The 68,926-nt window shown below is 36.6% G+C and overlaps 7 protein-coding genes and 2 long non-coding RNA genes across 20 annotated transcripts in view; 4 read left to right on the top strand and 5 right to left on the bottom strand.

Annotated features, from left to right (window-relative positions):
* Positions 1 to 5,510, bottom strand: part of LRS1 (Transducin/WD40 repeat-like superfamily protein) — a 9,814-nt gene extending 4,304 nt beyond the window's left edge. For 2 of the 8 annotated variants that reach the window (XM_086661272.1, XM_086661274.1), the window contains exons 1-15: positions 5,221 to 5,495; positions 4,782 to 4,838; positions 4,314 to 4,422; positions 3,950 to 4,108; positions 3,311 to 3,376; positions 3,151 to 3,240; positions 2,724 to 3,032; positions 2,430 to 2,527; positions 2,124 to 2,159; positions 1,793 to 1,913; positions 1,465 to 1,701; positions 623 to 718; positions 394 to 459; positions 203 to 241; positions 1 to 95 (exon numbers count right to left, since the gene is read on the bottom strand). The exon at positions 1 to 95 is cut by the window's left edge and continues 40 nt beyond it. In XM_086661272.1, the coding sequence (XP_086517398.1) occupies positions 1 to 95; positions 203 to 241; positions 394 to 459; positions 623 to 718; positions 1,465 to 1,701; positions 1,793 to 1,913; positions 2,124 to 2,159; positions 2,430 to 2,527; positions 2,724 to 3,032; positions 3,151 to 3,240; positions 3,311 to 3,376; positions 3,950 to 4,108; positions 4,314 to 4,412 (1,511 nt within the window). In that variant the 5' untranslated portion in view covers positions 4,413 to 4,422; positions 4,782 to 4,838; positions 5,221 to 5,495. Of the gene's footprint in view, positions 96 to 202; positions 242 to 393; positions 460 to 622; positions 719 to 1,464; positions 1,702 to 1,792; positions 1,914 to 2,123; positions 2,160 to 2,429; positions 2,528 to 2,723; positions 3,033 to 3,150; positions 3,241 to 3,310; positions 3,377 to 3,949; positions 4,109 to 4,313; positions 4,423 to 4,781; positions 4,839 to 5,216 lie in introns of all 8 variants that reach the window. The other 6 variants (XM_086661273.1, XM_086661276.1, XM_086661275.1 and 3 more) reach the window with 5 other exon arrangements.
* A 1,565-nt stretch (positions 5,511 to 7,075) lies between these two features.
* On the bottom strand, positions 7,076 to 8,489 carry LOC147559374 (uncharacterized). The gene is made up of 2 exons (XR_015234575.1): positions 8,354 to 8,489; positions 7,076 to 7,289 (listed from the first exon to the last, which is right to left on the bottom strand). It is a non-coding gene; the product is annotated as an uncharacterized LOC147559374 (long non-coding RNA).
* A 3,580-nt stretch (positions 8,490 to 12,069) lies between these two features.
* LOC147559373 (ARM repeat superfamily protein) lies at positions 12,070 to 23,491 on the top strand. Of its 2 annotated transcripts, none has more exons than XM_086661281.1 (22): positions 12,070 to 12,823; positions 13,923 to 14,024; positions 14,946 to 15,089; positions 15,176 to 15,256; positions 15,582 to 15,651; positions 15,999 to 16,069; positions 16,151 to 16,314; positions 16,494 to 16,565; positions 16,676 to 16,910; positions 17,023 to 17,085; positions 17,179 to 17,460; positions 17,647 to 17,760; positions 18,050 to 18,176; positions 18,266 to 18,435; positions 18,798 to 18,899; positions 20,026 to 20,129; positions 20,265 to 20,565; positions 20,764 to 21,008; positions 21,357 to 21,860; positions 21,981 to 22,275; positions 22,670 to 22,853; positions 23,159 to 23,491. In XM_086661281.1, the coding sequence occupies exons 1-22, from the start codon at positions 12,716 to 12,718 to the stop codon at positions 23,236 to 23,238; spliced, it is 3,618 nt and encodes a 1,205-aa protein (XP_086517407.1). In that variant the 5' UTR covers positions 12,070 to 12,715; the 3' UTR covers positions 23,239 to 23,491. The 2 variants fall into 2 exon arrangements, with proteins under 2 accessions (XP_086517407.1, XP_086517408.1); XM_086661282.1 differs by lacking the exon at positions 12,070 to 12,823 and adding an exon at positions 13,238 to 13,761.
* Positions 23,492 to 25,249: 1,758 nt separating this feature from the next.
* Positions 25,250 to 29,088, bottom strand: LOC147559372 (protein TRANSPORT INHIBITOR RESPONSE 1-like). Its single transcript, XM_086661271.1, has 3 exons — positions 28,156 to 29,088; positions 26,544 to 27,036; positions 25,250 to 26,439 (listed from the first exon to the last, which is right to left on the bottom strand). The coding sequence occupies exons 1-3, from the start codon at positions 28,608 to 28,610 to the stop codon at positions 25,624 to 25,626; spliced, it is 1,764 nt and encodes a 587-aa protein (XP_086517397.1). The 5' UTR covers positions 28,611 to 29,088; the 3' UTR covers positions 25,250 to 25,623.
* Positions 29,089 to 31,513: 2,425 nt separating this feature from the next.
* LOC147559371 (uncharacterized) lies at positions 31,514 to 35,934 on the top strand. Of its 2 annotated transcripts, XR_015234574.1 has the most exons (4): positions 31,514 to 33,826; positions 34,154 to 34,569; positions 34,985 to 35,573; positions 35,702 to 35,934. It is a non-coding gene; the product is annotated as an uncharacterized LOC147559371 (long non-coding RNA). The 2 variants fall into 2 exon arrangements; XR_015234573.1 differs by having other exon boundaries at positions 31,531 to 35,573.
* Positions 35,935 to 36,155: 221 nt separating this feature from the next.
* Positions 36,156 to 40,067, bottom strand: LOC147559370 (tubby-like F-box protein 3). 2 transcript variants are annotated; one of them, XM_086661269.1, is made up of 6 exons: positions 38,975 to 40,067; positions 38,059 to 38,146; positions 37,652 to 37,781; positions 37,391 to 37,564; positions 36,719 to 37,198; positions 36,156 to 36,410 (listed from the first exon to the last, which is right to left on the bottom strand). In XM_086661269.1, the coding sequence occupies exons 1-5, from the start codon at positions 39,275 to 39,277 to the stop codon at positions 36,733 to 36,735; spliced, it is 1,161 nt and encodes a 386-aa protein (XP_086517395.1). In that variant the 5' UTR covers positions 39,278 to 40,067; the 3' UTR covers positions 36,156 to 36,410; positions 36,719 to 36,732. The 2 variants fall into 2 exon arrangements, with proteins under 2 accessions (XP_086517395.1, XP_086517396.1); XM_086661270.1 differs by having other exon boundaries at positions 36,156 to 36,413; positions 38,975 to 40,020.
* Positions 40,068 to 40,924: 857 nt separating this feature from the next.
* Positions 40,925 to 54,720, top strand: LOC147559368 (uncharacterized). Of its 2 annotated transcripts, none has more exons than XM_086661267.1 (15): positions 40,925 to 41,604; positions 47,719 to 47,871; positions 48,625 to 48,920; positions 49,081 to 49,197; positions 49,418 to 49,485; positions 49,978 to 50,083; positions 50,375 to 50,446; positions 51,026 to 51,085; positions 51,238 to 51,367; positions 51,573 to 51,763; positions 51,870 to 52,054; positions 52,246 to 52,373; positions 52,768 to 53,045; positions 53,237 to 53,483; positions 53,634 to 54,720. In XM_086661267.1, exons 3-15 carry the CDS (start codon positions 48,654 to 48,656, stop codon positions 54,428 to 54,430), a joined length of 2,646 nt encoding a protein of 881 aa, XP_086517393.1. In that variant the 5' UTR covers positions 40,925 to 41,604; positions 47,719 to 47,871; positions 48,625 to 48,653; the 3' UTR covers positions 54,431 to 54,720. The 2 variants fall into 2 exon arrangements, with proteins under 2 accessions (XP_086517393.1, XP_086517394.1); XM_086661268.1 differs by having other exon boundaries at positions 41,291 to 41,604; positions 49,421 to 49,485.
* LOC147559369 (uncharacterized) lies at positions 42,011 to 43,647 on the top strand. The gene has a single exon (XM_086657805.1). The coding sequence runs from the start codon at positions 42,327 to 42,329 to the stop codon at positions 43,344 to 43,346; it is 1,020 nt and encodes a 339-aa protein (XP_086513931.1). The 5' UTR covers positions 42,011 to 42,326; the 3' UTR covers positions 43,347 to 43,647.
* An 842-nt stretch (positions 54,721 to 55,562) lies between the features above and the next one.
* On the bottom strand, positions 55,563 to 68,420 carry LOC147559367 (uncharacterized). The gene is made up of 13 exons (XM_086661265.1): positions 68,139 to 68,420; positions 67,518 to 67,601; positions 67,014 to 67,107; positions 66,161 to 66,247; positions 65,176 to 65,222; positions 64,190 to 64,247; positions 63,944 to 64,060; positions 62,977 to 63,063; positions 57,922 to 58,033; positions 57,595 to 57,677; positions 56,878 to 57,095; positions 56,204 to 56,429; positions 55,563 to 56,032 (listed from the first exon to the last, which is right to left on the bottom strand). The coding sequence occupies exons 3-13, from the start codon at positions 67,090 to 67,092 to the stop codon at positions 55,980 to 55,982; spliced, it is 1,167 nt and encodes a 388-aa protein (XP_086517391.1). The 5' UTR covers positions 67,093 to 67,107; positions 67,518 to 67,601; positions 68,139 to 68,420; the 3' UTR covers positions 55,563 to 55,979.
* Between the last annotated feature and the right edge of the window lie 506 nt (positions 68,421 to 68,926).

The raw sequence follows: 68,926 nt of genomic DNA, 5'->3' as shown, positions 1-68,926 counted from the left end.
GAATACATCTCAGCAGAAAAACATTGTGGAGTGTCCAGATGGATGGACAAGCTTCCGAGTCTAGTATCCGTGGTGAACCATGCAGGAATACTAACCTATAAAAGTCAATAGGCAATTAAATTAGATCGTTCACCAGATCTGAAAATCAAAAAATATATATATATTACATGTCAAAATATTATGGAAGTTTCTCTATCCATACCATCTCAAAAAGTTCCTCCTTTTTCTCATCGAATGAAACCTGTAACAAACCATGATAAATGTGAAGATATTTGTAGTTTTTGAATCAAATACCAAAATTATTGTTTTTGTAGTTTCACCAAGCTTATCTCACTGAACCAATAACTATTCTAGACTAGATAAGATGGAACTTGGAACAGTTTTACGACTAACCTGCCCATAATCTTCAACCACAATGCCCCTTGTAATTTCCCATAACTTCACTGATCCCTCGGTATCCTATAAAAAGAATATGTTCACGAAAAGAATCAGAACTATAACCAAAACATACTATTACAACAAAAGTGATTAGCAGAAAACAATCTTGAATCAGGAATAGAAATCGGTACTTATACTACTTATTCTAATTTCCAGTAATGTATAGAGGCAAGTATTGATATACCTTGGTTAAGACCTGCCTTCTGTTGTTCAGAATTTCATGCTGAACTATGCCAGGAGTTCCATGAATAGTAAATGATGGATCTTTATAAACAGGAACCTGAAGAAGATGTTGAACCGTCACTAAGCAGAAGGATGCAAAGAAAAATAAACAACAAGTACCATACAAAATAAACACACCTAAATCAACCAGTTACGAAGAAAGACAAAATCATCATAAAAGACCATAAAGTGGGAATATTCATCATAACATCAGTACTCAAATCAATATCAAGAGAAACAGTTAATATTCATTTTATTTCTTATTTTTCCTTTTTTCCACTGCACTGATGTCAATTACGCTATTTGTAAACGAATGCCACATAACCAGAATTCCAGTTAAATAGCACATTTTATCGGCTCACTGACCCCTGGTTCTATTTTCAACCAGAACTATTATGCCAAATCAACCATATTGCGCTGTTGTTAAATTTGAGCATCCTTACCGAGCAAAAAGATGTTCCAAAAAAGAACCCTACAGCTCTACCAATTTAATGACATGACAATAAACTAGTACAGCGGTACTAAAGCGAAATGAACCAATGTTCAGGAGTCAGGCAACTCATGGACCAGCAATGAACAAAATAATACTCTGGGCATCTATTCAAACATATTCATGTAGAAATTATGCAGGCAGAATCAAAATATTACATGTTCGAAGGCAGGCATGGTTATCATGAAGTTTACTGTGTATCATAATTTTATTGTAATACATAAATTCTAGATGTTATTGTGTAGTGCCTCCTTCAAGGATAAACAATAAATAATCAGAGGTCGACAAAGAACCAATAAAATTTAAAGACTTACGGGAGTAGATCCTTCTAAGCTAGCACGTGCTCTGGTGAAGGATAAGTTCCCGGCCAAGAATGAACCACCTCTTTGGAAAACCTTTTGAGGAGTACGCCCTTCAGCTGGCCACTTGTATATAGATGACTCTGTTGTTGCAACCCATAAACTATCATCATGCAGTGCAAGTTGCAAAATAGGATGCTCCTTCGAGCAAAGCAAAAGACTCTCTCTTGTGCCCAAATCTGTAAGGTACAACTGAGATAGCACAGAAAATGATTGCAGAAAGTCAAAGATTAGTAAAAACGTGAACAATGTTAGACAAGATGTTTATGCATATCAGACTTACAGAATGGTCTCTCCCTCCGCTATAGACATGGGTAAATGCAGGAGTGCTGGCAAGCGCCCAAACAGAGTCAGTATGAACAGCATAAGAATGCACACATCGCTGCTGACCGAGGTCCCACAGTCTACGAGAATTGGATACAGTAGTCCATCAGTACATTAAGTGTAAAATGAATTTTTATGTAGCATTTGATTTATATCGTTCTTGCTCTGTTTAGACTTATATAGATGTCAATTATTCAGAAAAATAATATTGATGTCAAGAGAAAAGAAGAGATTCTGTCGGAGATTAATTTTAGACAAACATCTGGATGAAGTATGACGGAAAAATTTACCTAATCATGGAATCAGAGGATCCTGATAAGCAAAACCTGCAAGAGGGTTCAGTGTGATTATTTGCTCAGAGATTGAAAAAATAACAAACACCTTCTTCAAATAAATAATGGACATCTGGGTCAGAGAAATGACCAAATCAAATGTGACTGTCCACTTTGAACAACTAAAATATACTAATCAAAATAAACAAGAAAATACAACTGATTAATGATTTAGAGTTCCATCTACTATCAAGATCCCTATAGAAGACTATATTATAGTAGTCAAGGAGCACCGAATACATTCCACTCTTCTTGTCAACCCACCTGCCAGTAGGATCCAGAAGCAGGGACCTAATATTATCAGTATGTCCCCTTAGCTTCAGAGTTTTCACACCACTTCTTGGATCCCAAACGCGTACCACCTACGAAGAAGCAATCAGGATGATAAAAGAGTGGCTGTAACTTTATAATTATAAACTGACCAAGCAACAATCTACATCAAATCTTTAGTCATGTAAGCATGAAATTAATATACGACAGGGCTAAACCATAATAACTTTACTACCTCATGCGTGAAAAGTGGAAAACAGATATCTAACTGCAACCGTCAATACATACCTTCTCAGTCCCACCCGAAACGAGCAAGGTTCCACTATCATTCATTGCCAATGCGTAGACAGATTCTTTGTGGCCTTTGGCAGCAATAGGACTATATCCAGGTGACTGGCTTGGGTGCAATGAAATGTTGCTAGTTGAAGCAATCGACCGTAGACTAGTAATGGGCATACCAGAGATTCCAGAACCAACTATTCCATTTGAATTATCATCCTCCATTGCATCAGTTGATTTTGATACCGGATAAAGTGCAGCTTCAAGGTCCCATATGAATACTTCCCCACCAAGGCCACCAGAGGCAATGACATTGCTCTAAAATGCACGACACTACAAAAGGATCAGGGACTCAAAGCAACCACGAATAATGTTACCAATTTCTACACAGCGATAGGAAAGAAGAAAGTAGTTGGAAGCATGAGCAAGAAATTACATTTTTTTCAGCTGCAGCTAGACAAGTAACATAATCTGAGTGCTGACGGAGTGTTCTGGTGCAAGTCCCATCAGATGAGCAATCCCATGTCTGCTTCAACAGAATAAATCAATTAAGAATTAATCACACACGCAATAATGTTTTTCGGGACTTAACGGACCTTGAGAGTGGTGTCTGAAGAGCATGAAACGAGGGTGTTATTGCCTGCAAGGACCACATCATTGACCTGCCAACAGAAGGAGATATGATTATAATCACCAAAATGCAAAAGACATGTTACAACTAGAAATGAAGCTGCGAGCCTGCAATAGCTAAATATGATAATTTAAGTGGAGCGTGGGTCATTATTTTATATTTCTATTGTTCATTCTTTTCTAACTCTAAAGTTTCAGAACAAGGTCATTTGTCTTCTAATCTTTTAAAGTAAAACTAATTAAATTATATTCAATCATAGTAATAAAAGGAATTAAGGCTACTTTCAGATCATAAAGTAAGGATTAAGGAAGTTTTCAATAACATAAATTTTCATCAGGCACTGATTCACTTGGATAGAAAGCAAATTCTAATTCATCACATAGTACTTGGATTATATAAATATATTTGTGTTTTGTCCTGTAGTTCTTTAAAGCTTATATAGTGGTAAAGAATTTTGAACTCAAAATGTAGACTCCAAAATTCAAAACCAACCAAGATTGCAAGTTTGCAACAATACTAGGTCACGAAAGTCAAAACCAAAAGAAGATCATACTTTAGCAGTCAACCGAGATAATCAATGCACACGACAGTCAAAAATATATACCCAATCAACATGAGACTCAAATGTGGCAGAGCAGGTAGCATCATCTTCAGCTAACGCCCACCTCCTTAATGTCCCGTCTCTGCTTCCGGAGAATAGATAGTCACAGCTATCAGGTCCTGGTGATTTTAATAAAGCCAAGCAGTTCACACCCGCACAGTGCTGCAAGTAGATATGACGTACATACAAGTAAGAAGTAAGGAAAAAAATGGTTAATAAACAATTACTACCAAAAATCTGTACTTTACTATTAAAAGGGATCGATGTTTATTTTCTAATTTCCATGTTTTATCTGTTTCTATGGTACTTAGCACCTCCATAAAACCAAATACAAAAGATAGAGAAGAAAAGAAACCAAAGCACTGACCTTTTTATCATCAGCGCCATTAAGCACATATGTTAACCTCTTCTCTTTACGAGGCCGGGATGAATTAGAGGTGTTTCCAGCACTTCCCACACGGTGCATCTCAGAACCCCTAAAACACAAATGTGAACGAATGGACAACACAAAAGGAGATTGTTAGCTAGGTATTTTCGGCTCTGTAAGTAAGGAAGGCATTTCATAAATAAGCTGCTAATCAAACGCCATTTCTTCTATTTTCTTGTGGTAACTATGTTCTAGTCATAACAGGAAAGCAGGCATTATTTCACAATTCTGATTTACAGAAACCTAAAATTGAACCAGAACAACAGATATAAACTCAATATTGAGGGCATTTCATTTGTATGGTGTATAAACACAGACACTTGCTATGATCAGTTTCATATTAGGTGTCATAAACAATAGAGAGTTAACAAAAAAAACAATCTTTGATTGAACTAACAGAAATTGTACCTCGAGATGCAATCTGAACCAATAGAAACTTCCGTGTTAAGCAAAAGTAACACGAAACTGCAAGCAGATTAAGAAATGTTACTCGAGAATTTATTTCCTCTCCAACTAGACATCTTCAATTATAAGAAAGTTAACAATCAAGTGTCTAATTTCAGATGAAAGTTCAGAGTTAGCAAAAATTAGTGCTAGAGAGCGAAAGTCAACTAAAACAAGAACGACGAGGGTTTACAAGACAAAAACAAGGTAAATCATATTCGAATTAAACAGAAAAGAGGAAGTAAATACGAATTGATGACATCTAACCAGATCAATGATGTTAGGGTTTCTAATCATGTTGCATGTATAGAAAGAACCGATCAACGACAACAAGAAAATGAAACATGGAATTAACTTCATGAGATAAAAATTAGGGTTTCAGGTGAAGAATTTGCGAACCTACTTGTTAATCTGATGAAGAAATTACAGGTCGTGCTTTACTTGTCTCTCTCTCTTCTCTCTCCTCTCTCTCTCTCTAGCTGTTCTGAACTGCCGGTCGAAGAAGAAAGTCCCAACCAAATCGTCCGCCTCGTAACTTTTTAGAGAGAAATGGTGGGCTTCGATTTCCTTTACAAGAATAATGATATAATACCCAAGGGTGTATAATACGTCTATTATGTTGTAAGACGGGAAGTGATTACTGACTAGATGGATCATTTGAATGTTTGTTATCTCTATAAAATCAAGTGGTCTGGATAAACCTACACGTTATTGTGTGTGTGGGGGAATGGGTTAGGAATTGGGCGGGTATGGACCTCCAAGGGTATAACTGCAACGGGTTCGGGTGGATCCTGTAGCTACCTTCATTGGCTATTATAAGGGTAATTAGGTAAATCGAGTGGGCAATTCTGCAATTTACCTTGATCATTGTCTGCCCAAACCCATTAAGAAGCTCGGGTAGTTCGGATTTGGGTGGACGGGTAGCGGGTAATAAGAAGCTCCCTTCTTTCTCTCTTTTTATAAAGTCTATGAAACACTTTTTTAACTTACTATAAAGAAGCAATGTGGAACTAAAATTACAAGTTATTTGTGTTGCTCATTTTTTAATTTAACCACATTCAAAACTAATGAAGAATTCTTATGAGATTGTGGTAATATAAAGTTAACCCTTCAAGCCAAGCACGACGTCACTATCCAACTAGAGATTCTCTTAGGCCACTGGAAAACAATGAATCGGTTCATGCAAATGCCCTTAACATACTGTTGTGCTTCGTCAACCCAAAAAAATTGATGTAAAAAATAAAAATAATAATCTTAGTTGGGCTAATGGATGGTTCGGCCCCACGAGCATAGGTCCCACCCTGTTTGGGTAAAGGAATTCAATTTAAGTTTTCCACAAAAATAGATTTAAGTAGAAATGTGAATACGCAACCATAACTATCTATCGTTCGTTGGTCTCTTACGAAATCCGACAAATACACCATAAGTTTTATGTATCATCATCTATCGACTATGCAAATATCTAGTTCACATACGGATATTAACTGGAATTTTATCTTGCACGTTAAAATCGTTCCTCTTATTTTTTTTTTCGGAAAATGTTGCATTAAACATCGTATTGGAAATTTTTTCGGAAATCAAATTGATTGTCCAGCTTTTAACCTCTTAGAAATGAAAAGGGTTATTTCCCAAATGGCCCCCAACTTTGTGACCAGCAAATATCCTCATATGGCCCCCTTTTTCTGTTATCTTTAACTTTCCGTTACTCTCACTCCTCCATCTCATTTCCTCTCTCTGCCAAGTCACCTAACACGTCACATCATCATCTTCTCCGGCAGGGGCGCCGGTCGGCCAAATTTCCAGCCGACGACCTTCAAACTTCAATTTTTTTTCTCTTCTTCTTCATCTCTTTTTCCTGATTTCTCTCTCTTCTCCTTCTTCATCTCTCTCTTCTTCCTTTATCTCTTCTCACTCTCTCTCTCTCTCTACAAAATAAAAAAATTAATTTCGTCTCTCCTCTCTACTCCGGCGAAGGGGGTTTCCCTTCGGCAGAGGTCGGGCAGACCTAGGTCTGTTCGAACAGACCATGAATGTGACGCCCCGTGTCCCTAAATAGACACGACCACGCCCCGGCAACTCACAGACGAGACAAAAATCCGGCAGAGTCTCCTTTGTAAATCGAATCGGTCGCACCTGTAAAACCTGTCATGCAAACCATACATTCGCATACACAAAGAAATAAACTATCGAGCGGAAACTAAACAAACTCAACTCAGTTTCGGGTCGAAACCCGACCCCACAAAAATATAAAAGCCTCATAAACAACGATACAATCTATAAACAACTCTAAGTGTTACGTATATACATATTAGAGTTTGGTTTCTGCAATAAATACATAACTTTAAAATAACAAGAAGCCAATAAACGAAAACCAAAGAAAACGACGCAACACCTCTAGCCTCGTCAAACAAGATCACCGGCTGGAATATAACTCCGCCTCGAGGCTACGACAAAGCACCTGCACACTAACAACTGGTAGGGGGTCAGAATACTCACCGACACGAGTTATTCTGGTAGAAGACCAATCCAAAACCCATCACGTTTTCAAAAGTTCATTTAATAAGTTGTAAACATAATGACAAATCGAGTTATCAAACCAGTTACCATATATACTATATACAAAACCATTTTCCTTAATCTAGCAAGCAATAGCAGTGATTAGCTGCCCACCCATGGTGCGCTCCCAATAAGAGGGGAGTTCCTCAGGAGAGTCTAGAGTGTGTTAGATAATACCAGCCCATTTAGGCACTAGCTAATGCACTACGTCTCCTCGAGAAAGAGACTTACCCCTAGCCGGTAAGCCCATCTCCCACTAAGGGACCCCGCAATCATTGAAGAGTTTACCTCATGATACATATATACCTTAAGTATCTAAATACGTTTTTGATCACCGAGTTCGAATAAGAGAGCCGTCCCCCAATTACCATGGAAGGACCTGAACCTCATTCTTTTCGGTACCCTGTCATGCATCTAATGCGATCTTTCAAAATCAGTTTCATTCGTATATCAAAACCAATATTCTCATTCGATTCATTATCTTATCAAACACGGAAGTGGAACAACCAAAAGTTATATCGCCACAAAGCAGAAGGATCCCAATCAATGTCACCTCCCAGGCGAGCGGTCAGGGTGTACGACCCTGAGCCTCGAGCTGGAGGCACGAGCTTTAATGGCCAGCAAGTGAAGCACTCTACTCCCACAGGTCTTATGACTAGTGTCGCCCACCTCACCGGTCTCACACGGATCACACCCGTGCCCACATGTCATCCTACCCTCAATGGCTACGTGCCCGTAAGTTGACATAATTCACAGTCGGGTACATACAAGAAAATCCCCAGTAGTTCACAATCATCGTAAAATCAGTTCGAAAACATTTCTCATATCGCATCAAAACATTTCAAGCATATTTCAGTTTATCACATAAATATAGTTTCATGCTACCTAAACTTTAGTTATAATGGCGCATATATAACTGTAGAATCTAGCATATTCATTATCTATAAAACCATGATGGATAAAGGATTCAGAACCCCTACCTAGCGGTACAAGAACTAGTCTTCCTCCGCTGCAACCGTAGCCAAATCGTTCACGAAATGCTCCAGCTCTCCCTCTACCAAACCATAAACAAAACAAATATACATTAGGTTCTTCGGTAAGAACCTTGGTATAATTTAAAGAGTATAAAAAAAGTAAAACAATAAAACTTAACAAAAACACAAAAGAAACCCGTAATTTGGAAGACTTCGACTTAACCGAATTTCGATCGATCTTCTATCTTTCATACCATGTGCACTTAGGGTCAACCAATCATTGTTTGAACTTACTTATGTCCTTAACATTTAGTTATTAAATGTATTCCCCAAAATCCAAGTGAACCGCCTTTGAAATTTGTAAAATACGAACAACAACAAAGCAGAATTTTCCTAACTGCACATTGTTCGTTAAAACAGCCATAACTCTCTCGTCCGAGATCGAAACGACTTGTACCATACCTTTCTGGAATCTTCACAAGACGAGCTATAATATTCAAGAAGACTCAAACAACATTCGGTATCTCGATGACCAGCTAAAACAGTAAAACAGTAAGCAGATTTCATATTTGCTGAATACCGCGCTGTTTGGTAAAACAGTCGTAACTCTCTCTTCCGACATCGAATCGAGTTGTACCATACCATTTCGGAAAGCTAACATCCTAATCTACAACTTTTGTGTTTCGGGAAAGTCCATCCAAGTAACATATAAAGCCCAGAAAGGCTCGGACAGTAGACTGAATTCGGTCCCTCGAGTTGGCAATCGATCGATCGACAAATTATATCAAATAATCTCTCTAAAGTTGTTCATATACTAAAATTAATCAATTCCCAATCATATAAACCCTAAAACAACATGAATCATCAAAATCCTCAAATTTCATAAACCTTAAACCCTAGAATTATCGAACTAAACTCACTTACTATACAAGTAAACTCACTTACTATACAAGTAATTCGAATTTCCCCTATGAATTTCACCTGAAATTTCTCTTTTTGATCGAATTGTTTGAACCCAAATTGAAACCCCACTCGGTTGAACAAGATAAAAGAAAATCAGATTTTTGTTTCCTCAATTAAATCTGTCGAACTTACAATTTAGTCCCTGGTTTTGGCTTGTTCGCAAAATACCCCCTAAGTTGTCCTCTTTGCTGATTTGGCTCCTCTTTTGACTTGACCCAATTATCAAATAGTCCCTCAACTAACCTTAAAAACATGGGATGTTACAATGAAGGTCTGCCCGACCTCCAGCGAAGGGAAACCCCCTTCGCCGGAGTTTAGAGAGAGAGGAGAGATGAAATAAAAAAAAAAAAAAATTTAGAGAGAGAGGAAGAAGAAGAGAGAGAAAATAGGAGAGAGAGAGAGGAAGAAGAAGATAAAAAAATATATATTTAAGTTTGAAGGTCGCCGGTTGTAAATTTGGTCAGTCGGCGATCCATGTCGGAGAAGATGATGATGTGGCGTGTTAGATGACTTGGCAGAGAGAGGAAATGAGATGGAGGGGTGAGAGTAACGGAAAGTTAAAGATAACGAAAAAAGGGGGCCATATGGGAATATTTGCTAAAGTAGGGGGCTAGGCAGGAAGCTAGCTGGTCACAAAGTTGCGGGCCATTTGAAAAATAACCCAAATGAAAAAGCATGTCTTTCTTCATTGTTCCTTAGATAAAAATGTTTGATTTTATTATAATATTATATATATGAATACTGGATCTATTTTGGATTGGATTACGTCATGGAAAGACTTAGACGGCACCTCGCGTACTATTCAGGACATTCACTACTCGACTATATTATGGTTCATTTGGAAAGTGTGATGTTGTCGTTGCTTTCAACATACAGTAACATCACCCTACCAGGTTATTGAACAAATTTTAACTTTTTCCAATATAAGAGTCACTTCCCATCCAACAGTACCTAAGGGTTTATTTGATACGTGTGAAAATAATTGATGTGAAAATCATATTTTTCTGATGCGAAAGAAAACCAAGTTTTTTTCATATGTGCATTGAGTTTTAACAATTTAATTGTGAAGTATGAAAGTTTGGGAGTGCCTTTAAAAAGTAATACAAGCTGGACTTTTTGGGTGTCTGTAGTATGGTAGCTTCATCTCTCCCCAATATGGATCGCGAGAAATTGACTGAGAGATAAGAAACAATATGGAACTATGTGTAGTTACCACATTAGAAGAAGACTAATTACAGAACAAGAAATTAATATTGTTCGTACATCTTACTTCCCTCGCGAACGAACTCCTGCAAATTCGAAATTCGAAAATTATTTTTTTTAGAAAAAACCTCAACTTTCATTTTAATGTTTCAAATGAAGTCACTCTTGTTCTACAAAACCTCAGAACTTGATAGCAACATTTATTAGCCTAAATTACAATAACAATAATAAAGATATATGATACAATAAAGAGACTTCGAGTAATTTCCTGTTCGGGAACGAGTAAATATTATACCGGTGATTCATCAAGATTGTAATGGATTTTCTCAAGTTTCAACTATCCAAGTTGTTGAATTCCGAAAAAACCCATCAAGATTCGGCTTGGTTTAGGTTTATCAAGATCTGGATTTTCACTACAATCGATTTGGTTCAATACAATCGATTCAGTTTGGTTTAGGTTTTTCATGATCTGAATTTTCAATACAATTGATCATGGTCCAATACAATCGTTCTGGTTTAGGTTTTTCAAGATTTGGATTTTCAATACAATTGATTTGGTTTGGGGTTTTCTAGATCATGGGAGTGAGAGAGTCTGAAAAAGTCTAAAAAGAGAGAGTTATGGGACATAGAGGAGATAAAACGCGTTATAGTTGGAAGTGAGAAATCGATTTTCCCATGTAAAAGGTGGAAATTTTTTCATACCATTGTCACACTTTATTTTCTCAAAATTTTATTTTCACATCTAAAATGACCAACGAAACAATCGTTTTTTTTATTTTTATGAAAATCAGATCTCCTACTAGTATCTCTTATGTATCAAGCATGCCCTAAGAACAAAATGGCAAAATGGTATCCCTCCCACTTCAAAATCTATATGGATGATCAATGTATTGGTATTAAAAAAAAAAATGAATGTACTAGTAATAGTTTTATTATTCATGATCACCGAACTAAATTAATTGTAGCTAAAATATCTTAGATCAGAGCTAAAACCAGTGAAAAGAGCGAATCAATCCTAATGAGAGTTTGTTTGGCAGGAACACAACTATAAATTCATCAACATCGAGAGTCAGAGCCAAAGTCTGATACGACATCTCCCAAAAAGCAGAACAATGGCAGTCCACTATACATATTTAGCAGATAAATAAATTGATTCCGCAATTCGACGACATCAAATTCTCTTACATCAACAAATCATGCAACCGTCCAACAACCAAACTAGCCAAATGGTGGACAAGGGCACATCAGATTTTTTTTTGTTGAAGAGAGCAATAGACTTCGGCATCATATTCCTCATGCGATTTCTCATATGTACTAAAACCGTAAATTTCGTTATTAATAATATTCTCTTTTAAACACATGACTTTGAAACGGGTGACAAGCGAAATAGAAAGGTAAGTAATCAAAATGACAAACATATATCACCTAATTAGAATAGTCTCACGCAACAACTTAACGAGGTCAAATAACATAATAAATAATCAAAATAAAATAAAATAAACACGTAAAGAGGAGGATAATCCTCTTTTAAGCACTGTTAGTAATGTCAAAGATCTATTTTATTTTAGAATAATTTTTGTTTGCCCAAGTGATTAAAGTGTTGACATATAATTTTTGTATACCGAAATCAAATTTCAAAAAGAAAAACACCACATTAAACTTCTTTCCCTATAGGCTTACCCCAAGAGAGCTTATTGTTAACAAAAGAAGGAAGAAATTTCAACTAATAAAACGCAAAGAAGGAAAGAAATTCAATTATACACTTTTCTTGATAAAATGAATATTTTCTAATTATTTCTCCCCTTAATTTTTCTCTAAAGATCATAGTAAATCATAAATCATTTCTATTTTCAATTGACCTAGTCAATTGTGTCAATTTAGGAGTCTCATAGTCAAAATTAGAAAAATATTAGCGGCGGGCGGACATGTGAAGGGAAACCATCTTTTATACCCCATCGTCCTTGCTGTCTTCGCCGGTGACTATTGAAACGGGAGACTGATGAGCCAAGACACACTGTCTCTCTAAACTCTTAACTTTCTTTCTCTAAAACTCTCCCTTTCTCTCTCTAAAATCTCTCACTTTCTCTCTCTAAAATCTCTAACTTTACTCCCGTAAACCTACTGTCTCTTTCGTCGGGAGAGCTTCCAGTTTCTGGTTTTGATTTTCTGATCAATCAAAGTCTTTTGAATTGTTTACTCAAGATGGAAGAAAACAGTACAGCAAGCAGTGTTGCTCGAGCGATAGTCGCTGCCCTAGATTGGAACTCTCCACCTGAATCAAAGAAAGCTGCATTTACTTACTTAGAATCTGTGAGTTTTTATTTCCTGGTTTATTTTTCTCCTTAACTCGATCATCTATTGTTATTTGTTTTTTTAATTTCTGGTAAGAAGTTTCAATTTTATTTCTGAAATAAGGTTTTTGAACTTTGTAATTTCAGTGTTGTTCTTAAGACCAAATAAATGTTTTTTTTATGAAAAATGATCATGTGGAAGGAGAAATTGTCTCTTTTAGGTTTAATTTAAACACAAGTAGCGCTAAGTTATACATTTTATGACATTTTCTTCATGAATTTAGTATGAAACACAAGCAAATAATAGAAAAGAAATCAATCAGAAGAAAGAAATTTGTTCATTGATTGTTGACTTGAAATGCAAGTTTTCTTTATTCTTTTGGAAGTTATGATTGACTGGTATACCCTGGCTCCTCCTGGTATGCATCAAATATTTGCCTGTGCGAAAAATCACTGTTTGTTACATTTTGTTAAGTGCTTAGTGAGGACATGGTCTTAGTGAGAGCCTAATCGAACATAATCGGCGAAAATACGACATGGGCCTACAAAAATGCAAAATGTGTGATAAGCAGGATTAGTTTACTGTGCACGTTAAATCCGCACATGCATTTCTTCTTTCACCCTCAGTTGCAAGATCATACCTATGGTATTGATGATCTTCATTCATATTAGAAATGAAACCAAAGTTGATTCATTTCTCAAGTTGTAAGAAAGCCAGCGATTGGGCCATAAAGCAAGCACAAGCCCCAAGAGATGAGCAAGGACCCAGCTTACTCTTAGGGGATATGAAGTTCTTGTAGCCAATTAAACCACAAAACAAGCTAACGTCCAAGAGAAGAACTAGGACGGGTTGCTGTTAGTTCATGGTTGTGAAGAGATGTTGCAAAAAATCCTTCATTTTAGGCATTGATTCAAGCATTAATTTTGTCCCAGTTTCCCATATTTTCTGAGAACCGAGTAAAATCCTGTGTAAAAACTAAAAAGGAGTTGTTAAGAACAATTGCTCTCTTGATAGTTTCGTGTATGTGATGTGATGGTGAAGATTTTATGTTTAATTTGAAGAATGCAGATCAATATGCCGTACCTTATGCTTGCTCCTTTTATGGGTTTTCTTGCAGATAAAAGGAGGAGATATTCGAACTTTAGCCAGCACATCCTTCACTTTGGTCAGAAAAGATTGGTGTTCTGAGATCCGGCTGCATGCATTTAAAATGCTACAGGTTTGCTTACATCTTTCAGTGCTTCCTCATATTTTAGATTCAACAAAAATTTCTGATGGACTGCAAGCACATCATGCGACTGGAGTTTCCAAATAACTTTTTAGAACTGTAGTTTACTATAGTCAATTTCTTGTAATAGTTCGCGTAAGCAGTCGGTGTCTTTCTCCTTACCATCCAAAACAGTTGTCATCTGTAAAAGGGTTGACTGTTGAGATCATCTGGTTGGGCTGCTCAGTGACAGATATCTTAGAAATGGGTGGATTCCTACTCCCTGTTAGCAAACCTGGTCTATTAGAACCATTCTTTAAGAAATTCTGTATCTGAAATATATAAAATATTCCTCCAAGAGGAATTCTAAGGTATCTACTATCTACTCGATGTATTTTTCTTGAAGAAAAAAATGAAGGTACTTATTAGAGTATTAAGAGGAGGTTTCCGTGCAATGAGCTAAATTGGTAATTTCTTACTACTGTGAGCATTTATTACATAAGACAATTAACCTAAATTGGATAGAATCATCGACAACGCCGAAGTCGTAGTTGTTGATCAAAAAGGAAACAAGGGACAAATCGTACATCTAAATGGTAAAGACTGACTGCACAGATCTCAAAGCTTGATTACATTGTCAACTGGTACAATTAGCATTAGATTTGTATGATATCTAATATATTTCTATGAAAAATGGTTTAATTACATTCTTATCCATAGGTTTGGGAAGTCTGATATTCATATCATCATATTATGTGGAAGTTTGTTACATTGTGTTATAGTAAATTAATCCGCAAATGTATGTTTTCTTGGCATTCATCCAGCTCAGAGGAACCATTTCTTTCTTTTCTCATGCTAGAATATGTTATTTTAGTAAGAAAATTAAAACAATGTCCCTTTACTCCATGGTATTCATGCATTTCTTTGTTGTAGCACTTGGTCCGGCTGCGATGGGAGGAGTTGAGCTCCATTGAAAGAAGAGACTTTGCGAAAGTTGCTATTGATTTGATTTCTGAGATTGCAAATCCTTCTGAAGAATGGGTTTTGAAGAGTCAAACTGCTGCTCTTGTCGCTGAGGTTATTCTTATTATTCTTTTGATTTTGATTGAACTTCTAGGTTTCTTTCTTTCCCTATTTATAACTCATTTTCTTTTCTGTGACAGATAGTAAGGAGAGAAGGAGTAACTCTATGGCAGGAACTGCTTCCTATTCTTGTTAAGTTATCTAATGATGGCCCGATTCAAGTACGTTGCTCTTGACCAATTACTCTTGTTTATTTTCTTGATATTATTTGAACTCGACAGTATATTTGGTGAGGCATCTTACTTCTAAAGATTTCCACGTTTTTTTTCAAAGTAATATTAAAATGATATAAATTTGGTTTGTTTTTTCCTTCTTTTCAATAGTCCGTGAAGAGAAATCTGCTTTTCTTTTGTTTATTAAAATATTTTTTCTTTAACATTTGGAAAAATTAAACCAAAGAGGCTTTATAAAGCAGTTATAACTTGTAAGTTATGTTTACCTTCTCTATACTGAAGATTAACACTGACTAGCTTTATCTTATTGCAGGCTGAGTTGGTGTCCATGCTGCTGAGGTGGCTTCCTGAAGATGTAACAGTTCACAATGAAGATTTAGAAGGTTTATTACAGATGCAAATAGTTAAAGTTTACTTCCATTATATTTTACTTTCATTATGCAATTTGCATGTGTAACTTATAGGCAATATTTGGACTTAGTCTTACTTCTATTTACATGCTTACTGAGAACGATATGTAGTAAGTGTCTGTCCTCTGTAAGGGGACAGTTCATGATTATTGAACTTGCAAATGAAGATATACTTCTTTCCTTCTTTTTGTCATCTTTTTACCTGTACATCAATTCATGCCATAGATGTCTAGAGCAAAATATTTAAGACTAACTTGAACATTCATTAAGGACTGATTTTTTTCATGTTAAACTCAAATGTATTTACAACTATCGTACAGGTGATCGCCGTAGACTATTGTTACGCGGGCTTACGGAATCCTTGCCAGAAATCTTTTCCTTATTATACTCTGTAAGTCTTTGTTCTTTACATTATCTATAATACATTGTTTTAGCAATATGACGACTGACAAAGCCTTTATCTGTGGAATAGTTACTGGAAAGGCACTTTGGTGCTGCTTTGAGTGGAGCAGACAGACAACAATTGGACCTTGCTAAACAGCATGCAGCCACAGTTACAGCCACTCTTAATGCTATTAATGCATATGCTGAATGGGCCCCTATAACCGATCTCGCGAAATATGGTATCATTCATGGGTATGATTTTTCCTGGGGATTTGAAGCATTTCTTTTTTTGAAAATGCTATTAATGCATATGTTGAATGGGCTCCTCTAACCGATATTGCGAAATATGCTGATGGGTATGATTTTTCCTGAGGATCTCAAGCATTTCCTATTTTGAAATGAACTGACTCATTGACTTTCATTTCCAACAGATGTGGTTTCTTAGTCTCATCCCCCGATTTCCGCCTCCATGCTTGCGAATTTTTCAAACTAGTCTCCTCAAGGTATCAAATATGAGATTTGTCTTATAATATCTGTTAGTGTGTCATTAATATTTGTCTTTTCTGTTGGGATATGTTCTCATGTGGTCAGTGTTCTGATGCATGACTTGCAGGAAGAGACCAAGTGATGCCTCAGCTGACTTTGATTCTGCAATGAGTAGTATCTTTCAGACATTGATGAATGTGTCTAATGATTTCTTAAGCAAATCTGTCTCTAATGCTACTGGTATTGATGAAAGTGAATTTGAATTTGCGGAAGTTATTTGTGAAAGTATGGTGTCATTGGGTTCTTCGAACTTGCAATGCATTTCTGGGAATAGTACCATATTTCCCCTTTATCTCCAACAGGTAAACCATCAGAACTAACATTGCTGCAAGCTGGTCCTTAAATTTCATTTTTCTCTTTATTTTCTTTTTGAGATGATTTATACATGTCTTTTCACTCTAACTACTATTTCAGATGCTGGGGTACTTCCAGAACTGCAAGCTAGCTCTCCATTTTCAATCTTTGCCTTTTTGGCTGGTATCTAGAACTCCCTATTTATGTCTAAAATGATGAGGTTGCTGAAAAAGTTACATTATAACCCTCTAACTTTACATGTTTACTATTTGGTAGGCTCTAACAAGAGAGTTGGTGACGAAGCCAAAATTTGTGTCACAAGTGGCTGGTGACGTTGTTGAGAACAGTCCAGCCTCTGGATCTGGACAGGCTGATAAAGGAAATAAAGGAATTTTAGTTAATGAAGATATCTGTAGCGCTATATTGGATATTTCTTTTTGTCGCATGCTCAAGAGAGAAAAAGTATTACCAGGAACAACTATTTCTGTTGGGGCATTAGAGCTCTGGAGTGATGAGTTTGATGGCAAGGGAGACTTTGGCCAGTATCGTTCAAAGTTGGTATGTTGTCGACAGTATTGCGAGGCATCTGTTTTGATGTCAATAAAACCTGAGATTGGAAGCTATACTTTTGTTATATTATCCTGTTTTCATCTATATGTATAGTGTTTTTATTACCAAAAATTAAAATTTCAGCGTGCATGCTTAAAATGGTATTCTGGGCTAATTGTTAAGTTCCCGATGCAGTTGGAACTTGTTAGATTGATTGCTTCCTACAAACCATTTGTTGCTGCTGCTAAAGTCTCTGAGAGAATTCATACGATCATAAAGAGTCTCTTGAGTTCTCCAACACCTACTCAGGTTTGTTTCTATTATGCTACTGCTGTTTGCCTTTTTCTTTTTTGACATTTTAATTCTTAAACCCAAAGCGAGAAAGTTAGTATGTTTTACAATCTCCCAACCTTTGTTTCTTAAACTGGCCTCACAGATGGGTCATAACCTTTGTCACCCTTGGCGGTTCTATTGTTGGATTTGAATATTAATCAATTCCTTACTCCAAAGTAATTGATTCTATTCGTGAGCAAGTTACTATGTTTTACAATCTCCCAACCTTGACTATTGACTATATTTCATGCCTCTATAATTTCAGGACTTGCCTATAATGGAAAGCATGTACCTGTCATTAGAGACTGTTGTGGGTGCAATATTTGATGGATCAACTGATTTTGGGGGCGGTAATTCTGAAATTCATGTTGCTGTAGGCGCGATATTTGAAGGTTGTCCAGTGAGTTCTCACACTATAGAAGTTTGTCACTCTTCATTTTTAAGTTTCCTGAAATAGAAGTGTGGGTCTTGTGAATTGAAGGTTTACTGCAGCAACTTCTTTCTTTGAAATGGACTGAACCAACACTTGCTGAAGTACTTGGACGTTACTTAGATGCACTTGGCCCCTTCCTGAAATACTTCCCAAATGCAGTTGCTGGTGTAATCAACAAGATATTTGAACTTTTGACTTCACTTCCTGTCACTTTTAAGGTTTGATTTGATTTCTTTCTGTTCTTGTTTCCTTTTTTAGAAAGATAATTTTTAGTTACAAATCAGTTAATCTCTGCTATATATCGTGGACACTGGTACGCCTTACGGGAATCCATATCGAACACCAGTATGTATCAGTGTGTATTCCCGTCTGAGTTATTAAGTATTTTATGTTTAAACTTCTGAATTAATCATTTTGTTGAAGTACACAAACCTGTACTTTCGAATTCTTATGGTAAGTAAACCAGCTGAAGTGATTGCGAGTATGTAAGTATCCGTCACGGCAAAAATGATATAAAAAGGAGTATCCATGTTACATAATGTAACAAGGTCAGTTAATTAATTATTTGAATTACTTGCAGGAACCTTCAGCAAATAGTGCTCGACATGCACGATTACAGATTTGTACCTCATTCTTACGCATTGCTAAAGCTGCTGACAGAAGCCTTCTCCCTCATATGAAGGTTAAATTCATATTTGCCGCATAATTTCCCAGCAATATAGTAAAATAATTAATATTCTTTATACGCTGTTCAATTTTGGATGGAGTTAATTTACAGCTCATGTAGCAGAAAGGATGTTTGTGTGACCGAGTTTGACTGGAGGACTCGTGTGGGATTCTATGGACCTTGGTTCTAGAACCTTGAAGTAGATTAGGTTGCTTAAACTGAAAGCATTTTGCCATAACCTATGCATGTAAATTTGTTGCGAATAGAGACCGAGTCATCAGGCGTGTAGGACACAGTTGACGCGGTTTAACATCCTTTTGGGCTACAACCTGTTTCCCGCGGCTCAATCAGAAGGCTGCCATCAAATTTATTCTTGTATTCTGGGCCCTAGATCCTGGCTTAATGAACATCAATCATTACAACACAAACTGAAAGCCAAGGGTACTAGTTGGACGACCTTGAGCAATGATGAAGAAACAGGAGGGGGAAGTTTTGAGAGGATTTACAAATTCATGATATTTCTATTGATAGATAATATATTATAACGTATATAGGAAGATAGAAACATAACTTGTCGCAAGCAACTCCATACTTGTGACTCTCTAGCTACCTAAAAGGCTATAGGAAGAGCCAGAAATAAACCTAAATTACCTGAAATCAACTGTTAACAAAGATTGTGAGTCTAATAATCGACAACGTGATCCCACTAATACCTCATTGTGGGAGGCGTTCATTTTAAACTTTAAACTCCACTGTCATCTACCATGGGTGTGTTCCCATGTATATATTGGTTTGGGAAATTTGAATTTTAATATACCTATCCATGTATCAAGTAAAATTTCACATTATGGATTCGTTGGACTTGACACGTCCATAGATTTAAGAAGTTTCTATACTAGTACTTCACATTTGTATGGTAGCTCTAGGGATATTAACTATGACCTCTATCACTTAGCGGAATAGTGAAGTGATGTGATGAAGTATATCCCTTGACAGTTGATAGTTACTGCATGTTTTACGATAGAAATATCTATAGTAGTTTTACGGGTGTACCTATTTGGACTTACATACTTGTGAATGAGTAGAAAAGTGAAGTGATTGAAAGTGCATTTGATCTGTATACTGTGCGTTGTCTTGGCAGGGCATTGCTGACACGGTTGATTACCTACAAAGAGAAGGCCGTCTTCTCCGGGGGGAGCATAATCTTCTTGGTGAAGCATTTCTGATTGTGGCCTCTGCTGCTGGGTAAGTATTTATAATTGTGAATTTGTGATAGTTCATGTTGGGTTTAGTTGATGGTATAAATTACTTAAAAAATTCTGTATATATCTGCAAATTATTGGAGTTGAAATGTTATTCACTTCCTGATATCTGATACAGGGTTGAGCAGCAGCAAGAAGTTTTGGCTTGGTTACTTGAACCTTTGAGCAAACAATGGACACAAATAGAATGGCAAAATGCTTATTTATCTGACCCTAGTGGTCTAATCCGCCTGTGTTCCAATCCACCATTTATGTGGTCACTTTTTCATAGCTTGACGTTCTTTGAAAGGGCTCTTAAAAGAAGTGGAGCAAGAAAAAGCAACTCAAATTTGCAAAATGGTTCCCCGCCGACCGAGATTTCCATGACTTCACATCCTATGGCATCTCATTTGTCATGGATGCTGCCTCCTCTCTTGAAGGTAAATATGACGACAATAGTCTGTTGTCTTGTTAGTATTGGCATATTTATCGAACTTCTTCAGTGCTTATGTTAGAAACAGAGAGAAAAAGGCTTATAAACAAAACCCTTGAATGACCAGAACCTGTAACTCTCTGTGATGATCACGTCAAATTAATTCTCAAGCTATTTCATTATTAATCCTTTTCTTTGTCCTTAGCTTCTTCGAGCTGTACATTCTCTTTGGTCTCCACTCGTAATGCAAGATCTGCCAGTAGAGTTGAAGACAGCAACGAGTATAAGTGAAGTTGAGCAAGCCAGTCTTCTTGGGGAAGGAAATACTAAACTTTCAAAGAGCACATTGACTTTTAAAGATGGGTCTCAGATTGATACAAATAGGGAAGGATACGCACAGCCTAATGAAAACGATATAAGAAATTGGTTGAAAGGTATTCGAGACAGTGGGTAAGTACTATACTTCTTCAGACGATTATCAATATATAATATATTGATTGAATCCATTTAACGTCTTTCCCGGTGTTGTAATTTTTTCAAATGTTTATTTTATCATAGTCTCTATATAATAAATTTGCAAAATTCTCTGAAGTTATTAAATCTAAATGTCTACTCTGTAACTTCTATGACCTCATTGAATCTTAGTTCTGATTGATGTGTTTACCATTTTATTTGGACCATATGTATGCTAAACTTTCTTTTTGACAAAGTTGACCTTGCAGTAGTAAACAGTGTCTTAATGAACGGTTTTTCTAAATAGGTTATGTTCTAAAGGTAACACATTTTTGAATTCCACAGGTACAATGTTTTGGGACTGTCGACAACCATAGGAGACTCCTTTTTCAGATGTTTGGAGAGTCAACCTGTTGTCCTAGCTCTCGTGGAAAACATACAGTCAATGGACTTCAGACACACAAGGCTGCTAATCCATTCAGTTTTGGTGCCATTGGTGAAAAATTGTCCTTCAGATTTATGGGAGTTGTGGCTACAAAATATCCTGCATCCATTATTTATCCATTGTCAGAAAGCTCTAAGTTTTTCATGGTCCAGTCTTCTACAGGAGGGTAGAGCAAAAGCTCCAGATATACATAGCGATCTCTCTGGTACAGACTTAAAGGTGGAAGTAATGGAGGAAAAGTTGCTTCGAGATTTAACTCGTGAGCTATGTTTTCTTCTCTCAGTCCTAGCTTCTCCAGGTTTAAATACTGGAATTCCTTCTTTAGAACATCTTGGGCATGGGGGACGTGTGGAGATTTCTTCACTTAAAGACTTGGATATATTTGCCTCAAACTCTCTTGTCGGGTAATTGATTTAGAACACCCTATCCAGCTATCCCAAATATATTACATTTTTCATCCTGAAGTTTTACTGGGTATTATAAACTCTATCGGGTCGATGGCTTTAATTGTGGTTCATTTGCAGCTTTCTCTTGAAGCACAAGGATATAGCTCTGCCTGTGCTCCAAATAACTCTGGAAGCCTTTAAATGGACGGACGGTGAAGCTGTAACTAAAGTTTCTTCCTTCTGTGGATCCTTGGTGCTTCTTGCCATTTCATCAACTAACTTAGAACTTCTTCAATTTGTCGCCAAAGATCTATTTTATGCAATTATCCAAGGCCTGGCTCTCGAGTCAAATGCTTTTGTTAGTGCAGATCTCATTGGTCTCTGTCGTGAAATCTTCATACATCTTGCTGATAGAGATCCTTCTCCTAGACAGGTTAGCATATTAATACTTATGTCATCATAAATCTGCGTAGTGGGGATCAACCTACCACACCAGTAATGGATTAGATGGGGTAGGCCTGAGTCAATCCCTTGTCGAGCTCCCGAATTAATTGCTATATATAATATATTATATATATATATTGATATACATCGGTGTACGTAAACATATTTATATAGAGTGAGTGAAAATTCGGCCAAGTTACATGGCTTGGATAGGTGGGCTGGAGCTGGACCTCTGTCAATCCCGAGCCTGACTGTGTACACAGATTGGTCTCTGTTTGATGTGTTCGAAACTGTATTTTGTTTTTGAGATCCTTAGGATCAAAATTTTGCATCTGAAACTACATTTCTGATGTCGTAACATGATTTTGTTTTGCTGGTGAAAGATTTTGCTTTCTCTACCTTCAATTAGACGAGAAGATTTGCATGCTTTTGAAGAAGCCTTAACAAAGACATCTAGTCCAAAGGAACAAAAGCAGCATATGAAGAGCTTGCTTATATTAGCAACCGGAAACAAGTTGAAAGCACTTGCTGCTCAAAAGAGCACTAACGTAATTACCAACGTCTCTAGTAAGTAATTCTACAAATTTTCGTTTTCTTATTTGTTGCTTATTCAATTTCTCCCGTCTAATCCTACCCTCTCCACTCCAAAAAATCATCTGAAAGTTCAAACCAGTATCAAAATTATTTGGCTTTTCCTATCATGTTCGCGTTTACCAATTGAATTAAAACAAGTTGGACTCAATCTTTTGTTTCATAATATAAAGACTGAGACCGTAGTTAAAATTTTGAGTGATGACTGGTTTTGATAATTGTTTTTTTTTTCGATTCCCCAACCATACATTTTGCTTACACCTATTTCTCGTATTTTTCAGTGAGAAACCGTCACCCAACCTCAACTTCAGAGCCGAGCAACAACGAAGGTGATTTAGGATTGACAACACTGCTCCAATAACTTTAACATCCACCCTAGATCAAGAAGGGCATAATTTTACATCCTCCCGAGTCGAACTTCAGTCTGTCAATTCATATAGCAAGTCATGATATGGAAATTATTCACTTAACATTATAGAGTTTTCTGTTCTCACAAGAAGCAGGTTGTGCAACTTCCTTTTTTCGATATGGTACTTGCCATAGAATCACATAAACCATTTATAATCATGGATCAAAATGAAGCTTTTATCAGAATGTCTACTTTTTCGTCCAAACAGGTTCATGTTGAATGTCTACTTTTTCATGATGTTAAGCTTTAATTCCAATTTGACCCCAATTTGCTACCAACTAGAAAATTTGGCTCCAATGTTTGTTTGGTGTTGCAAAATACCCCCCAACATCATATATATCTGTAAATCAACTTTAAGAGTCTATCTTTTTAGACACCTACCCGAGCAGCGTCTCGTATTTTTGCTTGCCAATAGCACTTTACTTCTGAAGTCGAACTGTTTTTTTTCTTTTAATGAAAGTGTGCGATTTTGAATCAAAATATTTATCACCTTAACAACATTTTTTCCTATAAAGTAATTCTAAAACTAGAAAATTTATTTGTGGGCTTTTGATTTAAAAAAACCTCTTTAAAATTAGATGAAAATTCTCCTTGTCATCTCCTAGAGAAAAATTTAAATTTGACAAAATTGAGTTATGTTTAATAGGCCCACTTGAATGGGACCAAAAGTCTTAATTTCTCTTACTGTTTTAATTTTAACCAATAAATGCTCGATAATTGATTTTTAATGTCTACAAGGTTTCTATTAAAAAGTGAAATAGTTAATCATTTCAGAAGCTCCTTGCTCTGAAAACTTAATATAAAAAACAATGACAAGACCAATTCAGTAAGGACAGGATTTTTGGTTATACCCCAAGCCTGTTATCATGTGATCTTGTTGTGTTTGTATTGTTATACATGTACCCACAATAGGAAAAGTATATATGAATGCTTGATTTTAGAGTAACTTGCTTTTTTTATAGATGGAGACGGTAGATCAATGGGGATTTCGATTTTCTTTTTGTAGTTTATCGATAGTTTGTTTAGTTTCATCCATGATTGTATAAGCATGGCAGAAGAATGACACTTTAACAACCATTGAGTTAGACATAAAATAAATATGAATGAAGAGTTTGTTTTCTAAACATTTTAGAATTTCAAATAGCGTCTAGAGGTACCCTCTTTTTTACTCTTGGCCCGTCCTTCTCTTAACTCTCCTCCCTGTGGACTTCGAACTAGCTTAAGTTCGTTTAAGTCCATCCATGATGCATAAACCTAAGTCCAAGTGCCTTCAGACTATCCAGTCTGTAGAGGCGCTAAGAATGAAAGCGGGCCAAGAAAGAAAAAAAAAAAAAAGAACACCTGTGCTATGAATGCTCTCCCTTTGATACAAGTTGGTCGAAATTAGAAACACAAGCAAGTCGTTTGAGCCAGTTTTTTTTGTATTAGTCAGCGGGCGAACCGAGAACCTATTCTTTGAGGAAGGTTAGTGACTAGAAAGTACAATTTAAAGAGATTAAAAACATGAGCACATGAATTCCCATATTTATGGGAAAAAAGTATTTTTCAGATCTAAAGCATATATCCTCTAAACTCTCCCAGATCAACTGTACGGCAGCATCCATTATTAACATGCTTACAAGACAAATGTGTTTTTATAATTAAAAACTTTTCTGGCTACAGTACAGATTATGGTGCCCTATGTTATTTTTTATTATGATAGGAAAATGGGGAAGGGAATCCCATTCTATATGAACACTAGGGTTTTGTTTTCAACCCAAATGTATATGAATTTGATTTGTCAGTTTAACACGAATAAACTAAAGATTAGCCAAAATATACATTTACGAGTCAGACAAATAAATGAAAATTTATCATGTACTTTTCTATGTCCTTCCTTGTTTTTATTTTCGTTTAATAATTACAGTCTTGAGGTTAGATGAAAATAAGGAGAAGTAATCACAGTTTAGATTGAACAGTCAAGTGATAAAACCCTAGCAAGATGATTAAATGACAATGAAGAACTATCTCATATGCTACATAAATGTGTTCTAATACCAAAGGAGGTTACAAATGTATTCTCTCTCTCTCTCTCTCTCTCTGCCATACAACAAAAGTACATGTAATTACCCTACTCCCTCTTTGCTACAAATTTGTTTTCCACTAACAAAGAAGAGGTTACAACTATATGGTATAGTCTCTCTCTCTAAGTGTCCCTGCTTTTCCTCGCGTAAACCCATTTCTGCAGTCTACTACAAGTCTTCAAAGTACCAAGTAATACAAACCAAGAGGAGAGAAGGAACAATACCTATCTGATACAAGTATATGGCAAGGCCTGCTTGAATTCAGATTGAATTATTAATCGTTTCGCAAGCCTAAAAGCCTAACAGCGGCCGAATTGTCATTCATCATCCAGACAAAGTCTGGTGTGTCGAATCTGGGTCCCGCTACTGTCCTGTAAGCATACAACCTCTCCACAGTGCAGTCATCAGCCATTGAATCTGGAGTTTCTCTCTCATCAATAACTTCAACATTAAGCTTCGGCATCTTCTGACCAAGAAGCTTACATGCTCCATAACTGACTAAACATGAAGACATCCAAAGGGATCGCATTGTCTCTAGCTTCCCTGCATTGGCGAGGAGAGCTTTATCACCAAATGGGCAGTCTCGTATTTCCAATTTCCGGAGACTATTACACCCTGAAAGGACATAATGAAGGCCTAAGTCACTATCCCCAGCAAAAGCCACCGATAACATCTCAAGCCTTTTTCCATATGCTCCAATATACTCAAAGCAACGATCAGTTAGTAGGCCTGAAAGAGAAAGACGGGTAAGACCTTTGCAGTGCTCAACAATGGCACCGAATCCCTCGTCAAGTGGTTGTAGAGTTAAGTAGTCAGGTGTTTTGGGCTCAATGATGCAGAGCCGAAACCGTGTCATGTTAGGACGATTTCTAGCAACATTTATTAATGCTATATTTGACATCTGACGGCAGAAGTAAAGAACTGATTCAAGCTTAGTGCAGCCCTGAGAGACAGATACGAGGCCCTGTTCGGTTAGTGATATATTCTGCTCGTCATCATATGGATCGGACGGGAAAACTCTCAGCTCCTGCAAATCCTTGCAAGATTCCGCAATGGCTTCAAGGCCCATATCTTCTATATAATCCAGCACCTGTTAATGGTGAGTTTCATCAGTTCAAATTTCACAATGAACTACAACAAGCACAAGGAACTTAACTCGATGCACAAAAATAAAACCAGACTGATAGTTCATACCCACAACCGCTGCAGATTTCGACATTGTCCAATAAGCTTGATCAGATCCAGACTCCTTATAGTGGCAAAGCTCAAGTTCAAAAATGTAAGCCCATTACAGATTGGGTACAGGGCTGGAACATAAGTAGGTGTCATCTCCCACAACCCGGACAAGCTCTTAAGCCCATTACATCTGCCAAAGGCACCTGCAAGCTGTGAAAAGGTTTCGGGCCTGAAGTCTGTGGACAAAACCCCTGTACCGACATCTACCAGTTGTGGGGCTAGAGAAAGAAGGTTGGAGAGCTTGTCAAGAGGCACAGTGTGATTTAGTCGAAGAGCCCTCAAGTTGGTACACCTACCTACCAACCTCTCAAGGGCAGAGAAGTTTACCTCCCCTTCAAGGCATGCAAAATTAAGTGAAACTAGTGACGTGCAAGACTCGGGAAAATGGCAAAGCCAACTGCCTCGTCGATCATCTACTTCACATTCACGTAGGTCCAGCTCCCTCAGATTCCTTCAGTATCAAACAGAACAATGAATGAAAGATTAAAACTAAAGAACTGCATTATATATCTAACTTCAAACGCCTAAGTAAAAAAAAAAATATATATCTTAGAACAGTGAACTCCTTATGAAATAAAAACAGTATGTAAATCCACTTCTTCTCTTTTAGTTAGCTTCACTATTTTATCCTACATGGTGATACCCACCAACAGTAAACATAGATTTGGCAAATAAATTACATCAGTGAATTAAAATATAAGATTTATTACCTAGTTCTGTTTTGAAAGCTTAAGAGCGACTAACTACCCAGTCCCACAAAAGGAGTTATTTACAAGGAATTAATGGAAAAGTAACATCCCAAAAGGATACAACGTGAAAGAATCCTCAAAAGAGTGAAGTGAAGTAAATAAATCACATTCCACTTCTAAAAATAATGGAAAGTAATCAAAAGTTAATGGAATCTGAGAATCCATAAGAATCTATATTTGCCAAGAGGAAACTATACAAAATCCTAAGTGAGCCCCATATCATGATGTTACATAGAAAACACTAGATTCAAAGAAAAGGGAAACAAGATAATCCAGACTAGGGCCACCAGACCTTCGACAGTTTCCATTCTAACATCAATTCTCAATCAAGATCTATTTGACGAAAAACAAACAGCACCCCAAAGCTTCAAACCCCCATATTCCTATTATACAACCAAGAACAAGTACCAGTATGAAACTCTCTCTCTCTCTCTCTCTCTCTCTCTCTCTCTCTTCACAATAACATACTAACCATAAATAAGAAAAAAATACAACTAAAAGATGGAAACTTTAAGCTTCTATCACAAAGAAAAATAGCTAGAAAATCCCCTAAAGTTTGAGAATATAGCAAATTAATGATCTACTACTGTCTTAAGCTAGTATTAGAACTTGAAAGTGTACTCATTACCAACAAAATACTACCTTTTTACAAAATTAGCTATAAATCACTAAAAAAGGATAGAGTTTTCGCACAATAATGAAATAATCACCTAAAAGAAACAGAGAATCTGATAATGACGGGTTCCAAAATAGTCAAAAGATGGCATAAAAAGTTGAAAAAGCAAATAGATCCAAAGATGAAATGAGGGGAAAAAAAAAACCTGCAATTTGCAGCAATGGAAGCTAATCCATCAGTAGTGAAACCTTCACAAGATGAAAGAATCAAAACCCTAAAATTCTTAAATGACTTAGAAATCAACTCCAAAGTTTCATCAGTAACTACCATCCTTTTCAATCTCAACTCTTCTAACCAAGGGTAAGCTTCTGCCATAGCCAAAATCCATGGATACAAATAACCTCCCCAACCTTCAGGAACTAAATTAAAATCAGCAAAATGAGGCTTCCCTTTTAATGAAATAGATCGAACATCAGGAAATCTTCTGATTAAAATTCTAGGGTTAACAGCATAACAATTTCCAATAAAGATCTTCTTTCTACACCATCTGTCAATCGCATACCAAGATTTACACACTAGAGAAATTGAGTTTCGATCTTTATCTGATTGAACAAACGAAAAAACATGCTCTAATACCTCTTCAGGAAATGAATACGCCATTAAAACCAGCTTCTTCTTCTTCTCCTTCCCCCACCACCACCACCACCAACAACAACAACAACAACAACAACTACAACTAAAAGTCAAGTCAAAAAACGATCTACTACAATTACATAGACTGATAATTCTAGAGAGAGAAAGTAAGATCTATGGAGTCGCCATTAACGGAAGCTTTTAGATCGGAAGGAGAAGTTTTTGTAGAGAGAGAAAGAAGGAAAGTTGTAGAGAGAGAGAGAAAGAGAGAGAAGTGTTTTTCCTTGTCCGGGAGAGAGACGATCGAGAGAGGATAAGGTGGGCTTAGAATAATTAACCATGGTTAAAAGTTAAGTGGTGTGGTTGAGTTTGATAGAGTTTAGATGATGTGCGGTTGAGATTAAATAATGTTAGTTTGGATCAATAATAACCGTTGGATATGTAATGGAGTAAGTCGTGCAAGCGACGTTCTTATCCGTCGGTATTTTTAGAAATATGTAGCCGCAAAATGGAAAAAAAGAGAAATATATGAGTGTATGGTTATATGTACGGCTAACCGTATGTTTCAAAAGGATAATTTTGAAATTTAATTTTGCCTCAAAATAATATTCATAATTTCAAAAATTAACAATTATTATTTGAATGGACTCCAAGAAACGTCATTACATTTGTATGACAATGTCACATCATGATTATAATATTCAATACATCATGATTTTAGATGAGCACCGCAACCGCTTATTAAGACATCGTGTGAGTTCAACAAAAAAAAAAGACATCGTGTGTCCTAATGGGCATGAAAGTCTTTTTATTCCTACCTCTACTTTAGCTATTGGCTAAATTATATTGGATAAATATCAATGCTAACCTACTTCCATCGAGTCTCTATCTCACAACCTCGTGAACTTAAGAGGGAGTGTCCATACACTACACCGAGAGGTGGTGGACTACTTTTTAATTTATTGAACCTCGATTAAAAAAGTAAAATCATAGATAAATGAGCTCTAGACCACATATAAGGTGGTCGTAAGGGTCTTTACATGACTTTGGGAAAGAAATATCTTGAATGATGTGCCAGTTGGGTTTATTCAATTCAAAATATACCTACATATTATATATTCACGATAGATTCATGTCATACGATAACTCTTGGAGTTTATGTAAAAAAAATGCAAATGTCTTTCTTTTGTGAACCAAACACTTAAAAGAACACAAATATGATTTAATCTCGAAATATTAATTTTTCAAAATTTTCGATTTTTAATTCCACTTTTTATACAGAAACAATTAATTAAATATAATTACAACTACTTGATTGAAAAATTAAATTTATTTAAATACGAGTAAACAACAACGATTACAACCGACTAAAGATAACTAGAAGGGGTTTCTTGGGTCTCGTGAAAGACCAACCATATAAACACCTCGCATTGCCTTAAACATTCGTGCATCATCTTCATCGAGAGTCCTGGCATCAATCATCATTAAGTTCACACCTCGCATTGCCTTAAACATTCGTGCATCATCTTCATCGAGAGTCCTGGCATCAATCATCATTAACTTCACACCATATCGTGGTTATTGCGTTCTTATTGTATTCGTATGTTTTTCTTGTTGAACCCGTAGAGATTCGTGTTGCACTCATGTATTTTTCTGTTGTAATTTCACAACTTGATTCATTGCAATTGCTCTCCGGCGTGCTTCTTCTTCTTTCGCTTCCCAATATCCATCAGCTGGAGATTTTGAAGAACCACTGGCTTTTTATCTTTAATCAGAATGTAGAATTTTCTCCTACTCTTACATTTGCTTTGGCTTATTTAAGGCAAATTGGTCTTTCCTCCAATGGATTGGAACTGTTTGGCGGATGTTGTCTCACCTGACATCCACTTGTTGTGTGCCATCAAAATTTTGTAAACATGTTCGAATCTAGAGATTTTTTCTTTTTGTTGTTTTGAACGTTTGAAGTGTTCTTCCGAACTGAAAGAAACAAAACTTATAAGTTTATATTATGAAGTAAAAAAATAAAAAAAAAATGATTAAAAGTATGAATAATTACCTGGTCACAATAGTTTTTCTCATTTTTTTTGTACTTTATTTACTATCCTCACAATAGAAATAAAGCTTTGACATTCATAATTTATCTCACTGAAACGAGATTTACAACTCCTTAATGTACGCTCTCGGACCGCCTTTGCATTATATTCATCGGAATTTATTTTCCAAAATACTTTAATTTTTTTTATTTCTTCTTGTCATTGCATCATACATGAGTTTCAAAAAGCAATTAACAATTAAAATATCTTCATCTTGTACATACGGTATCAGTGGAGCTTTTTTGTTGTAGTCGTGTCATCTTGTTCATAAGTTTCATTAAATGCTAAGGGAATGTGTGGTGATTTTTCCTCGGTATCATCATTCCCTGATTCAACAGACGAGAAATTATGAGTCATTAATTTCAGAAACCTCTCGTCGGGCATTTGTTGAACATATTGGGGATCCATTATATGAAAAGGTAGATAAAATGAAAGGGAATAAGAAAATTATGGGAGAGAGAGAATGAAATTGAGAAAAAATGAAAAAAAAGTAGAGAGAGTACGGAAAGTGCGAGAGTAGTATGGGTTCAACCCCTAATTATAAGGGTTGAACCATTTTTGGCCATTGGAGCACATCCAACTACCAAGGTGTCTGGCCACACGACGGTTGGAACCTCAACGATCATGTGCCCAAAACCCTCAGTCGGCTTCTCTTCCGGAGTCGACTGGGGGGCTAGTTGTGGTGGAGCCTCAGCTCATCCCCAAGCGGCCCCCGTTGAGACCCAAAATTTGGGTTGGAGATGCACTTAGATGGGTAGAGGAGCCGACGTGACAGCGTGAGAGAAGGTCGTGTGTGTAAATGGTAAAAATGAGTTTGGGTGGTCTTTGACTAATGGTGTGTATTTAATCTGAAAACCCTAGAAGAGAATTAGAACCCTAACTTGTTTAACGGCAGATTGCAGATTTTCTTCTTTCCCTTCGCTGATTTATGTTTAGTACCACTTTTCATTTAATTACTTCTGTTCAAAAATCTAAATGTTTTCTGAATTCAAATCCGTCACTTGGGTCTCAATATTTGATACCATAATCACTGAAATAAAGCTTACAGTTCAAATACCTAGTTAGCTCCGCCTTGTTCTTCTAGATGTATCTTCTACTAAAAAACATAGGAAAAATCTCAACTTGGGTCAGTTTGATTTAAACAAGCTATTCAGTTGGGAATTCATTTTTCTTCCTGGATTAGTATTGGTATGGGTTTATTTCATATTGAATAGGACATAATCTTAGTTTAGAAAATGATTTTTTTTTTGCTTGATCAATATTGTGGAGTATAAAAATCTGTGTTTTTGTTTGACTTCTTTCACAATGAAGTTGTTTGTAGTTGTTAGCTGCCATATTTGAATTTAAGATTTAAATGGTTTGATCTGAGTTAACCTGATGAGATTTAAAGGTTAATCTCATAGTTTGAAATGTATTTGGTTTATTCGCCGTCTTCGTTTGCCTTCAAGGAAACTTATCCCTTGGGTTTTATTGTATCTTCGCTATAATCTTGTAACTATAATTTTATTTCATTGTCAATTGTTTTCGTACACTGTTTGTAGTCAGTGATGAAAAGCAGAGGATGAGCCTCCATAAGAATTGCGCAACCGAAGTTTGAAACTCGGCTTATGGGTGGCTAGGAAGAATGTGCCTATATGCTAATCTGAGACAACATTATGGACAACAATATGGTTGTTGGGCTAAAACTATTTGCTTTTCCTTTGTTTTCTTTGCACCAACTGATCTTGTAGTGTGTTTTTCATGTTTTGATCCTTATTTCAGGGTAAGTCGAAGTGTTACTAGTGAAGGTTGCATTTGCAACAAATGTTAGCTAAATAGTTTGAATTATGTTTATAAATATGTGTGTAATTATATATATATACATAGCGTGAAAGGTGACCGATCCTAAGCTAGTCTTGAGACGATTCTGAGCCGCTCCCATTAGGGGGGATCGGGATCTTGGGTTAGCCAATCTCATCCCCAAATGCTTTCATGTAGATTAAACTTAGCCGTTGTGGGTTTAAGTGTTATAATTAGTTTTTGGGAAATGCAGATTAAACTAAGTGACTGATGTGTTTAAGTTCTATAACTAAAGATCTCAAATATGGCTAAGGAGTTAAGCTCTATCATTCAAGATTACCTCCGAAATGCTGTAAAAGCATAATCACTCGAGCAGGATTATCGAGAGCCGAGACATATTGTGATAGAGACACAATTGTGTCATGAAATGATGAAGCTGTTAGCTACTTAGGCAGATGATAAGTTAAGCATCACTATCATTGTTCTCTCAGATCATTTGATTCATAATGTCTTCCATATATCTGGTTTGAATAGAAAATAATCTTAGTTTGTTACTTCCACCCCTATGATTTTCGGCTTGATCAATATTATGCGATGTTAAAAAATCTTAGCTTTTGCTTGACTGAGTAGGGGGTTCTTTTGCTTTGGAGTTTCTTTATAGTCTGTTTTAGTGCACTTCAGTCTTTTTTCTCTTCTACTTTCTTGAAATACTTAGTAGCTGCCTCATTTGAACTTAACATTTACATGACTTGATCTTAATTAACCTGACCAGTCCTAAAAGCTAAACCCATAGTTTGAAACGTGTCTTGTTTATTCCCGATTTTATTTGTCTTCAGGGAGATCTTCTCCGCTGCATCATATTGCATCTCTGTATGAACTATTAAATATATTTTAGTTTCACTTATTTTGTTTTCATATGTTGTTTGAAGTAGTCAGTGATGAAAAGCAGAGGATGAGCCTCCATAAGAACTGCGCAACCGAAGTTTGAAACTCGGCTTATGGGTGGCTAGGACGAATGTGCCTATATGCTAATCTGAGACAACTCCGCAAACTAATATTCACTCATCAATCAAAATTATTTATATGTTTTTTTACTAGTAGTCTAGTACTACACAATTTCATCATTTGTCTTTTTTGTAAACCAAACTAAGTTCAAACTATTTTTTCGGAATGTGTAAGTTTAAACTGAAACGCCAATGGGTTTGAGCATTATACCTAGACATTTGAATGTAGCTAAGGAACGGAACTATATATTCTTCAACCTCCGAAATGCTATTCAACTATAACTACTCGAGCTGGATTGTCGAGACACATTGTGATAATGGACATGTTGGTGTCATGAAACTATCGGAGACGAATACAGTAACACGGGTGAGAAGTCAATCATGGTTATCATGATTCATTCAGTTTATTTGATTCATATTGTCTTTCTTGCATTCCCCAGTAGAATTTGTATAATTGTATTAACGCATAATCTCATAAATAAAATTATTTAGTATGAGGTATATAGAAAGCAAAGTACAGTTAATTTGTTATATTCTGCTTCAAGTATTCAGTTGGTTTAACTCTCCATTTTACATGACCTCATGCAATCGTCTGTTCATTGAAGATGTTCTCGTTTCATTATCTAGTATATCTTTATGAACTTTTAAACATATTTTTGTTTCATTTTAGTTTGTTTTTGTGTATTGTTTGTAGTAGTCAATGATGAAAAGCAGAGGATGAGCCTCCATAAGAACTGCGCAACCGAAGTTTGAAACTCGGCTTATGGGTGGCTAGGACGAATGTGCCTATATGCTAATCTGAGACAACATATAGATTGACATACATTTGTTGGGCTAATACTGAAAGTGCTCTCCTTAGTTTGTGAAACTCGCATTTGTCATTTTTTCTTGAATAGACATGGTGGAGTTTCTTAGCATTTTGATTTTTATTTTACGATATGCCGAAACCTTACTAATCAAGGTTGGATTTGCACTAAGCTGTAGCTTTCCTCCTCCCAGTATGAGAGTCGTGTCGGTCTAGAAAGTGCATCTTTAACTATTCAAGGAGGAAACTCAATACAAATTATGAGAGACATGGCGGTGTCATGAAACTGTCAACTACTTATGCAGGTGAGAAGTCGTCATGAATTCATGATCATGGTTCTCTTACTTCAATTGATTCATGTATCTTTCATGTCTCCCCCAATAGTTTTGTATACACTATTTGCATAACACAGCCCATTCATAAAATATTAAAATGAGCTCGTCTATATATGTACACCCTCACATGTGAGGTGGGCTGGCGGATTGAGCACATGCCAGCCCACCACAAACGCCTACAACCACCGTATCTCGAAGCACTAACTCCTACAACCACTAGAGGTTCCAAAACGAAAACTTAAATATATGAAAACAATGAACGTCCAGTTGTCTCTTTACTTCCTGCCAAGTCTCATTTACTTCTTATTGGCTGAATCACTGTTGAAACTAAATTAACCTTAAGATTGAACTTTTACTAACCAAATTTCATGAATTGTTAAATCAGGTGGTGATCAGCTCTTTGAGTGGTATAGCGATCAACGGATTGACTTGTTTTTTTCTGAAAGATTTGACCGACAAAATATTAATTGTCAATATTGTTTATATTTGAGTGTTAGGTTTGAAGAAGGGCCGATGAGGTAGGAGGATGTGTGATTTTGGGAAGTTGGTAAAAGAAATGCACCTTGAATAAATTTTGTGTTAGGTGTAGAAAGACTTTCACATGCTTAAGCAATTCAACTAACCCCTCATAACTAATCTTAACGGCAACTACTTTATAAGAACAGCTAGTTTCACTCGTATGTCTTGATATCTTACTAGCTAATACTTCAACTGGAAGGAGGTTTCTGTTGTCTTTTTGAACTTCGGTTGCTGTTGTTTCGGTGTGGTTATTTTGACTGCAGGTTAAGTTGTAGAGTAAGGATGGGACCCGGTGGACCTGGAGGAGGAGGACCAGGATGGGGACCTGGAGGAGGAGGACCAGGATGGGGACCTGGACCTGGATGGGGACCGATAGGTCCATTTAGTGGTGGACCAGGGCCATTTGGCTGTCTTGGCGCCATTGGGAATGGTTTATGCAACCTCGTGTCTTCATGGTGAGATTTTCTTTCGTTTTCTTTAATTCCTGACATTTCTTGTAAAATGGCAAAGATCTGAAACATAGATTTAGTTGTCGATTTTCATTTCTTGTATCTTTGAACATAGATTTAGTCTGTGTTTGCAGCTTCTACTTCTTTTGTTGTTGCTGGTTGGTGCAAGATTGCTTTGGTGGACCTGGTTTCCCTGGAGGGCCTATAGGTGGAGGACCCGGAGGACCGCCATTTTGATCAGTCTGTTCTCGAGAATAAGAAAGAGAGAGAGAGAGAGAAGAGAGCGAGGAATCATGCCATAAGGGCATAAACAGTGTACTGACACCTGAATGATTAATTGATATATGAGCTTTGGTCGATTACTTCACATGATATAAAGTCGTCTAAGAAAGGTCAATTATCTTCTGTGATCAAAGTTAATTGACTTCGCAAATAGATTTCTCATTAACACACTTAACCAAAATCGAATTCGTTAGTGAAATGTGGCGATGACAGGAACAAACGTCCTATCTATCGGAGCAAGGCAAACTTGTAGTCAAAGGATTTCATTACCTGTTTTAGTAGAGAGAAAGAGAGACAGAGAAGGGGTAATCAAAAGAGATTTGAAAATTCAGACTAGGTGACTGTTCACTTCACCAATGATGCTAATTAAACAGGAGATATCTTCAAACAATCATTATGTATACATACCCAGAATATAACCCTAAAGAGTATTTACATAAACTGCAGATATTGGAGAAATTGAAACCCTTCCACTCTTGTCAATACCACCACCATTCTCGATTGAGCATCGCTCTGCTGGCCAAACTGCATCGCTCTGCTTTGAACTCTCCTATAAATAGCCTGCTTAAACAAGAGATAAAAATACATCAACTCCAACTCAAAAAAAACTCGAAATGATTGTGGATACACAGGTAATGGCTTTAAAACCATGAGGGTCCACAAAGAGATACCCAAATTTACGGACCCAAACTTAACCGAGCCTAACAATTTTGCGGTTTTCGGTCTTTCAGATGTGTCAAATTCACGTATCAAATTGCGGCAGACAACTGTTAAATAGCACATAAGAAACACCCTACTAAGCTTCATAATTGATCTATAATTAGGACTAGGAGTACGAGATTTCAAATTTCAGAAGAGCGAGCAAGTACCTTTTGTCTTTTGTTCATTCACATGCAATCTTGGTGTCAAAACTACTGAGGCATATAGCAAATGCCTGGAATGCTGAGATCGGATACTGGTAATCCATGGTGAATAAGTCCTTGGCCACTTTGCCGAACTGAAGAATAACATTTTCATGCTCCGGCCCAGCAGGTCCATCCTCTGGAGAAGCAACCAGCTGAAAATTCTTAACTGAAGCAATAGTCACTCTTCCACGGAAGTTCAGACACCAGCACTGGAGTTGCTCATGCCACCTAGGAGACTTGTTCCTTAAAACCAACATTCCCTCTTTCTGATCCAAGCCAGATTGAAAAGTCTCTGTACCGGATGATTTTGACCGGGTGATTGGGAGTTCCCGGAATGACTCGAGGTTCCTAAGTAGAAGGTCAGTCTGTGTAGGGGCCACACCTGCTGGGTCAATCGCCGATGCAGGAATTCCATCCATCACACAGTGCATTCTCCTTGGTCCCCTACATGAACAAAAACGTACACAGGTTAGTTTATCTGCAGGTGAAAGTAAACACCGGGAAATCAACATTCCGTCCATTTTTTCTTGGTACCAAAATAATAAAGATTGTTCCTTAGATCAACGTAGAATGTCTTTAAGAGGAAAACTACTCTTGTTTAGATAATGTTCTTGCAGGGGAATCTGACGTTCGTACCTCGAACCTAACACATTCAACTCGTACGACATGTGTGCTACCGGATAATTGCCAATTGGTACTCTAGGAGTGACTTGTTTCAAGCCCACTAGTCTACTTGAGTGGCGCCTTAAGACCTTGCCATGCGGAGGCTGACTATCATATGTTGTGAACTTGGTCCCCAAAAAATTTGATCTGTTAAGAAAAACAAGAGTAAAACTAATTCTATAAATTGTATAAAAAAGAGGAATCATATCCAGAACTTTACAAGTTAAATCTCACCTCAACTTCCCAACATAAGCTCTTCTGCCTTTTGACTTGTCGTTGGCATCAGTAGAGATAATGTAGTCTGTGCAGGTTGTATGTCGAACCTTATGCGCAGCAAGAAGAAACTTGCCATTATCGGACAATGCTGCCAAAAACACAAATCTATGATGGTTAATAGAATCCTTTAAACAATAAAACTTACAAATCTTACGATGTCTAAGTATTGCGAAGATCAACGAAAATTTCTTTAGATTCATAGTTGAAACTCAGAACTCCATAAAATACTTAAAACAAGTAATTCCAGATCTGGAGTTGCCTTTTGCCTTTAAGCTATCTCGAGTCACATCATCTCATAAGTAGATAAGGAAAAGTAAGCAAGTTCAATAATAGACATATAGCTTGGCAGAGATTGAAAAACTTACGTGGAGTTAAGGCAAGGTAAAGGTGATACGTTTGTGCAGTCCGATTTCGTTTTATGAAACATTGAATGACAGATCCCCTTGGGCCAGGCTGCAAATGACAGAAGACGGTTCATACCAAAAAATGATATCCTAAATCAGAAGTTCAATTTTTATTTGACAGTCTAAAGCAACCACTCCCTAGACTCCATTACCAAGAAAGAAAAAGAAGAAAGAAGCCACCTATGATTATAGATTTATGATAACTGATTAATGAAATGCATGAAACTGACAGATCCAAACTGGAAGCTTTTTTTCTTGCTTGCCGGCAATGCTCTAAAACAACGATCAACAATTGCCTATGGCTAAATGGTGTTACTGGTTTCCATGACAAAAATCACAGCATTTCAATCACCCCTTGCTTCTTAGCTAGCCGTATTTCATCAACAAAAATGAGAAGACAACCGGAAAACCAGATAATCACGAAAAAGTAATCTTAGTGGATACCAAATTGAGCTTAACCTATTATACCAAAAACCAAAGCCTAGCATTGCTAGCCAAAGTAATTTTCAATAGCCCGTCTTGAGAAGCAACATTTTTTTTCTTTTTTCGTAAAGAGGCATTTTTTTCTACTTAAGACAAATAAACAACACTATGCATTCCCTTCACCTTTACATTATAAGTTAATAACAGACACCCAGAGTTTTGATATTAACAACCATTGAGGAATTAAAATGTTTATTCACGAAAAACAGATATCGATATCCATTTTGAGCTAACAACAAGCCCTTATAGAACCAAAAGTGTAACATCCTAATCGGAGTATCAAATCATTCGAAAGTTAAGTAAAATGATAACTGGTGATGCCAATGAACATAGAAAAATATCAAGTCATTTCCAAGATTTGCAACAAAGACAACCAAAGGTTTTAATATCAGACCTGTTTTAAGGATATAGGAAATGTCAACTTGCCAGAAACTTCAGGCGTCATTGTGATCTCCTTTGTGATTTCTCTCCAATTCCTGCAAACTCCAGCACAAGCAACAAAATGTTTTCGAGACGGCCAATCACTCTCAGACCTCTCAATTCTCATTAGAACATCTCTCAGTAGCTCAGATGGCATACTAGCCCAACAATTTAGGTCAAAATCATCAATGGATTCTTCAAACTCATCTTGAACCACTTGATTTGATTTTGATCTCAACCCATAACCAATTTTCACCTCAAATCCTTTACTTGACATACTACCAACCTCCCCCTTCACTTCCCTGATTATGTATCCTCTTCACAAGTTATACAAATGATTTAAAACCCTAAAATGTTTAAAATTTTAATTTGCCCCGAAACAATTTGAATCCCATATACAGAAAAAGAGTTCTTTGATCCACAATTACATGATAAATAATCTGAATATAAAGGAAAAACCCTAGCTTTGATCAATTAATAGCAGAATTGACTGAGAATCTATCTATTAAGATTCGTCAACATGAATTTAGCTAAGAATCCTTCATTTTAAGCTCCTTTACTATAAGTTAGTGAATTCGTCCCTTCAAAGCTTCAATTAATACAATACAAATAAGCGAAATTCGACAAATTCCTGGATTATCTCAAATGATCTCTTTACTTCAAAGCATCAAAAGACTAATGTGAAAGTAGAGATCAATTTACCAGAAATTTCATCAAAGATTGGCAAAAAAAAAAAAAACAGATTTCCCCTAAAATTTCATCAAATGATGGAATTATAGCTCACTCGCCAATTGCGAAAAATCCCCTAAAAGTTCATCAGAGAGAGTGAGAAATTAGGGATTCAGCATTACGGACATTGTTGGTATATCAGACTGTATCTTACGGATTTCGGCCGCTACCCATATGACCTAATCTACATAATTGCCCTAAATACTAGTTAGTGGATCAGGATCCAAAATTGTCTCCAATCATACTTATGTCTTAATTATAAAGATTAAGGTGATAATCTTGGATTAGACCACTTTCAATACCCAAAAAAAAAAAAATCGCTTTTATTCCTACGTGTCAAGTTGTAATTAGTATTCTTAGGTGACGAGAAACTAGAGTTTCTCGATTATTTTTATTTTCCAATACAAAGTTATTTTAAAAATATGCGAAGACTTGATTTTTATAATGTTGATGGATTAGACACTTAGAGATACCTTAAGAGGACACTTTTGAAATGCAGTATCCTCTTTTATGAAATCTTGACGTGACGTCTGAGCGAGTGATTTTATACATTGCTGTTACTTTCGGAACCAACTCAACTACTATTTACTTACGAGTAGTGTTGATTGTAACCAATATAAATAAGTAGTCTTATACACATTCGAATTACATAGAGAAGTTCAGAAAATAGAGAGGGCATAGTCATTTTAGAAAAAATTGTTAGAAATCACACATACATACATGAAATACAATTGGGACATAAGGATGACAGAAGAAAAATAACTCCAAACAACGTTTATGAGAATCATCAATAAATTTACAAAGAAAAAAAACTAAAAAATAAATTGATCTGTAAATGAAGGGTCAAAATGAAGTAGGGATAAAACGACAGGTAATTAAAAACTAGCTATCTTATTATCCTTATTTTACTTCATTTTGACCCCCTAAATGAAGTAATATAGGATAATGGTCGTCGTCAAACAACTATTACTGACAATCTTTAATTTTGGTCTGAATTGTTTTTTTCTCCGTCCTCCCACTGCAAAAAGATGTTTTGATGAGCAATTGTTTCTCTTCTTTCCTCCAGTGCAAAAAAAGATTTATTAGGGAGATGTTGTAAAGCAATTCCACATTGGTGGTGAAACGTAGCGTGGTACTCCTCTTAAGAGGTTAAAACACCCTTCCCTAGTGAGGCCTTTTAAATTCGTGAGGGCCAGGTGTGCCAAAGCGGACAATATACATGCAGCCCAGAAGGCTGGTCCGCACCATCTTATTTTACGTTATCAGCACATCACTCTAAGCAACCGAGGAGGTTTCATTCAGCTCAAAAAGACTATCAAAATTTGCAGGTAATTCGTAACTTTTCAAGATCAATATGTCGACTCTAACAAATGTTGATTTTACATGCATTGACTTATCGAGAAAAACTATATTGTTTGGAAGTTTGAAATCGTAGCCCATCTGGATGCCTTTAAAAACTGTGAGCCCCAAGTGTACCAAAGCGGACAGTATCACTCGCAGCCCAGAAGGCTGGTCCGCACCATCCTATAACACAGTGTCAACACGATTCGCTCTACTATGAGGTGATCTTGAGAGGGTGTGTTGTAAAGCAATCCCACATTGGTGGTGAGACGGAGTGTAGTGCTTCTCTTAAGAGGTTAAACACCCTTTCCTAATGAGGCCTTTTAAAATCGTGAAGGTTAGGTGTGCCAAAACGGACAATATCCATAGCAGCCCAAAAAACTGATCTGCACCATCCTATAAGAGGAGAGCAATTTTAGTCCCTGTCCCTAAATCTTAATATAGGGACGACTAGGTGTCTCGTACGTAGATCTTGACAATTTTGGGGAAAAGATGGCCAAAAAAAATCTGTCCACACGTACCAAAAAAAATTGCGCCAATGTTATAAGGGATGTGGCTGCCCATAAATCATTGGTGATGCAAGGGATTTGGGTGCCTTTAATATACCTTTTTTCTTATCCAATTTATATCTCTAGCCACCCACCATTTCTACAATACCACCTTGATGTGGTGTCACCTTATGGTAGCTCCATATGAGAGGTGTCACCTTATGGTAGCTCCATGTGACAAGTGTTTGTGGTTAAGTGACACCACATCATGCAAGTGACAACACATGAGGTTATGTGTCACCATTCTACAACTCCATATGCAAAGTGTCATCTTGGTGGTGACAACACACCATGCAAGTGACAACACATAGGGTATGTGTCAACATCCTATTACTTCTCCCACCCTATAAATAGATGTACTTTGTGTATTGTTGATATAAGTTCGTAAGAGATAAGAAAGTGTATGGAAAAGATTTGGAAAGAATTCTTCTAAATATAGTTTGGTTCAAGATCATCTCTTTGTTTTAGTATATCTTAATATTTCTATCTTTTTCTCTTCCTTTATTTCCATTAAGTTGCATGCAAATATCGATACACATTGAAGCAAATAGACCGACAATTTACAACACGTTATCAGCACGAGTCTCTAGCCAGCTGAAAGAAGCCGTTACTCTCTCATTTGCCGAAGTCAATATCGGTGAAATATCGAACAAACTAAGCCGCTACTCCGTCTGGTGAAAGGTATAATATTTTAATTTATATTTCATAATGTCTGACCTTGCTAGACTTGAATTTGCAGCTCTAGATATAACAGGTAAGAATTACATGGAATGGGCAGTCGAAGCTAGACTGACTCTAAAATACAAAAATCTCCTGAACACTATTGTTGAAGGGAATAATGCAGAGGAAATGTTACGGGCACAAGCTTTAAGCTTTTTGAGACGTCACATACATGATGACCTGAAGTCAGAGTATTTGTATGTGGAAGATCCCTTGGCTTTATGGAATATCTTAAAAGATAGATATGATCACCTGAAGATGGTCATACTTCCAAAAGCTCGAAATGATTTTATAAATCTTCGACTACAAGATTTTTCTTCCATTTCTGCTTATAATTCCAGCCTTTGTAAAATTGTTTCCAGACTAAAAGTGGGAGGAGATATTATCACTGATGAACAGATGATAGATAAAACATTGAGTACGTTCCATGCCTCGGATATTGTCCTGCAGTCACAATACCGAGAGCGACGTTTCTCTAAATTCTCCCAGTTACTGACCTGTCTTTTGGTCAATGAACAGAACAACCAGTTGTTGTTGCAAAACCATGAATCTCGACCCACTGGGTCCGCACCTGTGCCTGAAGCACATGCAATATTGTCAAAAGATCATGGAGGGAAACAAAATTACAAAGGGAAGCGTGGTTCCGGAAGAAACCACCAACGTGGATCCCGCACGAACAAATGGGAGAGAAACAGGCAAACCCCTTACCACCGGAAGTGGGAAAAGGGAGAAAATTCAAAGAATTATGCAGCGAGAAAGCCTGATAAAGTAAAGGGTAAATATAATACCCCTCCCAAAGCTCGTGAAGAAGCTTGTTACCGTTGTGGTATGGAAGGTCATTGGTCCCGTACCTGTCGTACGGCGAGACATTTGGTGGACCTATACCAAGCATCTCTGAAATCTAAAGCTGCACCAGAGATGAACCACATGGAACTTGATCCACCATTGTGTGTTGGAGATTATCTCCCTGAAGGAGAAAATCAAACTGATGATATGTTTAATATTTAGTGTATTAACTTTTCTATCTATTATAATGCTATATTATAATAACTTTTGTCTGTTAGATATTAGATAGTATATTATATGTATCTGTAATAGTTTTGTTTATGTTATAAATAGTTGTGGTTTGAATCTTATATTATATTATGAAAGGTATGGATTCCAGAAGAAACATATCTAAAGGTGATGAAGATAGTTGTCTAGCAGACAGTGGGACCACAAATTCGATACTTCGAAATACAAAATATTTCTCGACCTTAAAATTATGTGAGGCAAATGCGATTACTATCGCTGGCTCATCAAACATTATAGAAGGCTCCGGAAGAGCTACTATAATATTGCCCCATGGTACGAAAATAATTATTGAGGATGCTTTGTACTCGACTAGATCCCTGAAGAATCTATTGAGTTTCAAAGACATTCGTCTGAATGGGTACCACGTCTAGACTGGGTCTGAGAATGATAAAGAATATTTATATATCACCTCGAATATATCATGCCAGAAGCGTGTTCTAGAAAGACTTGAAGCTCTTTCTTCTGGGTTATATCTTACAGAGATTAAAACAGTTGAATCATATGTCGTTGTCAACCCGAAGTTGCACGATCCAAATACTTATAAAATTTGGCATGATCGACTAGGACACCCAGGATCTACCATGATGAGTAGAATAATACAAAACTCTCAGGGACACCCTCTTCAGAACCAGAAGTTTCTGATAGATAGGGATTTTACTTGCACTGCTTGCTCACTGGGGAAGTTTATTACTCGACGCGGAATCAGGCATTTGCAAAGTTATTAGCTCAGATAATTCGTTTACGAGCTCACTTTCCTGATTATCCGATTAAGTCAATTCGTCTAGATGGAGCAGGAGAATTTACATCGAGTACTTTTGATTCCTATTGTCTCTCAGTTGGAATTAATGTTGAACATCCTGTAGCTCATGTTCATACTCAGAATGGTCTAGCTGAATCATTCATTAAGCATATCCAATTGATTGCGAGACCAATGTTGATGAGGACTAAATTACCGGTTACTGCATGGGGACCTGCAGTTCTTCATGCTGCAACTTTGATAAGGTTACGTCCTACTTCGAATAATCAATTCTCACCTTTGCAATATGTTCAAGGCCAGTAGCCAAACATATCTTATTTGCGTATTTTTGGATGTGCTGTATATGTTCCTATTACAGCCCCACAACGCACAAAGTTTGGGCCTCAGCGCCGACTAGGAATATATATTGGTTTTAATACACCATCTATTATTCGATATCTCGAACCCCTGACGGGTGAGACTTTCACTGCACGCTTCGTCGATTGTCACTTTGATGAGACAGTTTTCCAACCATTATGGGGAGTAAATTTGCCTGAAGCAAATGTTACCAAAAAGGAACTTTCTTGGGTTACACCAAATTTGTCTCATTTTGATCCTCGTACTATTCAATCTGAAGTTGAAGTACAAAGGATAATACATCTACAAGAGATTGCTAATAAAATGCCTGACGCATTTAATGACGCAGCGAGAGTGACAAAGTCACATATACCTGCTGCAAATGTTCCAGCAAGGATAGATGTCCCTGAAGGACACGATAAAAATATTGCAGCAAATTAATCGTCTAAAGCACGTCTGAAACGTGGACGACCAATCGGTTCTAAAGATATAGTTCCCCGGAAGAGGAAAAACCAACCACAAGCAAGTAATGTTCCAGAAGAAACGACAAATACACCCCTAGAAGTGGGTAAAGCCCCAGAAGAGGCAGAAGCTCTTGAAGAGCATGAGTTATCTCCAAATGAAGAGATATCTATAAATTATGCTTGTAATGGTAAAGTGTTGAATCGAGATAACATAATCATCGATGATATATTTGCGCTTTCAGTAGCCACTGATATTATCACTGAAAATGATGATTATGAACCACATTCTATTGAGGAATGTCGGAAAAGGACTGATTGGGTAAAATGGAAAGAAGCAATCCAGACAGAGCTGAATTCACTGTCAAAACGTAACGTTTTTGGACCTGTAGTCCTGACACCCAAAGATGTAAACCCTGTAGGTTTCAAATGGGTATTCGTTAGAAAACGAAATGAGAACAATGAGGTTGTCCGCTATAAGGCGAGACTCGTGGCACAAGGTTTCCTGCAGAAACCAGGGATCGATTATGAAGAAACATATTCTCCAGTTATGGATGGAATAACCTTTCGATATTTGATCAGTTTAGCAGTTCTAGAAGAACTCGAGATGAATTTAATGGACGTGGTCACTGCGTATCTATATGGAAAATTAGATACCGACATTTATATGAAAGTCCCTGAAGGATTTAAATTGCCTGCAGGCAACCCACATACCATGTATTCACTAAAGCTTAATCGAGCTTTGTACGGATTGAAACAAGCTGGACGAATGTGGTACAATCGTCTTAGTGAATACCTGATCAAAGAAGGTTATGTTAATGATCTCGTTTGCCCATGTTTATTTATCAAGAAAGGAGATGTTGGATTCGCGATTCTTGCAGTATATGTTGATGATATCAACCTTATAGGAACTCCAGAAGAGCTCTCTAAAGCAGCAGAATATTTGAAGAAAGAATTCGAGATGAAAGATCTCGGGAAAACAAAATTCTGTCTTGGCTTACAAATTGAGAGAAGCACAAGTGGCATACTTGTACATCAAACATTATACACAGAAAAAGTCCTGAAGCGATTTAACATGGAGAATTCTTATCCGCTTAGTACTCCCATGGTTGTTAGGTCTCTCGATGCTCTGAAAGATCCATTTCGACCTAAAGAAGAGGACGAAACACTCCTTGGTCCAGAAGTACCATATATGAGTGCTATTGGTGCATTATCATACTTAGCTCAATGCACTAGACCGGACATTGCTTTTGCAGTAAATCTATTGGCCAGATATAGCTCTGCACCTACTAAGAGGCATTGGGTTGGAGTAAAGCAAATTCTAAGATATCTGAGAGGAACAACTGACATGGGATTGTTTTATTCAAAGAACTTATCCGGTGATTCTCAAGTAAAAGGATACACAGATGCCGGTTATATTTCTGATCCGCACAAAGGGATTTCTCAGACAGGTTATGTATTCACAAGCGGAGGTACAGCTTTCTCATGGCGATCTAGTAAACAAAGTATGCCCGCTACCTCATCTAACCATGCAGAAATTATTGCTCTCCATGAAGCAACAAGAGAATGTGTATGGCTTAGATCCATTATTGAACACATTAGAAGCTCAAGTGGTCTTGATTCAATCACAAAATCTCCCATAGTCATTCACGAAGATAATTCGGCTTGCATCGCTCAGATCAGAGAAGGATACATCAAAGGCGATAGGACTAAGCACATATCCCCTAAATTGTTTTACTCACATCATCTCCAGAAAGAATAATGAGATTGATATCCAGAAGATACAATCGTGTGAGAATTATGCTGACTTGTTCACCAAGTCTCTGCCTACTACGACGTTCAGAAAACTGGTAGATGGCATCGGAATGCGACGCTTGAATAGCCTGATGATGTAAGACTACATCGTTCCAAGATATGATATTCATCAGGGGGAGTCTATTATCATGTGCAGGTCCATGTATCGTTATCTACGCTCTGTACTCTTTTTCCTTCGTCCAGTTTTTGTCCCAATGGGTTTTCTGGCAAGGTTTTAACGAGGCAGTATTTAGCGTATCCAACGTCACTCGGAATCTATTATTTGTACTATTTTCCTTCATCAGATTTTGTCCCACTGGGTTTTTCTGACAAGGTTTTAATGAGGCAATTATTTCAAGTGATGGTCATCCAAGGGGGAGTGTTATAAGGGATGTGGCTGCCCATAAATCATTGGTGATGCAAGGGATTTGGGTGCCTTTAATATACCTTTTTTCTTATCCAATTTATATCTCTAGCCACCCACCATTTCTACAATACCACCTTGATGTGGTGTCACCTTATGGTAGCTCCATATGAGAGGTGTCACCTTATGGTAGCTCCATGTGACAAGTGTTTGTGGTTAAGTGACACCACATCATGCAAGTGACAACACATGAGGTTATGTGTCACCATTCTACAACTCCATATGCAAAGTGTCATCTTGGTGGTGACAACACACCATGCAAGTGACAACACATAGGGTATGTGTCAACATCCTATTACTTCTCCCACCCTATAAATAGATGTACTTTGTGTATTGTTGATATAAGTTCGTAAGAGATAAGAAAGTGTATGGAAAAGATTTGGAAAGAATTCTTCTAAATATAGTTTGGTTCAAGATCATCTCTTTGTTTTAGTATATCTTAATATTTCTATCTTTTTCTCTTCCTTTATTTCCATTAAGTTGCATGCAAATATCGATACACATTGAAGCAAATAGACCGACAATTTACAACAGCCAACAAATTCCCGTGAAATTTTGGAGAAAAATCTTTTTGAGAAAAGACATTTATGTCCCAATCCCCTCTTCTTCTTAGGGTTTTACACTCCATTGAGAAACTTCATCTGCTCGGCCTGTTTCAATCAAGCCTTTAACTCCTTCATCTCTAAGGTAAATCCATCTCATTTTCCCTCTCTCTCTTTCCTGGTTCTTTTATTAACCTTTTTGAATGAATTTAGGGTTTTGCATTGTTTTCTTTAGTAATTTAGGGTTTTGAGGTAAATGGTAGATTGTTACTTTACTTTGAATCTGTTGAAAATACTAGAACCAAATTAATTTAGATTAAAATGATATTGGTACTAATTTGAAGTTGGTAAGTTGTTCTTGTTCAACATACTCTTTTTGGCCTGATTATGTAGAAAGTTAAAAATAAATAAATTTAGAACACTAATAACTGTTTGGTAGACTGGGGATATCTTATTACTCGTAAGTCAGATTATGTTTTAATCGCGATTCACATTTTTCTTAGGGTTTATATATAGTTGTTAATCGATGCATTAGTACATATTCCTTCGTCTTTACTGTTTTAACGATGTTATTACTGGTCAAAGAAATTAACTAATGAAAACTAAAATTTTCTAAATTGGTATTGAGCGATTGGTAGTTCAAGTGTTTGATAATTCTATGTATTTGATAGAATGTTTCACAGGTTTAGAGTTGTAAGATTTTCGTGAAGTTTCTTAGTTCACTTATAAGAATAGTATTATATTTGTTCGGTTCGATGTTTCAAAGCAAGGGAAATCCTTTTCCATGAAACATTTGATTAGATTGTTACCATTATTACTTTAAGTGTTATATTAATGTTATCATTAAGGCTGATTGTTCATCAACTGAGCTGTGTTTTTTTTTTTTTTCCTTTTTTAGGTTTGTGGAGGTTGAAGAAGTAATCTATAATGGCGGTGTTTGAGTATCATCGGAACATGTACGATATTAGATTGAAACCTAAATTACTTCGTTCAATAATCACCAATCATCTACCTGATGAGAAACACCCAATTTCAAGTCCTTTAGAGCTATCAAATGTGGTTTCTACAATCAAAACACATGGACTTCTTTCTGAGTGTTTTAGTGAACCTGTTGAAGTAAATCACATAGATAAGTGGAAATCTACTGTTGATACTTGGGTTGAACGATTGCTGTTACTTGTATCAAGCAAAATGGTAATCTTCAATGCATTATTAAACAAATTTCATTCCTTTTTCATTGATTTATAATAAAGTTTTAATTTTTGTTGGTGGGTTTTTGCTAATTAGGAGAAAAATTATTATCTCTGAACTTCTTAAAGCTAAGACTTGTTTTTGTTGTTTATTTGTGCTCTAGCCAGATAAATGTTGGGCAGGAATATGTTTGATTGGAGTTACTTGTCAGGAGTGCAGTGTTGATCGATTTGTAGCATCTTATTCAGTTTGGTACCAAAGGCTCCTTTCACAAATTCAGGTCTTATATCTTCTTATCCCAATGGGATTTAAAGTAAGGGTATATATATATATAGTGTGGAGAAGTACATTCGTTTTAAATATAAACAAAGAATTCTTGTGTCTGGATGTATGATGTTATGGTTTTGTATATTCGACATTGTGTATTTCTCTCCCGGTGCATATGAAGATACATTCTAAAGTCACTTGAGTGTTGTTTTGTCTTTGCCTCCTGTTTGCAGCAGTCCTCGTCAGATTCTCATTTTGCAAAGGTGGCTACTTGTGCTTCTCTTTCAGATCTGTTCACAAGGTCTGTTTATTTTCCATTGTCTCGTGCTTATAAATTTACAAGTTGAGTTCTCAAATATCTTTATTGCAATTCTAATTGTGTCTAGAGCAGAGTGTACACATAAAACTTTGCGAAAATCTGACTCAAGCTTGCCGAACTACCCAAGTCAGTGATTTGAGTTACATGGATTTGCATATTAATGGGCGAATGGGTACCTAAGTATCTTTGATCTGATTGAAACAAAACTGACATCTCTTTTTAGATTCACAAAATGCTGGTAGAGGTAACAGAGTTCTTGTATAAATTATAAAACAAAATTTGGCTCATAGTAGGAGGAATTGAGACGGGAAACAGGAATCTGAACCATATCCATAGGCAATGGTGTTTGGTATGGGTGGTAGAATACCTAACCAACCGTTAACACACTTAGCTGACTAGATACTTTTAGACAAGTTTCAGTTTAGTGTTTGCATACAGAACTCAATTTATACGTGAATTTACTTTGAAAAATAGGTTGGCTGGATTTTCGACTTTGAAGAAAGATGCAACATCCCATGCTGGGAAGCTTATTCAACCTATACTGAAGCTGTTAACTGAAGATTCCTCAGAGGCTGTATTGGTTAGTACTTAGTACCATGTGTCGTTGTGTCCTTCAAGTTGTTCTTCTCTATGGTTGTTCTATCGTTATTATCTGAACATGCAATCCAAGTAGACAAGAGAACCATTTTTTCAGCATGAATATGGAATTGCTTTGTTTGCAAAGATGACAAGTCTTTAGCAAGTATATAAAATCGAAAAAGCGAACAGTTTTACCTTCTCCCTAGTTGCGGTCCTTACGGATCAAATGTATGCATATTATGTATATAGCTTCTCACATTGAATGTTTATGCACATTTTGCTAATTCTGCAGGAAGCAGCGGTTGATTTGTTATGCACCCTTATCTGCTCTTTTCCTTCTTCTGTACATCGCCATTACGACAATGTGAGTTTTTCTCAGATATTCAACTGCATTGTTTCAAAATGACATTGTTTTCATTTGATGCTGAGCGCTTCAGTTTCAGCTTATCTTATTGTGTTTTTCGGCTTTTTATGTGTTTTGATGTCCTCTTTTTAACGTTTCACTTCAAGAATGATATCTTGACTTGATAAATGAATTACAAAATACAAAGTTTGGCATTTAAAGTCCAACCACTGTGGTTGCTCTGTTACAGCCACTTATTTTCCATGTGATCATTTGTTTGTTTTTAATAAACAACTACTCTTACTTTTCAAATAAAATAATATAACTACTCTTGTGGGAGGTAAATCAAGGTTAAAAGATACGGATACCTCAAAACCTCGAAGGATGAAGGAAATAAGATACAATTATTTATTCTAGCGTAAAAGCATAGTTCACTATTCCAAAAAATCCCCAAATTTGGCATACTCAAGTGGAAGACAGACTAGTCTTGACCAGTTTCTCTTAGACGTGAAGATATTTCTTTTTTGCATTATGTATTTCCTTTACTAGTTTTGCTTGCTTAATGAATAAATGCTGAAGCAAGTTTGACATATTTGGCAGGTTGAATCTGTTGTTGTTTCAAAAATTATGTCCGGGAAATGCAGTGAAAATATGGCAAAGGCGAGTAATGTTGTGTATTTATTTTCTCTCGGCATCTTGCATTAGACAATTATTGGAGAATTTATCTACACCAATAATCTGGTTGATCTTAGAGGTGGTGCTCATCTTTAGTTCTGTTGGAGTGTAATCAGAGTGTTTTTTTCTTTATTTAGAAGTTCGCCTATTGCGTAGCATTGCTCCCAAAGACAAAAGGAGACGAGGAAAGCTGGTCATTGATGATGCAAAAAGTGTTAATATCACTCAACAATCATCTTACTGAAGTCTTCCAGGGTCTAGAAGAAGGTATAGAGTAAGAAATTCTTGGCTATGTTGCATTTCTTCTTTGCACTTTTTTGGAATCCTTTTGTGGTTATTAATGAGGACCAAGAACCCCATGACCAACAATGCCCTGCTCTCTGCACCGGAACACAACACATGATGCCGCACAACCAAGTAAGGTTTCTCATATCGCACTATTAACATTTTCGTCTATGTTCATATGTTGCAGAAATAAGATCGAGAGAAGTTAGCAGACTGTTGGTTCCACCAGGAAAGGAACCCCCTCCTCCCTTAGGAGGCAATGCGTCAGTGGAGACCTCAAATCAAGCAGCAAATAAGTCTGAGAAGTTGGTACTATCCAGAGTATATACGCTAATGGTTTGCTGCTGTAAAATGCTGACCGTTCCTTATCCTGTCCAGGTATAGAATTTATAGTATTTTATGGTTTTCATTTTAACTTATTCTTAATTCAGAACATTTTGATTCAAGTGAGTTAACATAAAAATGTCTCATAATTGTCTTCCAGGTGACTATTCCTGTTCGCCCTTTACTAGCACTTATTAGGAGAGTGCTATTGGTGGATGGTTCACTGTCGGATTCCTTAATGTCCTTCTTGAGTGTAATGCAGCAAGAGTTTATTTGTTCAGTGCTTCCAGATTTACAATTAAACAGCTTGGATCTTCTGACTGCTGTAATTAAGGGAGTACGCAGGTAACCAAAATACAAAATAAGTTAATTTGGAAGCCTTGTTCATTTCCACATAAATCTTCTATTTGTCCTCATGATATTCGTGTTATGTGTGCAGGAAAATATATTAAATAAAACAAGTAAACAGACAAGTAAATAAAACAACAGAGAAAATATTTTCGTTTTCTAATCGCCTATGTGGGTTTCTTTTGCAGTCAACTATTACCCTATGCTGCAGATGTGGTCCGACTTCTAACAGAGTATTTTAGGAAATGTGGATTCCCTGCACTGAGAATAAAGGTTTACTCAATTATGCAGACTTTACTGCTGTCAATGGGTGTTGGTATGAAAAGACTTCCTTATAGAGCCATATTCTTATGTTTAAACCCTGAAGCTGTATATTTCTTAGACAATCAACTAGGATAGTAGGATTTTGTTTTCTTCAAAACTAAAATCTGTTTATATGATTTGTATGCATAATTTTTTTTCTATGCAACTTCCACCACGACCATTACCGAGTGAACAAACAGCACCACCCGAGTTGCAAAAGCTTTTTCGTTTGAAGTTAAATTGAGAGCAGAAAGAGTACTTGAATCAGTTTTTTGTGCATCCAACTTCAAAAAACAACAATTCGATGACCAAAAGATCCGACTCATTTTTATATATACACCTTGATAAGTTCTTCATTCTGTTCATGTTAAATGGTGTGCTAATTCGTGAAGTATGATATTGAGCAGGAATGGCTCTATACCTTGCCCAGGAAGTAATCAACAATGCATATGTTGATTTAGAGTCTATTTTCCAGGGAAGTGATGTTGCGTCTTCCAGCATGTACTCAAAATCTGCAACATACTCACTAAAACCTTCTGGCAACAAGAAAAGGAAACATGCAACTACAAGTGGGGATCGCCAAACTGGAGCTGAGTTGGAAGTGGAAATGCCGAAAACCAGACCGCCAACTCCAATTTCTGTTCAAATCGCTGCTTTACGGGCACTTGAAGCTCTTCTTACAGTGGTAAAGTACTGAAGTATTAATACATTGATAAAAGTTATCTTCTACCTGAATAACTAATATCTGTAAACAAAGAAAAACACAAACTGGAGGTTTTCATGTCTGAGTGTGTGAAGTATAGTTTTGTTTTCAAATTATCAGCTCCTTTCATAAAAATCGGTGCTTGACGGAGTAGCTGATATAAACTTTTGTAGGGAGGTGCCTTGAAATCAGAGTGTTGGCGATCAAACGTTGATTTTCTTCTAATAACTGTAGCAACAAATGTCTGTGAAGGAGGTTGGGCCAACGAAGAAAGGAATGCTTCCGTCACTTATAATGAGAAAACATCAACTTGGGCTGATTTTCAACTTGCAGCATTGAATGCATTGTTAGCTTCCTTTCTCTCTCCAGCTCGTGTTCGCCCCCCATATTTATCTCAAGGTCTTGACCTTTTTCGTAGAGGTAATCTTCTAAGCTTTCCAAATGCTCCTTTTCTAACTTCCCGAAATTAGCTACCCGCAGTCTCTAAACTATGTTTCATCTAGAGAGAGAATGAGAACTGTTTGTTGGCCTCAATGCGGTCTGACCCAAATCTTGAATTTTATGTTAAAGGAAAGCAAGAAACAGGAACAAAGCTTGCTGAATTCTGTGCCCGTGCTCTCTTATCCTTGGAAGTGCTCATACATCCAAGGGCCCTTCCATTGGTAGATTCTAGCAGCCACGGCCCATCCGATGAAGGGTTCAACCACAAGGTCCCAGATAATTTATTCTTTGGTTCTCAGCAGACGAGAATCCCATTCTCAAGAGGCATACAAGGAACTGGTGAACCAGATCCAGATGATGACTTGTACAAAAGCTGGTTAGGAAATGGGGAAGAAACTGAAGTTCCTCAGACAAAAAGCAGCACTGATCAGGAAATGAGAGATGCTAATGAACCTCCTATGAAAAATTTATATGAGGGAAATAAAAAAGATTCAGCAGAAACGAGTGTCGATGATGTTATTTCAGATGAAGATAACAACAATGAGATTCTAATGGAACCTGAGAGAAACCAAGGATCTGTTTCAGTTACTTCAGAGAAAGGTTCTCTGATTCAGACAGGTACTTCGAGTCAGGTTGAAATGGAGAATACAACCAACAGAATCAGTGAACCTGGTACTGGTGCATTAAACCCTAATTCAGGTGTCAGTAACCCTAATCTTGAGACTAGAGTTGAAACTAGAGTTGAAACAGGATCAAGTAATGTGGTCATTTCTGGTACAGGCGGTGATAGTGTAGTTGAAAACGAAGGTGGCATTGTTACTACTAAGCCGATTTTCGGAAACGAAAAAGGAGCGATGGTTGCTGATGATGACTCTAATTTTGAAAGTTTTCCAGATATTGTTTTTGAAGAGCCAGATTCTGATTAGCAGTCAGGATGATTTTGGTAATTTTAAATTTGGCATGTAGAAGAAAGGATAAGTAGGAGAGGAGAATAGGAGAGGTTTTTCTGCTCACAGGGGTTTCTTCTCCCTTGTTTCAAAAGATGTACTTGATAATGATTTTGTTTTCTTTTATCCATTTAAGCAATAGATGATTAGGTATTCCTCTAGAGGTAGCAGAATGAAAACAACTATAATAGACAATATGAAGATGAATGAGTAAAGAAAGAAAATGATGTAAATCAATTTTCCCTAATTAGATCGATGTGTTCGGATTATTCCAGACTCCATTTACCCTACTTCAGATTAGAATTGGGATATTAAGCTCAATTTGTTCGTACTCTACTTGTAGAAATGGATTGTAAGAACTGGGTTGGTTTTGGGAGACTTAAATTTGTGAAGCTTCCATCAAATTTTCTGAATACTTATCAAACACAAAAAGATGAAATTTTGACATGACATTGTTGGTTTTCTTTTTACCAAGAAAAAGTTTTTTTGATATACCTCCCAAGAAAAAGTTGATTTTCCCATTCAAACATTTCCTACAGGTATCAAATTGACCATAAAATAAGTCCCAAACCAGTAATACTAAACTTCAAATTTCTTAAAATTATGAAGTTTTAATAAAAGTTCAGAGCCAAGACAGAACAAAATCACGACCGTTGTGAGCAATCATAATGGGATATGACAAAGTCCTATTTTGTTCTCCAAACTCCTACAAATCGTTGTTCCTCCTAAATAATTTTTTTTCAATTTCTTGTAATAATAGTTCATGAACAGAAATAATACGTTATAAACAAGCACGACAAAACTATAGTTGTTCATAGTACGTTACAAGTAGAAAATAAATTCGGATTGTCTTCCTCCATTATCGTTTGACAAGTACTCAAAGCTTCGATTATCCATATTAGAGGTGAGATCATCAGTAGTTCATCATTAACGTAGTTTAGAGAGAGATATTAGAGGCGAGTTTTTTGTGCATGTGTTCAAATTAAATTATCTCGGGAAGTTCTCAACACTACAAAAAACCGTTTTCAACACTATAAACTAGCTCTTAAAGGCATGTAGAGAAAGTTCTCCCACTCGACTATGAATAATAGCATTCTCTAATTTCAATCAGTGAAAAAGCATAATTAACTCTCATTATGAAAAATAACATGACAAAAGTCTTGAGATAAGGACATTGCGAGTTGCTTATTAACTAATTAATTAGCATATTTACAATAAATAGAAGTGTAGCAAAACGTATCATCCAAGATATAGAGAGTTTTTTCTCATCAACGTGATAGGGTAGACAAAACTTGACTTCAATAATAATATGATCATCTACTGAAATTGTAAATTCTATCCAAAATCGTCCACCATTTTCCATGGCGTCTTTCGTTTTGCATTCAAGAGGAACAAAAACTCGTAGTTTAAGTACTTGCGTGTAATGTGGCAGTGGTGGTGGCAGAGGGGCGCAACTATGAGGAGAGGAACAATCAATTGGAGCAGAGAGAGAAAGTCACCTATGCCTTAATGTACTATTCTCGAATTGCTATATAACTGGCACACTTCCATTAGCCTGCTGAAGTGTCCCCAGCGACGTACCTAAAAAAGCAGGCACTCATTATGCTAATGATTCAGGATACATAAACACAACTCCGAAGGAAAAAAAAAAAATAGAATCAAAATGGTTCCATGGCCGTTCTCTCTATTGGTCTGGGTACGACAGAACGGGTAAACTTGATGAAGTTATAGCGTGAAATGTCGAGGGCTTACCAGAGTTGCCAGAGAAAGAATAATTTGTTGGAAGATATCTATTTCTCATCATCTCAATATGAGCAGTATCTACAGAGAGTACAGATTTTGAAAAGTTATTATCTAGGAACTTGTTTGATACGTTCATGCTTGATTGATATCCTTCTCCTGCATTTCCCAAGTATAGATCTGAACTTCGTGCAAGAATCTGATCAGGTTTTTGCGTGGCAGACAAGTTAAACGAGTCCTGTTTTCCAGATAATGAAAAATATATGTAGATTAGTCTCCCATAATTTCATGACAGCGCAATGTGTACTGAAAAGGATGGAAATTAGTTACAGCATTTTCGAAATAACAAGAAATGAAAGAGCAGTCTGAGAGCAACTAGCCAAGAAGTCGATGAATGTTCTGTCCATGCATGGAATTTAGTCAAGAAGATGACATAAGATGTTACTACCATTATACTTAGTTTATGAATGATACGATACTGGGTAGGTCTTTCCCCGTCAAGTGACAACCAAAGGTCACAAATGTCTTTCCTCTTGGACTTCATCATATATATATATATATATATACACACACGCCCTCTGTGTTAATTATGACGATCAGTTAGACTATTATCTTTAAGAATCTACGTTATCAACAAAAAAAGGTTTAGCAAGCAACGGCAAAGATACATTCAATTGGGCAATTACCTTTTGGGGTATACCATCTGTTTGTGACTCTTGAACCAAACGCATCGGTGACGAAGCCTCGGTTTTCAGCAGTTCATTTCCTTGCACTAGTTTAGTGTACAAGGTGTCACATGAATGCTCTTTGACTAATGATTCATGATAAAGATGGCTCAGCGCTGATCGAAGGCGATAGTTTCTGTGCAAATTGTACATTTTGGTGGCCAGGGGAGCTGGAGGATCTTATTCATTCACATTACACAAACAATGTTAATGACTTGACGTTGTCATTTCACAAAGAATAAATCATTCACAGGTAAAATAGAAAGCATTGAAACTATAGAGCCTCGAATTGCTTGTAAAAGTTTAAAGCGTTCAAAGTTTGGGATGAATCTCTTTTATGATAAACTTGTCTTTACTTGCTAAAAAACGATGTATCACGAATATAGAAATAAATAAAATCAATGATTAGGAGGCATTTGTTGTTTTAGCTAATACGATATTCTACTCCTGAATTTGCAACCACTGATTAGAGGCAAACATCTTAGTTTTAGCTTGAAACTCAATAAGTGGAAATAACAAATAAGTGGTACCAAGCATAGATATGACTAATTAGTCGCATCAAAGCAAGTACACACTCAGCAATGAAATAACAGCAAGATTCAAAATGGCTAGTTTTTTGTTGAGATGGCATTGTAATTTGTTGAGTATGTCAACATAGAAAAAAAGAGCTTATCTTACTGGTTAGAGCTCTTTGACAACTAATACCAACATTTTTGGTAGTTTCTAGACCCTCTGATGAAAGCGGATGCTCAGCTATTACCCTACAACAACAAACAAATAGCCACATTACGTTCACAGAGTAGAAGTAATACAATCCTTTAAGCTCCAAGACTAAAATCGTGATTTTAGGACAGAATAAATAAATAGAGAGTTCTACCTAAACTCCTAGAAAATGACTAGCTATTAAAGTTCTTACGCGAAATTTAATTGTCAATTTAGCAAGTCACTAGAACTATGCCATACTTCAAATTTTCAATTGCACTGTCTCAGTTTAAAAAGGCATACAGTCTAGTACGTTTCTCCGAAGAATGTGTTCCAGCTGCTTTATAGCTTGTATTTCCAATACTATCTCGCGAACCATTAATTACGGTAACCCCATTTATAGGGGTTGGATTTCCTGCCATAAGAAGAACAATAAGTCACTCTATGGTGTAATAATGTTGATGATCATAACTCATGTCAACAAATATTTGTACTTCAAAAATGAAAGATCCTATACAAAAAACTCAATGCAATGTTTAATCCAGCTTATAAAGCAATACAAGATAAAAATTAAAACCATGTCACTCTTACAAGTTGTAACAACTTAGATTGTCTTTGATAGCCTTCATATCCATGAAAATAGGTGGCTTTTAAAGAAGACTAGTGTCGTTGTCAAATTGCAATTCAATGGAAGTGCGGGCCATTATCTTAAAGCTGTGACAAACAACGAGTTTCTAAATACTTCCGGAGTACACTTCTTTGCTTCCACCACGGAAGAACTTCCATGGAAATACACTTTCATGAAATACATTTCTTGCTCTCAAACCAAGGAATGAAACTTCCCGGTGAAATTTCACGAAAACGTTTCCTAAAATCAGATTAGGTGCACGAAGTAACATTTACAACTATTTCCTGCAAAGTTTCTCCGACATGATCAAAATTTCCACCGAAATGGTTGGAAATATCAAAATTTCCACCGACATGATGGAAATTTTGACCGACATAGTAGAAATCTAGCAAAAAAACCGGAGAAAGTAATACTAGAACCATATCCCTTCCTCGTCTTTTTTATCTTCATTTCTTTTAGATCTCTCTTGATTTTTATATTATGTTTTTAATGCTTTTTAAATCTATTTGAATGATTTACGCCATGATTTTTATATTATCAGTAAGAATGTTATCTTTTGGGTGATATAGCCAAAAAGTTATTCAATTTACCGCCGGAAGTAACTGTGTACTCCCTCAGTTCCAAAATGAATGACCTAATTTCTTTTTTAGGTTGTCCCATTTCTAAACATAAAGAAAAGAACTTTCAGCTCTTTCCTATAATACCCACTACTTTAAATTTAATCACAACTTTATTTAGAAGTAAGTTAAACTTTTTCGTTGTATTGTAAAAAAACTAACGAGGGTACAATTGGAAAAATCATGTTATGTTTGAAAGTCAAACTCCAATTAATGGTGTTCCCTTAAAAAGTTGGGTTTTCCAAATAGGTCATTCATTTTGGGACGGAAGGAGTATTTGTTAATACTCCCTGAAACTTTTTTGTGCTTCATTATGGTTTATCTTGTTATACATATTTACATCATATTTCTATCATTTATGTAGATTTGTAAGATTTCCATACTGACGTTTCCCACTTATGGATCGACCGAAATTTCTAATGAAACCGAAATTTCATTCTTTGTCTCAAACACAACCTTAATCAGCTTTTTCCTCAATGGCAAGGTGTGTTGGTATACTGTTGTAAACGCTAGCCTCACCTTTGGAGCTAATAACGGGCTTTGTTAACACGACCTGTCGACTGTGACGGTTCCTTAAGGCGACTCTTCGAACCAAGACCCCTTTGACACACTTACGAGCAAGAGTTTTCTTTGCAGTGTTTTGAAATGCCTAGCCTATGTTTTGTAGTTTATGGTGCTGACCAGTCGACCAAGTGGCTATTTCTTTTGAAATTTTGAATTGCCTGTATTGAAAGAAGAGAATTCACAAGTTCATGCTCCTAACTCAGGTCCGAAGTGCTTAACATAAGTTAAACGTCATATTTTTATGTAACAAAGCCTCCCAATTAAATATAAAATCTTGACAAGTTCTGAATTTAGCCCAAGGTTGCTTCCGTGGAACAATTTGATGGCCACGATGATATCTTCCAATGTGCATTCTTTTGCCTTAATCAAAGTTAGTTTACCTCTTCTCGATACTGTTATTGCCTTCCGATCCAACAATTGTTGTTGATTCTATCTAGTACCCGATCCTCAAGAGCCTTGCATCTGTAGCCATGGCCTAAAGGAAGTTCAAGACAAGTAGTAGCAACTAGCAAGATTGTCAAAGCAGCATCCAAAGATAGCAGCCAAGGAATCAAGGTCTTCCACCTTCGTCACAGTCATCATACTACTTTTATTGTGATTTACTTCTAACCCGACACTGGTTCGAACCATATTAGGATATCCTTCTCCTCAGATGGTGCTAGTTATTTCTCACAAAGAATATTGTATCCATATGCAAAAACGCAAATATTTTGCTAAAACTCCTTGGTCCCTGACCTGGTCACCTAGAAGCCTGTTATCCTTCAGTCTTCTTAAATATGGCTGGTCAGACTTCCCTGCTTTAGGACCCACGAGCTTCAGAAGATGGGTGTGGGTACCCGTTAACCATAAACATGAAGGTTATCGATCTTATGCAGCTGAAGATCTAAGTCCTCCGCTTATAACCGTATCCCTTTTTTTAATCATTTGAATTAATATTAAAAATGAAGGACCCAAAAGCGTTACAAGGAGCTATATAATGTATTACACAATGCAATTCTCCCAATTGAAAACAAAATCGTAAAATGAAACTATCATAACAAACTTCATTTTCCTACTCCGGAGATAAATCATTCCTTTAATCTCGTCCTCCTTAAGGATCGAGCCCATATTTTTTTCTTCAAAATTTTTATGGTTGCTTCCACTGTTCCATCGCATCTTGAATGTGGCTCGGTTGACACCAGCAGATGTTCGCAGCCCTCAAAAAGTAGCTCCACATGTCTGCAGCAGCCTTACAATGCAGGAAAAGGTGGTCTACCGTCTCTTCCTCGGCCTTACACACGATACACCGATTTGTGAATTGAAAACTTCTCCTATTCAGTTGATCGACAATTGGGAGTTTGCTTAAGCATGCCACCTAGATAGTTATGCTTAGTCTTGTGGAAATGTTCTTGCTCAAAAATAGTTTATATACTGGATCATCTGATCCCCCCCCCCCCCCCCCCCCCCCCCCCCCCCCCCCCCCCTTGCTAATTAACCTTTCATACAAGTTTTTCACTGAGAAAGCTTTTGTCTCTCCTGTTTTCCATACGCTACAGTCCATATGTTCCGAAGGTTTATTGTTATGTAGGATTCCTAGCAAATGGGGATCTCCCAATCGTTTAAGTTTCTTCTGAAAATCAAGTCCCAACTGTTATTCTGGATATTAAAAATTTGTAAGACAAGAACATCTTTCTGGCTGAAAATGTCATATATTGCCAGGAATCTTTCCTTTAAACTGATTGTGTGTCACCAAATGTCGTCCCGAAAGCTGATTTTATGTCCATTCCCAATTTCCATTTGGTGAGACTGTTGAGTTCTTCCAAGTCTACCTTTGCCAACAGGCGCGAGCTTCCACATTTGATTCTAGAATCTACCAACTCGTGTGCAATACGGTCAAGAATTGCCCTTCCGTCTCGAAAGGTCCTTAGAAAGTAGAGATGCTAGCCCTTCCCTTGACGAATATGTGTTGTACTACTTGATTAGTTATAAAAGAAAGGAGAATTTATGAGGCAAGACAAGTGCTTAACAAGTTACGCCAAGTAAAATGATGGTATGGACTAAATCATTTCAGAACTCGAGTCACTGAAAAGTTAGATGTTAAACCATAAAAGGTTGGCCTATATGTTTCTTAAGATCGATTCTTCAAAGGCAACCAGCCTTTCAAACAACCAATTGAGTTGGCTTTCTAATTTAATGTTATAAAGTTGTTTATGAATAAAATTTTATGACTTGCTACTTGCGTTAATGAATCCAGGTTGGGCACACCTCCTAAAGGAAAGAGAAGTGCTTAAGATCAGTCCTAAATTGACTATTGAGCCGTTTATATCTGATCCATTAGCCCTTAACGGATGGCAGTATGATATGGGGCACTTTTACCTATCGTCGTAGAAGTATTTTGAGCAACAAACTAAATCTCGGTTGCAAAAGCAGAATTTCTTTACATTTGCTTTATTGTTTGTTTAATTGCTTTTCCAGTTTTATCTCGTTTATACCTCTAGTTCATAGGTTAATGCTTCTGAAGTTCATGTGCCCTTCTTGAACAGACACTTCTAAGTCGTGCAGTTTAACATACACTAGTTTGAATGATCAGATTAATAGTGATTGTGATGTAAAACACGTCTGAATACCAGCAATTTTGTCCTCGCCAACCAGGTCCACTTGCTTAGATTTCCATAGTACAAGGTTTTTCCATGGCATGGGCCTACCTAGACAAACCTTTCCACCTGACTGGTTTAGACGCCAACCCCACCCAAAAGGTCTAGGCAATATGTAAGACAAGGTATCATATTACAACCCAATTCTAGAAGGTCCTCTGAGCACGTGGGACTAAGTGTCTTGCACATGAAACTTCCGTTCCACATAACACTAGTGTCATTACCATCCATATTGTCCTTGATATTTAGACACCACTTTTGCCCACTAGGCTAGTTCCACGCGATACAAGATCTTTCCTTGGCATGGGCCTAGTTTAAATCACACCAAACTTTTTTACCTAACCAATCTATGCACCAAACCTAACCAAAAGGCGTGGCCAATATGTAAGACAAAGTGTTGTGTTTTAACCCGGGGTTGGAAAGTCTTCATATAAGGTAATGTCGATCCAGGATTCTTGCACATGAAACTCAGGTTTCACATTAGAGTGTCACTAGAAGTATTAAAAAAGAAATTTGCAACAAAACATACTAAGAATATCGATATTGTCTCACTATTCCAAGATCCAAAAGCATCAAAGTACAATTTCATGACTTGGACTTAGGAAATGACATATACCTTATAACCCTCTAATGAGGGTATGATAAAAATGCTATTAATTTTCATCTGTAACCATCAAACTTACAGTTAGAATGTTGCAACATTCTTTTGTGCATCTTTTATTGTTTGCTAACTTTATGTGATATTTATCATCGTTATACAACATTTCCGTGGACTTGTTACAATAAAGAAACTAACGAAATAGTTACCCACAATATACGTGTCAGTGGAACAAAATCTATACTTAAACCGGGATTTAGTGCCTTGCTCATGTCGAAAAGCATATTAACCAATAAATAAGCAACAAAAAGAACTTACTCTTTGCAAAATAAGAATGAGAAGCAACCATATCATGCCCATCTAGAGACCCAAATACTTCTTGCTCGCGTAATGTTGTAGCTTGGTCTAGAAGACATTAAGGACAGAGAATGCGAACACAAAAACTGAGAAGAATTAAAAAGGGCAAACTATTCCTACACCGTACTAGCGGTGATGATTAGATTTATCTATCAAACACGAGCCTAACAAATATCTATGCAATGTAAAGAGTGTGACCTACACCCAAAATCAAAGAAACTGAAGAGGAAGGTTTGCTGCCAAATCTGGGAACTACACCTAAAACTCTAACCCTATTCAAGGAACATCTGTAGGTTTGCTGCTTGTATTATTACTATTATCAGAACTATAGTTTGCTTCCATCTTCTAAGAAGGATATTAACTCTGATGGAACTAATGTCACAGTTCTTTCACGCAGGGAAAAAAAACATGAACTGGAAATGTTAAAATCCATAAATTTTTAGAGACGACTTTTCAAAAGTAAAAACTTCACCCACTTAGAAGAATCCAGCAATGCATAACAAGATTTCTAAGTTCTAACAGAGACAAAGATGTCAATAGGTCCCGAAAACAATATATGTTTCTCCTACTTGTAATCAGTAAAACAATCCCAACTGAGATTATGCATGTATCCGAAAAACTAAAGAAACCACAAACGATAAAGCGTCTCTGGTAAATCCAGTTTTCGCGAACTATAAAGAAAAATGGTGTCCATAAAACGTAAACCAGCACTTTGTCCCCCCATTGCTTAGAGAACCCCCAGACTCCACGGCACCTTCACTGGTCAGGTGGAGAAGTCTAGTGGTCTAGGGTAGGCCCATGCAAGAGGAAAACCCTGCATCCTTTGAAACTTGGGCCAAAACCTCAAAGTTAGGCCTAAACATGGAGTTGTAACTGGTGGACAATGTGTCTGGTGCGTCAGCCGTGGTCTTACATCAAGAAAGGATACGCTCATTAGTTGTCTGCGACTTCTTCCTCCCCTTTCTAGGAGGTTTCTTATTTCCCTTGCCTCCATCAAACTCTGAAACTGTTTCCTGTGCAGGAGGAGGTACTAACCTACAACGCTCTGCAAAAATTGGAAAATAAAATACAATATCAGGAAGCAAGCTATGAGAAATTCCATCAATCACAAACAAAATAATATCCTTGATGCATGAATATGAGGCAACAAAAAGGAAGAAAGAAGACCCCTAACCTTCATGAGCTGCATATTGACTCTCTATGATAGGCTTCTTACAAGCATTGCAACAAACCTATAAGATGAAAAATGATTGTATAGAGCATATGACTACAAAAGTTCGAAACAATATAAAGATGCGAAAAAGAAAGTATTGACAACGTATGGCCTGTACAGATAAGCTCGATGAACGGAATTTAAAAAAAAACTGTATGATCTAGTGGAGAGACATAGATGTTACCACCCAACACAATGCCCTTGGCAATGATCAGGAAATTAGGGTTATAAGATATTCATGAGTGCCTTCGTAGTTTCATAGGATTACCAAAGTGTGAAACGATATAGCGATTAGAGATGCGAGAAAGAAAGTATTGACAATGTATGGCCTGTACAGATAAGCTCGTTGAACGGAATTTAAAAAGAAAAATTGAAACAGTACGATCTAGTGGAGAGACATTTATGTTGCCACTCAACCAAAGTGCACTTTGCAATGATCAGGAAATTCAGGTTATAAGATATTTGTAAGTACCTTCCTTGTTTCATACAACTAGACCAGATCCATCTTGCTACCCTATTGTTTATCAACAACTTCAGTGTCATTAAGCTTGGTTTATTTTAATGTAAGAATAGCCTAGATTTAGCCTAACCTTCTGGGTGAACTGACTAACTGAGATTGCTTCTGAGTCTCTTAGTATGTTATAGAGTACAGATTAGCTAAGAACTCAGTAGTTATTCATATCTTCATGTCTTGTAATTACTTGTTAGTTGTTACTTTTCCAATCTTACAATTTTGCCAATAACTATCTCATCTCATATTTTCGTCCTACTTCGCATGTCAAATTATATTTGGAGTTCTAAATTGTTGGAACTTTGAAATAAAATGCAATCCGGAGTGGGAGACAATCTAACACAGGAAGCATAATAAAGTATTAACTTTTAACAAGATGTTCCCAAGATGATATGTCTACTTCACAAATGGAGCTACTCGAATTATTGAAAATTACCAAATTCAGAGGATCAGTCATAGGCTGGTTACCAAATACATGCATATCTGCAAATACAGGAAGATCAAATACATTTCAAGAATTCAAACACCATGTGATACAGTAGAGATCTGGTTAGAAGTATCAAAAAGGGTTTAAAAAACAGGGAGAGGGAAGACCCCCTAAAATATTAGAAAAGGAACAGGGTAAAAAAAAAGCGAGTTAAGTCTAAAAACCTCTCCTGGTTATAGGTAAAAATAAGTATTAATGCAAAATTCAATCACTGCAAACAAGCTCTGAATCTCAGACCAAGAAAGCAAGAGCTTTCATCATATAGTGCGTCTATAATGTTTTATGTGATAAAAGTAGGAAGCTAACGAAATAAGCTGTTTTCCCTAGTGAGAGAAAAAAGGCATTTGCACATTTTAGAATACCAGATAGTCCCAACATGGTGGTGGTATCGCAGTATCGGACATCGTGTTACAGGGTTGACAAGTCTTTGAAATGTCACACAGACTTCTCAGTTGGACAAGACTCGTCTCACTGAATTTACCAGTGACCATTAGCAAAACAATGCAATGTAACATGGACAATATACACATGTATGAGTATCGGCATCTAATATCTGCAACAAGGACCATATACATCATACTGGCGACTAGAAAAAAGCCAATATGAGGATACAAAAATGTGTCCTTTGCCGTAATTATTAGGTCCACATTTTGGATTATATACTTTTTGATCCACAATTGTTACATTATATACTGAAGACGTAAATCTAGAGTTCTATTTAAATACAACTGTGGACTAGTTCACACAAGATGGACAGACAAATTTCAGATCATACTAGCTAAAATGACTTGATAATCCAACACGAGTAAAACATAAAAGTGCCTAACGCATATCAATGTCACATAGAAGTAATTTTGAAGAAAAATTATACATAGCATAAGTACACGAAACAAGAGTTAGATATCTGAACATGAAAAACAGTGTACAGTGTTACCTTTTTCCTCGAGCAAATTTACTTCATCTACATTAAGCAACTCTCTGTGAACTGATTCAATAGCTAACTTTTCGCGATTAACTTCTTCTGAGAATTAGACAATGAAAATGGAGCAAATCACAAGAATATGTAAGATATTTTGTAAAACATACAGTATACCTCAAAGTGAGTTTTTTATTCTAATATTCATGTTCTTCGAAACCAAAATCGCAACTAAACGAATTCAAATTCCAATGGCAAACACATGTAATTAATCCGACAAAAAGATTAAACACAGATAAGATTGCCTGCTGCATATCTATTAGTTCATTACAACGTACTCGATTTGGCCTTTTGGTACACACTCAAAACGCTTGACTTACTTAGCATGATACCATCCTTGCAACCCATGTATATCTGAGACATTAGACCTTATTACAAAGGTTATCTAAAACCAACTTTTATTACGACACTAGAAAAAAGCCTCCATTATACATCTGATTAAACATATTGCGATATTAAGAAAAATCCAGCAAGCTCAAGAACCAAAAGCTTGGTTTCACTTTTCAAGCTCACTACATGTTAAGTCCCTAACAGACTCCATACAAATGCAATTGAAGATCTAACACAGATACTTTGTTTCTAATAAATCTACTAATATTTACTACTTTTATTGACACAGGCTATAAACACAAAGAAGAACAAAATAGAACGCAAGGAGTTGAAGCGGTAAAAAAGATGTAAAAGGAAATGACATAAGATAGTTATTTTTGCAATATAGATAGCAAAAAGGCAGAACATATTTATGCAAGGAAATTTAATTTTCTTATACTGGTATACCCAAAATAATTGATTATGCGTAAAAGCTTAATACCTGCTGTAATTTCTGGAGAACTGTCATCTTCCAAAACTCTCACCATGGCTGCCATTCTCCCCCTTCCACGTGATGCCATGGAGACCAAATCAACCTAAATAATTCACAAATATCAGTTAGGATAAGCCAGTAACTCCACTAATTTGAATAGAATACTTAATGTTACACAAACCCAATCTAAACTACCGATAAACAATTGCCACAATCACGTAAAAATATACTTTTCGTCTAAATCAGTTTGAATAAAGCTACATTAAGACAAGTATTAGACTGTACATTCACAGTGAATAATAGAATTGGGCTTTCCCAAGGATAAGAGCAACTACATTTTCTGAGCTTCATCAATCAGTTGCCAACCAGTTGATGTCTTTTTATTCTTGCAGCAAAGTCATATATGGCAACTAATGGAAAACTATAACAATGAAATTCTAGAAAGAAATGCAGCTAGAATTCAAACTGTGAGAAGAAATAAATTAATATCGCATATGAATGCCTAATCAGTACCTTCTTTTCCTTGCATAAATTGTGGTGATGTTGATGAACATATCAACTGCCCCGACTGGCAGTCCACTACAAAGATTCCGTATACTGAAACCACACATAGAATCCAAATTGGAACAGTAAGCCAAGCCAATAACAAAACAAGTAAACACAAAGATTTTCATAAATCCATGATCAAAACCTAAATCCACATGTTTAAGCAGTTCAGTTCTGAATTTCTGCAATTAGCAACTATAAACGTAGACAAATATGCCAACAAAAACGACATGCATTTCAGAAGAACAGTTTAATCAATTATTAACTCAGAAACCAGTAGTTTAAGCCAAAAAGTAACCAAAATCCAGAGAAAATGCTCAATGTAGTTCGCTGTAAACATCAAAACGAAAAGAAATGCGTGCATTCTATCAAAAGAAACACCTAAAAAGCAAATTTCTCTATAATCTTCCTGAATTTCAGAAAAGAACACCTAAAAAACAAATTTCGAAACCGATAAATCGATTTCGCAAGCAATAACTAAAGTTAAATGTAATTCACCTCGTCATTCTGATCGAAGAAATCAAAATCAATAAAATGTGTTGATAAATAACAAGGCATAATTTGTTAGAACGAGAGAGATAGAATTACCGGTGAAGCTCACTATAGATCTCGATGAAAAGATGACTTCGACAGAGAAGAAATGAAAGATAAACCCTAGAAATGGCAAAACGATATTCTCTCTCTCTCTCTCTCTCTTCTGTCTCGCTCTCTCTCTCTAGACGGTGAGAGGGAAGGAGAAGAGGATAGTGAGAGAAAAAGAAGGTGGGAATGAATCGTTTGGTGGTTTTTAATGGTTTGGCGTTGTTTTTATTTTTGGCAACTGATTTCACATGCTCTTATTGGTCTAACTCGTCCCATAACCGTACCCAAAAAAATAATACTCATATAAATTTTATTTAGCTTCAGAGAAATGATTCGGTGTAAGTGATAACATATTATTCCATTACCTCAATAACTATCCCACTTACAATCTGTTCGGAAATTGTGACAGTTAAATCCAACGGAATTCAGATATGTACATCATTTTGATGTGATGCGCCGGATTGTAGTTTAAGTAGGCGGGAAATTCTATAGGGCCTCGTCTATAACTTGGAAGGCCCATGAAAGAAATTTTGCTATCTTACTTTTCTTTCAAAAGTTCGGGTCCTATTGATAACCAACAGTCCAGGACAAATGTTAGATCAAAGGGCGGAAAAACTCGAAGGAAGATCGAGCATGGAATGTGAACCTAGGGCTTTGCTCTTAGTGTTAGAAGTGGGAAGAGAAATAGGTTGGCAGAATTTGATTTTTGAGGGTGACTGCAAGGTTCTTATAGAAGAAATATTGAACGATGAGAAGCATGTGATGGGATCAAACACGTCAAAGTTTATGAGCGC

Source organism: Eschscholzia californica, unplaced genomic scaffold (genome assembly GCF_041429995.1).
Source record: "Eschscholzia californica isolate CP2 unplaced genomic scaffold, dmEscCali1.0.p SCAF_2, whole genome shotgun sequence".
NCBI classification, from domain to species: Eukaryota; Viridiplantae; Streptophyta; class Magnoliopsida; order Ranunculales; family Papaveraceae; genus Eschscholzia; species Eschscholzia californica.
This window is presented reverse-complemented; position numbering and strand designations above follow the sequence as displayed.

Bases quoted from the DNA above. Each gene is read 5' to 3' on its own strand.
- LOC147559373 (XM_086661281.1), top strand. From the start codon at position 12,716: ATGGAAGAAAACAGTACAGCAAGCAGTGTTGCTCGAGCGATAGTCGCT. The intron at 15,090-15,175 runs GTTATTCTTATT...TTTCTGTGACAG, and splicing joins CTGCTGCTCTTGTCGCTGAG to ATAGTAAGGAGAGAAGGAGT. The intron at 20,130-20,264 runs GTAAGTATTTAT...TATCTGATACAG, and splicing joins ATTGTGGCCTCTGCTGCTGG to GGTTGAGCAGCAGCAAGAAG.
- LOC147559372 (XM_086661271.1), bottom strand. From the start codon at position 28,610: ATGGCGTATTCATTTCCTGAAGAGGTATTAGAGCATGTTTTTTCGTTT. The intron at 27,037-28,155 runs GTTTTTTTTTTC...TTGATACTGAAG, and splicing joins TCCATTGCTGCAAATTGCAG to GAATCTGAGGGAGCTGGACC. The intron at 26,440-26,543 runs GTATGAACTATC...CACCATTAACAG, and splicing joins GAAATCTGCAGCGGTTGTGG to GTGCTGGATTATATAGAAGA.
- LOC147559370 (XM_086661269.1), bottom strand. From the start codon at position 39,277: ATGTCAAGTAAAGGATTTGAGGTGAAAATTGGTTATGGGTTGAGATCA. The intron at 38,147-38,974 runs GTCTGATATTAA...TGTCATTTGCAG, and splicing joins TTCCTATATCCTTAAAACAG to CCTGGCCCAAGGGGATCTGT. The intron at 37,782-38,058 runs GTAAGTTTTTCA...TGTTTTTGGCAG, and splicing joins TTACCTTGCCTTAACTCCAC to CATTGTCCGATAATGGCAAG.
- LOC147559369 (XM_086657805.1), top strand. From the start codon at position 42,327: ATGTCTGACCTTGCTAGACTTGAATTTGCAGCTCTAGATATAACAGGT.
- LOC147559368 (XM_086661267.1), top strand. From the start codon at position 48,654: ATGGCGGTGTTTGAGTATCATCGGAACATGTACGATATTAGATTGAAA. The intron at 49,486-49,977 runs GTCTGTTTATTT...TTTGAAAAATAG, and splicing joins CTTTCAGATCTGTTCACAAG to GTTGGCTGGATTTTCGACTT. The intron at 52,055-52,245 runs GTAACCAAAATA...TTTCTTTTGCAG, and splicing joins GTAATTAAGGGAGTACGCAG to TCAACTATTACCCTATGCTG.
- LOC147559367 (XM_086661265.1), bottom strand. From the start codon at position 67,092: ATGGCATCACGTGGAAGGGGGAGAATGGCAGCCATGGTGAGAGTTTTG. The intron at 64,248-65,175 runs GTAATTTTCAAT...TTCATCTTATAG, and splicing joins TGACTGATCCTCTGAATTTG to GTTTGTTGCAATGCTTGTAA. The intron at 63,064-63,943 runs GTATCCTTTCTT...AATGTCTTCTAG, and splicing joins GTCGCAGACAACTAATGAGC to ACCAAGCTACAACATTACGC.